This window comes from Hevea brasiliensis, chromosome 6, assembly GCF_030052815.1.
Source record: "Hevea brasiliensis isolate MT/VB/25A 57/8 chromosome 6, ASM3005281v1, whole genome shotgun sequence".
Taxonomy (NCBI): domain Eukaryota; kingdom Viridiplantae; phylum Streptophyta; class Magnoliopsida; order Malpighiales; family Euphorbiaceae; genus Hevea; species Hevea brasiliensis.
In genome coordinates this window covers 6,672,885-6,744,973 of record NC_079498.1, presented here as the reverse complement: position 1 = coordinate 6,744,973, position 72,089 = coordinate 6,672,885, and the positions used below count along the sequence as shown (strand labels likewise).

General features: G+C 34.6%; 2 protein-coding genes and 1 non-coding gene across 9 annotated transcripts; 1 reads left to right on the top strand and 2 right to left on the bottom strand.

Moving 5' to 3' along the window:
* Window positions 1–10,630: 10,630 nt before the first annotated feature.
* LOC131181106 (small nucleolar RNA R71) lies at window positions 10,631–10,737 on the bottom strand. Its single transcript, XR_009149734.1, has one exon. It is a non-coding gene; the product is annotated as a small nucleolar RNA R71 (small nucleolar RNA).
* A 17,850-nt stretch (window positions 10,738–28,587) lies between these two features.
* Window positions 28,588–32,596, top strand: LOC110645606 (phytochrome-interacting ankyrin-repeat protein 2). Of its 5 annotated transcripts, none has more exons than XM_021798823.2 (5): window positions 28,588–29,358; window positions 31,005–31,176; window positions 31,316–31,501; window positions 31,948–32,032; window positions 32,128–32,596. In XM_021798823.2, exons 1-5 carry the CDS (start codon window positions 29,215–29,217, stop codon window positions 32,162–32,164), a joined length of 624 nt encoding a protein of 207 aa, XP_021654515.2. In that variant the 5' UTR covers window positions 28,588–29,214; the 3' UTR covers window positions 32,165–32,596. The 5 variants fall into 5 exon arrangements, with proteins under 5 accessions (XP_021654515.2, XP_021654512.2, XP_021654514.2 ...); XM_021798820.2 differs by having other exon boundaries at window positions 31,897–32,032; XM_021798822.2 differs by having other exon boundaries at window positions 31,948–32,596.
* Window positions 32,597–33,514: 918 nt separating this feature from the next.
* On the bottom strand, window positions 33,515–57,838 carry LOC110645604 (BAG-associated GRAM protein 1). 3 transcript variants are annotated; one of them, XM_021798816.2, is made up of 18 exons: window positions 57,413–57,837; window positions 55,730–55,780; window positions 55,493–55,590; window positions 54,815–54,890; window positions 48,422–48,550; window positions 48,251–48,297; window positions 47,504–47,615; window positions 47,197–47,313; window positions 45,889–45,918; window positions 45,046–45,145; window positions 42,107–42,213; window positions 36,358–36,492; window positions 36,166–36,270; window positions 34,888–35,034; window positions 34,647–34,700; window positions 34,364–34,427; window positions 34,109–34,170; window positions 33,515–33,967 (listed from the first exon to the last, which is right to left on the bottom strand). In XM_021798816.2, the coding sequence occupies exons 1-18, from the start codon at window positions 57,620–57,622 to the stop codon at window positions 33,848–33,850; spliced, it is 1,764 nt and encodes a 587-aa protein (XP_021654508.2). In that variant the 5' UTR covers window positions 57,623–57,837; the 3' UTR covers window positions 33,515–33,847. The 3 variants fall into 3 exon arrangements, with proteins under 3 accessions (XP_021654508.2, XP_021654510.2, XP_021654509.2); XM_021798818.2 differs by having other exon boundaries at window positions 55,730–55,799; window positions 57,413–57,552; XM_021798817.2 differs by lacking the exon at window positions 36,166–36,270 and having other exon boundaries at window positions 57,413–57,838.
* Between the last annotated feature and the right edge of the window lie 14,251 nt (window positions 57,839–72,089).

The window sequence follows — 72,089 nt, the reverse complement described above, 5'->3', positions numbered from 1 at the left end:
CTCATTTAGGTGCTGCCTTCAATACACAACCTCCACAAAGCTCATACACTCCCAATTTAATGTTCCTTCTCCTCCTCATTACTACAATATTCAATCAACAACACTTCCATACATATATTGTATACAATCCCAGCAAAAATTCTGGGCAGAATACTCAAGTGCACAAGGCACACAATACACCATTAAACTTCAATATTTACATCCACCCAAATTCAACATACTTCAATGTTAATATTACACATATACTTCAACATATTCATACTTCAACATCACTTACACTTGCTGCCCACAAATTGACATTCACATATATCATTAATAACCATATATTCACACACAATTTCATGCTATTAGGGGCTGCCAAACATGGCAGTTTGCTCAAGGCTTCAAGGTTCCATTCCACACCTTTAATCTAAACACTACATGTACATACTTGTGCACAAACTTACTACAACTTTCATTTGGACAATTCAACCTTCATTTTCATTCATTAGAAGTAAAAATAACTCAAGCTCAACAAGGGTTCATGGCTGCCCAAAATGAAGCAACATCACAAATCTCCAATAATTATTTCAAACCATAATTTAAATTTCTCAATTTCAATCAATTCAAGTCCTATCACTTCCCATATATATACCCATATTAAACATCATCTTTAAACTCATCTACATCATTTAAACACATCAAAATCCCATGAATGTCTTGGCTGCCGAAATGAAGGGCTCACCAAATATACATTAATTTACTCAATTTCTTCACAAATCAACTCACCCAAAGCTCAAAACAAGATCTAATGAAAGAAAATGGGGAGATTAAGCACTAACCTCAACTTGGGCTTGATTAAACTTCACCAAAACTCCTCTTTCTTGCTTCCTACATGCTGCCCATGATGTGTAGAACAAGTTTAATGAAGGACTCTTGAAGAAATGATGGCTTGATCATAGGTGGATGAAAGCTTGTATTTTGGGCGGCCATGGATGAAGCTTAAAGCACCAATTCGTCCATGGGAAGGGTGAGTAGAGAAGATGATGAAAAATGGGCAGATTAGTGCCCTTATGTGCCTCAAATAGTGCCACCTAACCCCACTAACTTAGATTAACATTTTAATAATCCAAAGTTTCATAATTCAATTTAATCCCCCCATATTTTCTCTAATTTTCATTACACATTTAATTTCCTTTTTCATGGGGTTCCCAAAATTTAATACTACTTATTTTTAATGGACATTTAGGTCAGAAAGCACCTCTAGATGTCAAATGACCAAGAAAGCACCTCTAGATGTCAAATGACCAAAATACCCCACTTCGGGTTATATTCTTGATTTTTCGGTAACACTGATTTTTGTCTGTTTCTCGATTTTTTGTTTTTCTTTGTACTAATTTATTAATTTTTATTTAATAATTCTAGTGTCAATTACATTTAAATAAATCTTTATTTATGTCTCAAAATTAAATTCCGAGGGTTCCCTGTGGTCCTGGGGTCGACAACGGCCTTCCTGCAAGTCACCCATCATTGTGGTGCCACTGCTTAACTTAGCTTCATTTTCTCTCTTTCATTTTTGTTTGATTTTTCTTGTATTTTCTTTTTATTTATTTCATCATTATATGTCTGTTCACTATCACCGAAGTGTAGTTCCAGATATACTGACTTGCCTGGACTGTTATTTGACTACTGGAGCAATAGAACGTACAAAATATGTACAGTGGGGATGTTACAACTCTTCCCCTCTAAATAAAAATTTCGTCCTCGAAATTTATCTGATGTGAAGGGTGAGGAATCGTTGTCTCCTCGCTCTCCAATGTTGCCTCTTCCGTGTGGTGGTGTCTCCATAGGATTTTCACTAGTGGAATTGTCTTATTTCTGAGCTCTTTTACCTCTCGTGTCAAGATTTTAATTGGTTCTTCTTCATATGTCAGGTCAAGTTGTACCACAATTTCTTCTCCTGAGCTGACATGTGAAGGATCTGATCTACATCTTCTGAGCGTCGAGACATGGAACACATTATGTATCTTGTCCAGCTCAGGTGGTAAGGCTAATCTGTAGGCTACTGGTCCCACACGTTCAATAACTTCATATGGGCCAATGAACCTAGGGCTTAATTTTCCCTTTTTTCCGAATCTCAACACTTTCTTCCACGGTGATACTTTGAGAAATACCTTCTCGCCAACTTCATACTCAATGTCTTTTCTCCTTAAGTCAGCATAAGATTTACTCGATGCGAGGCAACTTTCAAATTGGCCTTTATCGTTTCACCTTTTCCTCTGTCTGCTTTATCGTGTCCGCCCCACTAGCTTATCTTCACCCAATTCAGTCCAACATACAGGTGTTCTGCATTTTCTCCCATACAGTACTTCATAGGGTGCCATTTGTATGCTAGCTTGATAGCTATTATTATATGCAAATTCTGCCAGTGGAAGGTATCTGTCCCAACTTCCCTTAAACTCAATAACACAACTTCTTAGCATATCCTCGAGGACGTGGATTATTCTTTCTGACTGTCCATCCGTCTGAGGATGAAAAGCCGTACTAAAATGGAGTTGTGTGCCTAAGGATTCTTGTAATTTCTTCTAAAATCTAGATGTAAACCTCGAGTCTCTATCAGATATAATGGAAAGTGGAATTCCATGTAGTCTAACTATCTCACTGATGTACAATTCTGCTAGCTTTTCCAGTGAGTAGTCAGTTCTGATTGGCAGAAAATGTGCTGATTTGGTCAACCTATCCACAATCACCCATACTGCATCATGCTTCTTTTGATGAGAGGTAGACCACTGACAAAGTCCATAGTGACTTGATCCCATTTCCATTCAGGTATGTTTATGGGCTGTAACAAACCTGATGGAACTTGATGTTCTGCTTTGACTTGCTGACATGTCAAGCATCTAGTTACATAGTCAACTATGTCCTTCTTCATACTTGGCCACCAGTATCGGAGTTTTAGGTCACAGTACATTTTTGTGCTTCCTGGGTGCATAGCATACACACTGTTATGTGCTTCTTTTAGAATACTGGTTTTCAACTCTTTATCATTTGGTACACATACTCTTTCTTTATAGTACAGGCACCCATTTTCTTTCACTTCACATTCAGTTTCCTTCCTCTCAGTGATTTTGCCCATAACAGCCATTAATTTCTCATCTGTTTTCTGCCCATCCTGTATTTGTTGTAACAGATTCGACTTCACTTGCAACTCAGCCAAAATAACTCCATAATGAGTTAAGGACAGTTGGGCATTCAAAGATCTTAATGCTACAATAGATTTTCTACCTAAGGCAGCAGTGACTACATTTGCCTTATTAGGGTGGTAGTCAATCTTAGAAAACACACCGGCTCCCTTCAACTGATCAAACAGATCGTCAATTCTAGGCAACGGATACTTGTTCTTCACTGTTACTCTGTTTAACTGCCGGTAGTCAACACATAACCTCAGTGTCCCATCTTTCTTCTTTGCAAACAGTACCGGAGCTCCCCAAAGTGACACACTAGGGCGTATGAACCCCTTGTCTAGTAATTCTTGTTGCTGGATTTTTAAATCTTTCAATTCAGCAGGTGCTATCCTATATGGAGCAATTAAAATTGGAGCTGTACCCGGCATAATCTCAATAGCAAATTCAACTTCCCTTTCTGGTGGCAAACTAGGCAATTCCTCAGGAAATACCTCAGAGAAATCCCTTACTGTGGGTATGTCAGACAAGTCAAGTTTACCCTGCCTAGTGTCAACCACGTGTGCCAGATAGGCTTCACACCCTTTTCTCAACCATCTCCTTGCAACTGTAGCTGAGATGACATTAGACAAGAAATCTGTCCTTTCACCCACTACTATTATTTCTTCGTTCTCAGCAGTTTTCAGAGAGATTCTCTTCATCCTCAAGGTGTTCTTTCTAATTTATAGCCATACTGAATTCTCAAAGCTTATAGCAATTTTTGTGGTAATGGTAGTCCACATTACTGTAACTGAGTCTCTGACTCTAGCTACCTTAGAAATATAGTCTTTCGATAGGCTAGTTCTGAAGTTTTAAATTTCTGACTAGAATTTTTTTTTTTCACATTTATTTCCCGTAATAGTACTCTATTCGGGCGTAACTGTATCAAATTATAGATTACTTACAAATATTCTTAGTTTACTGTACCATGACGAAGCACGTAGCTCTATACAATAATCCCATGTCGGTACTGTAATCTGCAACTTACAATACAAACATCGAGAATATTACATAGTCACTACTTATAACCTCATGATCTAGGTTTTCTACTTCTTTTTCTAATACCCTCTGCGACTCTGAGTCCATATCTTAACTTTGAATAATCAAAAGTAAACAGATCTGCATAGTGTCACCTCAACTCTTATGAATGCAATGCATGTATGCACACTATCTTTCCACTTATCTTTACCTAGGAACGCCTAAACCAGGCTCTGATACCACTAAATGTAACACCCCTCACCCGTCTACAGTGTAGCCGAGCAAGGCGTGCTACACGGTGTGCCGGAGCACCTGATCTTATCTGATTTCATTACAGTTCTTGATTTATTTATTCAAAAACTTTATTTAAGGTTTAGGCAATTTTTACTGTTTATCAAAATCTGACTAATTTGGAAATTTCAAAAATTTTAATGATAATCCGATAACGTGCCGGCTGTAATTTGGACTAGCAGTTCTTCTGAACCTGCCAAAAATAATTTCAATATATACTCAATTTCACAACTCAGAATCAGTCTCAAAATTTTTCATACTCAATCTCAATCAGAATCATCATGATCAGATACTTAACTCATATATCAAAATTCTTACATTTTATTATTTTGCATAATTTGCCAACTAAGTACATAAATTTATCAAGTACAGAATATACAAATAAAATTACATTTAATAATTCAAATAACAATAATAGCAAGAATTATAATGTACAGATTATAAAACATGCTTAAAATGAGCCCTATCTACATGCATTATTGAGGAGGTGACAACCTTCAATTCTTCTGACACTTCTGCAGATCTGGACTCCAAAAATCTCGATCGGCATCTGGTTTTACCTTGATTACTGCGAGGAAGCAATTCCATCGCGCTAAGCATTTCTGCTTAGTGGTGCAATAGTATAACAAGAAATAATATATACAAATAAAGAAAGAAATAAATCATAATTTGGATAATCAAGAATCAATTTAATTTGGTATGGTATTTCTAGTATCAATGATCTTATATACTAGTTTGTTTCTCTTTGGAAGTGCTTAGTTTATAACTTTTCAGTAATACTACCCAGTATACAAATTATTCTAACTGTATTGTATTTCAAGTCTCTACAGTTCTGTAATTTATATTTTTGTTATGTTTCTTTTGCTAATCTCCTTTACTCATTCATTCAATACTTAATTTAATTGTACTGAAATTTCATTATACTTAACTTAAATTAGCTTCCTGAATTGAATAATGTTTTAAATACTGCCCATATAGCCTATACACTGACCGGACTGGATAAACGGATATACTAGCACTGGGTACCTAGTACCTCGGGCCGTCACACCATTGGTCACAAAGTGTCTCCCGGTGTGCAAATAATGTGGCTAAAAAGCCATATAATCAATCAGGCATTAAGCCGAGTATAATAACACAAACTGTATAGCCATAGGCTATTAAAATCATAGTATGGCATAATAAGCCATAGAACACAGTATGACGTAAAGTCATTTACAGAACAGCTGTCAGAATCCTATTGGCATGCCAACCTATCCAAACTAGTCAACTAGGCAAATTAGGGCATATTACAAGATTAAATATTTATTTCTTTATTTTCAGGGTTTACTGGTCATTACACAATTCACTGGTCAATGAAAATATTGACCTTTTTATACATCATGGATAAGTTGATTCTAGTATCAACATGTCACAATTTGCATTTCAATATGCTGCCAATATAGTGCAATTTACCATTTTTACAAGTTGGCATTCATTGCCAAATCACTTCAAGCATCATTTTATGTAATTACCAATTTTCAATTTTAGTGAGCTTGATTGATCTAGCATAAAGTCCTATTTCCCTTGGTTTTTAGCTTTTGGTCAAAGAAGTAAAATTGTAGCTCTATGTCTTATTGCACGCGGGGCAAAATTTCAAGTCATTCCGAGTTGTATAGGCCAAGATATGGTCAATTTACTAAAGCTGGACAGATTGCACCTTTAGTGCAAAATTTGGTCAATTTTCTCAATTTTTGTGTGCTACATTTGTCTAGTTTAAAGTCCTATTTCTCTTGGTACTATTCCCTTCAATTCATTTCATTAGTCAACCTATAATGTTGACCCTTGATGCACTCTACGTGAGTCAATTCTAATGTTACCAATATATCACATTTTATAGCCCTTTAATGTTGGTATATGTTACCAATTTTATTTCCAAGTATATTGCATTTTATTGCAATTTACCAGATTTCGGTGTACTATTTTGACCTAGCCGGACGACCTAGTTTCCTTGGTTTTCGGGTTTCGGTCCAAACTACAAACTTGTAGATCTATGTCTTATGGAAAGCGGGGCAAAGTTTCAGGTCATTCTGAGTTATGTAGACCAAGTTATGGTCATTTTACTATTGCTGGTCAAAATGAATCAAAATTAGTCACTTTAGGTCATTTTAGGTCATTTTAGGTTCGGCCAGTTTTTGGACCCGAACTTGTGCAAGCTTTTTGACTTGCTTAGAGTCATTTCTGGGCTTGGGTGTCTTCATAAGACTTGTAGATATAGGTATTAACTATTCATTGTCAAAATTTCAGGTCAATTGGACCTGTTTTGAGTGAGTTATGGCCTAAATACTAACTGCTGCCCAAATGGTCAGTTTTCAGGCCTTAAATGCACTAATCCGGATTTGGTCACTTTTTAAGGTCAGTTTCTAGGCAGAATTTTGGCAACCTTTCTACATGAAAGTTGGCCTATTTGGTGTCTAGTTTCACCCCATATTGGCCTCATACCAATTAGGTTCATAGTTTGGCACTTATGGCCTCATTTAGGTGCTGCCTTCAATACACAACCTGCACAAAGCTCATACACTCCCAATTTAATGTTCCTTCTCCTCCTCATTACTACAATATTCAATCAACAACACTTCCATACATATATTGTACACAATCCCAGCAAAAATTCTGGGCAGAATACTCAAGTGCACAAGGCACACAATACCCCATTAAACTTCAATATTTACATCCACCCAAATTCAACATACTTCAATGTTAATATTACACATATACTTCAACATATTCATACTTCAACATCACTTACACTTGCTGCCCACAAATTGACATTCACATATATCATTAATAACCATATATTCACACACAATTTCATGCTATTAGGGGCTGCCAAACATGGCAGTTTGCTTAAGGCTTCAAGGTTCCATTCCACACCTTTAATCTAAACACTACATGTACATACTTGTGCACAAACTTACTACAACTTTCATTTGGACAATTCAACCTTCATTTTCATTCATTAGAAGTAAAAATAACTCAAGCTCAACAAGGGTTCATGGCTGCCCAAAATGAAGCAACATCACAAATCTCCAATAATTGTTTCAAACCATAATTTAAATTTCTCAATTTCAATCAATTCAAGTCCTATCACTTCCCATATATATACCCATATCAAACATCATCTTTAAACTCATCTACATCATTTAAACACATCAAAATTCCATAAATGTCTTGGCTGTCGAAATGAAGGGCTCACCAAATATACATTAATTTACTCAATTTCTTCATAAATCAATTCACCCAAAGCTCAAAACAAGATCTAATGAAAGAAAATGGGGAGATTAAGCACTAACCTCAACTTGGGCTTGATTAAACTTCACCAAAACTCCTCTTTCTTGCTTCCTACATGCTGCCCATGATGTGTAGAACAAGTTTAATGAAGGACTCTTGAAGAAATGATGGCTTGATCATAGGTGGATGAAAGCTTGTATTTTGGGCGGCCATGGATGAAGCTTAAAGCACCAATTCGTCCATGGGAAGGGTGAGTAGAGAAGATGATGAAAAATGGGCAGATTAGTGCCCTTATGTGCCTCAAATAGTGCCACCTAACCCCACTAACTTAGATTAACATTTTAATAATCCAAAGTTTCATAATTCAATTTAATCCCCCCATATTTTCTCTAATTTTCATTACACATTTAATTTCCTTTTTCATGGGGTTCCCAAAATTTAATACTACTTATTTTTAATGGACATTTAGGTCAGAAAGCACCTCTAGATGTCAAATGACCAAAATACCCCACTTCGGGTTATATTCCTGATTTTTCGGTAACACTGATTTTTGTCTGTTTCTCGATTTTTCGTTTTTCTTTGTACTAATTTATTAATTTTTCTTTAATAATTCTAGTGTCAATTACATTTCAATAAATCTTTATTTATGTCTCAAAATTAAATTCCGAGGGTTCCCTGTGGTCTGAGGGTGACAACGGCCTTCAGGTCTGATCACCCATCATTGTAGTCTTGCTCGTTTAACTTCGCTGCATTTTCTCTCTTTCATTTTTGTTTGATTTTTCTTGTATTTTCTGTTTATTTATTTCATCATTATATTTCTGTTCACTATCACCGAAGTGTAGTTCGGACATCTTGACTTACTAATTTGTTATTTGACTCTTTGGAGCAATAGAACGTACAAAATATGTACAGTGGGGATGTTACAAGTAGTCCCGTGTAATCTGCATGGACCTGTGTAAGTCTCTGCCGGGCGCAAGCTTGAAAAACCTTATGGGAACAATAGTACACGGCCCGTGTAGTTGGCGCAAACCCGTGTAACTCTCTGTGCCAATGCAAGATTTTGCAATTCTCCTCTAGCAAGTTATACGGCCCTACATGCAGGGACCTGTGTAGTGACACACGGGCCGTGTACTATGCTGCAGCTAGTTTTATAACTCGAATTCCCCTCCTGTTTTCTAATTCAAATGAGACTCCTAAAGCCTTTTGGACTCAAAATGACCTAACCCTAGAGCAATCACTATAAATAAAAGAGAAAACATCAGACTGAAGAGAAGACTGACAGGGGTTTGGCCGACTCGCTCTCTCTTTTATCTTTTGACGGCACTTTTGAGGAGTTTTGAGGGAGAGAAATCTAGTCGTCTCAAGGAGAGAAATATTAGTACCAAAAGAAGTTTTTCAGCTAAAGTTCCACAAGATCAAAGCTGCAAACTCTCTTCAGTTCCTTTGTTTTATCTCTCTAGACAGATTTTTATTGTTTTTATTTCTTCTATATGATTTACTTTTTACTATTTTTACCTTTTATCATGATGTTAGTTGGACTCACCATAAGTGAGTAGTTTTCTTATTCTGGATTTAGGAGAGTAGCGCTTGTAATTATTATTATTGATGAACACTAAGTTTTATTTATTGAATTTGAGATTCGTTTCTTGATTTAATTTTTTGTGATCTTAATGCATGCTATGTGTTGGTACTCACTTAGCCATGATTGTAGATGTTAATTGAATGACTGAAAGGTGAAGATTAACATTAGAAAATCAAGATCTTGAACCAAGGAATTCTGACCTAGACATAGGCTGATACCTTTGTGGAACTTTAAAATTGGTCAAAAATTTTAAAGGATTTTAATTAATTTAATCACCACGAAAGTAGGGTTTGAGTTAATTAGAATACACCCTAGGTGCCTTGAGAGAGGATTTAGGATAACTTAGGACTGATTTCCATCAAGGAAAACGATCCTCAATTCAGTAAATAAACTAGATAATATCCTTAGTAAGATTGAAGTGTGAAATCTTAATTCCAGAATTGTTTCAAAATAAATCATTTCGTTTTAAGTTTACCATTCTAGTGTTTAAAGTTAACAAATTTCATTCCCTAAGTATTCAATAGCCTATACAGTCAAAATTACTATGTAGATTGATACTTGCTAAACAAAATCCTCATGGGAATGATACTCTACTCATCATTTTATTACTTGTTAGCGATTTGTGCACTTGCTGTGGTTGCAAAATAGCGAAATAAGTTTTTGGTGCTGTTGCCGGGAATTCTTGATTTTAGTAATATCAAGCGATAGGCAATTTAGCTGATTTAGGCAATTATATTTATTATTTAATTTTATTTTACTGGTTGTATTTCTTTTCTTTTCTCTCAGGTGCCCGATCTGGTATATGACCAGAACAAAGCCAGAAGAAATTTTGGACTATGATCCGGAGATAGACAGAACTCTGAAAGCCATTATGAGGGAAAGGAAACATCAAGAGCACGGTCAAGGAGATCCTGAAATCCCAACCATGGCCGATAATAATGACAGACCAAGACTCCTGAGAGATTACGGAGCTCCATTTGTCCAAGGATTTCAGCCTAGTGTCACTAGATCCACAGTAGAAGCCAACAACTTTGAATTAAAACCAGGATGGCTCCAAATGATTCAACAAACCCAGTTTGCAGGTTCACCAACAGAAGACCCATACTATCACCTCCAGTGCTTTCTTGCCCTATGCGACACATTCAGGATGAATGGAGTGTCTGATCAAGTAATAAGGCTCAGAGCATTCCCATTCTCCCTTCGGGACAGAGCAAGGAAGTAGTTACTTTCTCAACCAGCTGGAACATTCACTAATTGGGTAAACCTTTCTCAAGCTTTTCTAGCAAGGTATTTTCCACCTGCAAAGACTGCAAAACTGAGACTTGAGCTCAATACCTTCAGACAAAAAGAAGGAGAATCACTCTATGATGCATGAGAAAGATATAAAGACCTGTAGAGGGAATGTCCACACCATGGCATAGAAGATTGGCTACTAATGTAAAATTTTTATAATGGATTACTACCCTTTACAAGGAGTACAGTTGATTCAGCTGCAGAAGGTGATCTAATGGAGAAAACAGTGCCACAAGCACTTGAACTTCTAGAAAGGGTTGCATACCATAATTATGAGTGGTCAAATGAAAGAGAAAATGCAAGGAGAACTGCAGGGGTTTTGGAAGTAGATGCCCTAAGCATGATAAATGCTCAATTTGATCAGCTCACAAAAAAACTTGAAAGAATGCAAGCCAACGCAGTTGGTACAAACAGTCAACTTGAGGACAGCTATGAAAGAGGATACATGAGTTCATAATACAACAATTTTAATGAAGCCTCCACAGAACAGATGAACTATGTGAATAATGGAGGAAACTTCAACCAGAGACAGCCCAAAAATCCATATTCAAATACTTACAACCTTGGATGGAGGAACCACCCAAATTTCTCATAGTCCAATCAGCAGAACCAGCCAATAAACAAGCAACAAGGGTACAAACCACCAGCACCCCCTAGATTTTAGAATAGAGGTCAAAACTTTGCACAGCCATCACTACCTCTCCAACCTCAACAACCTGAACCGAAAATGACCATAGAAACCATGATGGAAGGATTCCTAGCAGCTCAACAACAACAAACTGAATTGTTTAAATAGCTGACTTCCAAAGTGGACTAACTTGCTACTCATAACAAGATACTAGAGAATCAAATCGCTCAGCAAGTAAGTTCTTTAAGTAAGGTTGCTGGCAAACTGCCTAGCCAACCAGAAATAAACCCAAAGGAGCATTGTAAGGTAGTTACACTGAGAAGTGGGAGAACTCTAGTACAATCAGAGGTAGAACCGACAGAGGAAACCATAGAAAAATCTGAAGGGCAAGCAGAGAAAAAGGAGTAAGAAGCTAAGAAAGATCGGGGAGAATAAGCAAGGAAGACAGAGAAATTACTAGAGCCATATCAACCTCCCCTACCTTTTCCTCGAGATTTCAAAAAGCCAAATTGGACAAGCAGTTTGGAAAGTTTTTGGAGGTTTTACAGAAACTTTGCATCAACATCCCCTTCATTGAAGCACTTTCTCAAATGCCATCTTATGCCAAATTTCTTAAGGAAATTCTGTCAAAGGAAAGAAAGCTAGAAGACTATGGAACAGTAGCTCTAATAGAGGAATACAGTGCCATTCTGCAAAACAAACTGCCTCCAAAGTTGAAAGATCCAGAAAGCTTCTCCATACCCTGCCTAATTGGTAACAAGAAAATAGACAAGGCTCTCTGCGATCTTGGGGCAAGCGTCAGTTTAATGCCTTTATCAATATGCAAAAAGTTGCAGATCGGAGAACTGAAGCCCACAACAATCTTATTGCAATTGGCTGATCGATCTATTAAATATCCTGTAGGAATACTTGAGAACATTCCTATCAAAGTGGGTAAATTCTTCATTCAAGTGGACTTTATTATCCTTGAAATGGAAGAAGATGTTTAAATTCCTATCATCTTGGGAAGACCATTCTTGGCAACCGCAGGAGCCATCATAGAAGTCAAAAATGGGCGACTAACCCTCAAGGCAAGAGAAGAAGAAGTGGAGTTCAACTTGTTCTACACATTTGACACAATGAAACACAAATTTGAACCTGATGAATGCTTCAAGGTTGACATAATTGACGAACAAGTTAAAAAGGAAATTCATAAGAAACATCCTAAAGATGCTCTTGAAGCATGTATTGTGCACAGCCATATAGTGGATGATGAAAATACAGAAATAGCAGCCTGTACACAACAGTTAGCAGCTCATCCACCCCTACCCTTAGCTAAGGCATCCGAGATGGAGAAGTTGAAGGAGGAACAAACCAAAGGTAAGCTCTAGGAAGACGCCAAATAGGTAGAGCTTAAACCTCTCCCCTCCTCACTAAGGTACGCATTTCTGAACTTAAATTCTAAACATAAGTTAGAAGAGAAAAAATTGTTAAGAGAACTTAGGATCCATAGCAAAGCCATAGGATATAAAATAGAAGACCTGAAGGGAATTAACCCTTCGATTTGTATGCATAGGATACCTATGGAAGAAAACAGTAAACCCACGATCAAACGCCAAAGAAGACTTAACCCAAACATGAAAGAAGTGGTCAAGAAAGAAATTTTAAAACTATTAGATGCAGGTATCATATACCCAATTTCTGATAGTAAATGGGTTAGTCCCGTTCATGTAGTTCCTAAGAAAGGTGGGACAACTGTTATCCAAAGTACAAACAATGAACTAATCCCTACTAGAGTAGTCACTGGATGGCGAATGTGCATAGATTATAGGAAATTGAACAGTGCTACTAGAAAAGACCATTTCCCTCTTCCCTTCATCGACCAAATGTTAGAAAGGTTAGCAAAACACTCTTATTTCTGTTATCTAGATAGGTATTCGGGATTCTTTCAAATTCCTATTCACCCAGAAGACCAAGAAAAGATAATATTCACTTATCCCTATGGAACATTTGCATATAGGAGAATGCCTTTTGGTCTTTGTAATGCCCCTACTACCTTTCAAAGATGCATGATGGCTATCTTTTCTGATTATATTGAATTGAAAATATCATGGAAGTTTTATGGATGATTTTTCTGTCTATGGAATTACTTTTGATGATTGCCTAGCTAATTTATCTAAGGTGTTGCAAAGATGTGAGGAATCAAACCTGGTCCTAAATTGGGAAAAATGAAAAATGCCACTTCATGGTAAAGGAAGCCATAGTTCTGGGACATTTGATATCAGAAAGAGGAATTGAAGTTGATAAGGCAAAAATTGAGATCATTGAAAATATGCCACCCCTAACATCAGTCAAGGGAGTGTGAAGCTTTTTAGGACATGCAGGATTCTACAGAAGATTCATTATGGACTTTTCCAAAATATCTAAGCCACTGAACAACTTATTAAGTCAAGATGTTCCCTTTGATTTTGATGAAAAATGCCTTGTCTCCTTTAACAGAATCAAAGAAGCCCTGATATCAGCACTAATAATGCAGCTACCAAATTGGGAGCTACCATTTGAGGTGATGTGCGACGCGATTGACTTTGCAGTTGGAGTAGTGCTCGGGCAAAGAAAAGATAAAAAGCTCCATGCTATTTATTATACTAGCAAGACACTCGATGATGCACAAATCAGTTATACCACCACAGAGAAGGAATTCCTAGTAGTAGTGTTTACAATGGACAAGTTCAGATCTTACCTCATTGGGTCAAAAGTCATTGTATTCACATATCATGTTGCAATCCGGTACCTTATGAACAAGAAGGAAGCAAAATCAAGGCTGATTTGATGGATTCTACTCCTGCAAGAATTTGACCTTGAAATCAAGGACAAAAAAGGATCCAAAAATATAGTAGCTGACCATCTTTCCAGACTAAAATTGGAGTATATAGAGGACTTCAAAGATTTTCCAATTGATGATTCATTTCTTGATGAGCAATTACTTGCACTCTCCAAAGCTCCATGGTACACTAACTTTGTTAATTTTCTTGTATGCAGGGTACTGCCTCTAAACATGACTTATCAGCAAAGGAAGAAATTCCTGCATGATGTGAGATATTATTTATGAGAGGAACCTCTACTGTACAAGAGATGTAATGATGGGCTGATAAGAAGATACATACCAGAGGAAGATATGGAAAGTATCATTCATCATTGCCATTCATCACTATATGGAGGACACTTCGGCACCTTAAAAATCACAGCAAAGATTTTGCAAGCAGGGTTTTACTGGCCATATTTATTTAAGGATGTAAGATCCTCTGTGCTAGGTTGTGATCAATGCCAAAGAACAAGCAACAGTTTAAGAAGGAATGAAATGCCACTGCATGGTATACTCGAGATAGAATTGTTTGATGTATGGAGAATAGACTTCATGAGCCCATTTCCCTCTTCCCGTGGAAACAAGTATATTCTGGTTGGAGTTGATTATGTGTCAAAATGGGTAGAAGCAATTGCGACACTAACCAACAATACTAGAGTGGTTACAAAGTTCCTTAAGAAGAACATCTTTATAAGATTTGGCACACTGCGAGCAATAATCAGTAATGGAGGAAGTCACTTCTGTAACCAACAGTTCGAAACACTACTGAAAATGTATGGAGTGACTCACAAGGTGGCCACACCTTATCATCCTCAAACCAGCGGTCAAGTAGAAATCTCAAATAGGGAAATGAAGCAGATTCTAGAGAAAACTGTAAATAGATCCAGAAAGGACTGGTGCATGAAGTTAGATGATGCACTATGGGCATACTGCACTACATATAAAACCCCAATTGACACAACACACTTCCGACTGGTTTATGGAAAATCATGCCATCTCCCTGTTGAACTTGAGCATAAGCTTACTGGGCAATTTAGGTACTAAACTTTGACCTCAAAGTTGCATGTGAGAAAAGACTCCTATAACTGAATGAGTTGGAAGAAATCCGACAGGATGCATATGAAAACGCCAAAATTTTCAAGGATAAAACCAAGAGATGACATGACAGGCGCATAGCAAGGAAAGAAATAAAAGAAGGAGATCTTGCCCTCTTATTCAACTCTAGATTGAAACTCTTTCCAGGGAAGTTTAAATTAAAATGGTCCGGACTTTTCAAGGCCACCCAAGTTTTCCCAAACGGAGCAGTAGAAGTGTGGAGTGAAACCTCAGGTGTATTTAATGTCAATGGACAAAGGCTAAAGCCTTACTTTCAGGGAGAACCCATAGAAATGGGAGTCAATTGTACCATCGACCATCCTACCGACAGACCATAAATAAGCAAAGTCAAGCTAAAGACTATAAACAAGTGCTTTTTAGGAGGCAATCCAAAAATTTTCTAAACTTTTCTTTTCTTTTCTTCTTTTTCATATTAATTTTTGTTTCATACTTATTAGCATTTCATTTTGTAGGATATTTGGAAAGGGAAGTAGAGATTAAGAGAGGGAAGGAATCACCAAGTCAAAACCACAAAAGGGAAAATTAGAGAAAACCAGGGAAATAGCTCTATTGCTAAACTTTACATCTATTTCATGTGTTATGATAATAAACATTTTTCATTTGACAAGAATTTGAAAAATCAGAATATTACATGGGTCATGTATTGGTTTTACACAGGTCGTGTAACTTTCTGAAAGTCCGTAAATTTCCTGTATTTTTAACTCTGAAGGAGATAAAAAGTTACACGGGTCCAAAGCCCAATTTACACGGACCGTGTAATGTCTCTAGCAGAATAACTTAAAGCCAGAAAGTTATATGGGCCTCCTTGTATTTAACACGGGCCGTGTAACATATCCAGTAAAGAAACTTGAGAGACAAAAAGTTACACGGGTCCCAAAGCTTATTTACACGGGCCGTGTGCTATGACAGAATTTGAAATTTTCGGGCAGAAATTTACACAGCCCTACATGTTGGGACTCATGTAGTGATACACGACCAGTGTACTTTGTCGCAGACGTGACTCCTGGGGCATGAAACGCGTGAAACGAAGAGTCCTAACAGCTCTTTAAATACACCCCTAGCATTAAAACCCTTCATAAACACAAAACCCTTCATCTCCTCCCTTCCTAGCCTATAAAAACCTCTCAAATCTCATCTCTCTTCACCAAACCCTACTCTTCTCCTTCCCAAAAACTCATCCATGGCTCCTGCAAAGAGATCTGTAAGAAGGATCGGCTCTTCTTCAAGGCAAAGAGGAGAATCCTCACCTTCTCCACCTTAGCCTCCACCCCAATGCCCAAGAACAAGGGTAGCCACTCTCCAACCATCTTAACAAGCCCATCCTCCACCACAACCACAACCACAACCACAACCACAGCCACAATCTGCTCCATAACCTGAAATCTCCATTCCTTGGGGATTTCGTGATGATGCCCACAAAGCAATGTGCACCCGGCTTCATGCCCTGAAAATAAGCTCCACCAAATACATGGATTTTCCACTTTTGGAGCAAATCAGGCTACAAGATGAAATCAATGGGCTACTGGATAGCATTGGGTGGACAAGGTTCGCCCAAATTCAATTTCCAGCATACAAGGACACTATGCTGAAATTTTTGGGTAGCTTCAAGGCCACATTATGGCCTATCGACAGGGAGGACAGGTGCAGGATTGAATTTTGCCTCCTTGGTGTTGACCGGGTAATGAACATAGACAAGTTCAACGCCATCTTTGGCTTTAACAGCGCCGGCTACCAGGAGATTCCTAGGAACCGTATGCTCTATAACAATATCAGCTTCTGAAATTCTATTGCCCCGAACATGGAGCTGTATAACTCCAGCAAATCCAAATCCACGATTATCACTAGTCCAGCCCTCTGCTATATGCATCGGTTCACCGCCCACACCATCGTGGGCCGTGGCGACAGCCTTAGCGCTGTCAATGCCAGCGAGCTCTTCTTCTTGTAGTGTATGGTCACCGGACAGTGGTGCAGCACTGGTTTCTTTTTATGCAACCATCTTCGATGCCTCTGTCAACAGTCTACCGGGCACATCGTGCTTGGTGGCCTTGTCACAACCATTGCCCTCCACTTCGGCTTCGTTCCAGGATATCACAGGCTGCGCTTTGTCACTAGAACGTCAAGAATAGATCAGACTATCTGTATATCCATAGAGATATGTAAGAAGGTGGTCAACACATGCTACATACTGGATGCTGAAGGGAACGCCATCCCTTGGAGAGACGAAGCAAGAGAAGGACCCAACGAGACTTTGCAACCTCAAGAAGAAGGCCAAGAGCCAATGTTTCAGGAGTTCCCCGCTCGAGTGCCTCCATACACACCACCACCTACAGACCCGGTACTCGCTTACCTACAGCGCATGGAGACTACAATCAATAACAGGATACGAGCTATCGAGGGCAGCCTCCAGGAAGCACACAACAAATTAGACATGCTAATGGAGAAGTTAAATGAGGAGGACGAGGAGCCAGCATCACCATCATCATCATCAGAGACCTTTTAGACCTAGGACTATAGGATAGGATCTTTATTATAATATCTTACATGCCTTAGTCCTAAACTGCAATCATAGTTCTCTTTTATTTGCTTTATGTCGAAAAATTTTATATGCTTAATAAATAATATGCTTTCTTATAATCTTCGTACATTTTCTCTGCTTTTGCATATTATTTTAACATTGAGGACAATGTCTAATTTGAGTTTGGGGGGGATACAAGTGCATTGCATATCATTACATTTGTACATCATTACATTGTTTAAACTCAGCTACATTATTCTTGTGTATCAAAATTTTTGAAAATTTTTGAAAAATTGTGAAACTTAGCACTATAACCAAATTCTAGTAAGCTAACAATTGGACTCCACGAGATAGAGGAACGAACATATCTAGATAGGCAAAAAGGGATTCTAACATATTGTTTGTGAATAAACTAATCTCTTTAATGGAACTAGACTAGTTAAACCTCTTCATAACTATAAATTTATCACATTGAACTTATAAAATTAGGAGAACAATTTTTGAATTACAAGCAAACCTAAAAATGTCTCATTAGCTCTAGAACATATCTCTTGGACCTATCAAGGCGAAATCCTAGTATATGCTTGATGAAGAAATGATTAAGACATTATTTGATATAGCCTCACTAAGCCTTAGCCATCCCTAATTAAAATGTATATCCCTTATAGCCAACTTGAAGCCTATGTTTATCCCTTAGAATTTATTGATTACCCATGTTATTTACCTAGCCCCTAGCCTAAACACCTATCATACCCTTTTGAGGAAGCAATATGCATAAGGAAAATGAAGAGAGGATGTAGAACTCAAGAAAGAGTGTAAGTGTGCAATTGAAATCAAAGAAAAACTTGCCTTTCCAAACCAGCAAAAGCAATGAGTTTGGGGGAGAGGACAAAAGGGACATAAAAAGAAAGAAAAAAAAAAGAGAAAAGAAAAGAAGTCCCAAGATAAGTATCATGGAAGCATGCTTGGCACTGTAAAAAGCCAAAAGCCCTTTCTCTCCATACAAAATCAGTATTTTATGCATACATGCTGTCCTCATATTTGCATTTCCTAAAAACCTTTCATTGGCAACCAAGTCATTATTCCCTTAGCCCCATTACAACACTTTTTAAAGACTTTTTGATCTTTTGAAAAGTGCATGCTATATTAGTGGAGATAGGAAATTGAGATATGCCTATGGGGTTAGAATTGAATTACTTCATCACAATTACTCACAAAGAGGCAAATTTGGGGAGTTAGTGTTTCTCAAATCTTTCTCGATAAAACAGGTTATTTGTGGCTTATTAATGGTTTTGTATAGAGAAATAATTAGTCAAAACACCATGAAATGAGATGAAGTTCTAAACAGGCAGCTATTAGAACCCTTATGCCTTGAAAGAGGGAAATTGGAATGAAGGTTGGAGGAGTTCAATTCTATGCTTATTAAATTGTTAGTTATATTCCTAAGTATCCCCTGAAATGTGTTTTAAAACAAAGTTTTGTTTTGCTTGAGGATAAGCAAAAGTTTGAGTTTGGGGGTATTTGATACACTTGAATTGTATAGATGTTTTTAAGCATTTTTGTATACTATTCCATAGCATTTAGGCAAGTATTTTTATGCATAATAGTTGAATTCATTAGTTTTTATAATTTATATTGTCAAGCCCTTAATTCTATGTTTTCTGCATCATTTCAGGTGTTTGGGTAAAGTCTCAGAGTATAGGAGTGCAAAGGAAAACTTGGAGAAGTCAAGAGACAGAGAATTGCTGCTGATACAAAGTACACAGGTCGTGTAAACCAAGCCACAGACCCGTGTAACTCTCTGCCAGAAGAAAGCCAAGAGAATCAATGGAGAAACACAAGTACACGGGTCGTGTAAGTAGTCCTGTGTAATCTGCATGGACCCATGTAAGTTTCTATCGTGTGCAAGCTTGAAAAAACCTTATGGGAATTATAGTACTAGGCCCGTGTAGTTGGCGCAGACCCGTGTAACTCTCTGTGCCAATGCAAGATTTTGCAATTCTCCTCCAGTAAGTTACACGGCCGGAAATGCAGGAACCTGTGTAGTGACACATGGTCCGTGTACTATGCTACAACCAGTTTTATAACTCGAATTCCCCACCTGTTTTCTGATTCAAATGAAACTTCTAAAGCCTTTTGGACTCAAAACGACCTAACCCTAGAGCAACCACTATAAATAGAAGAGAAAACATCAGACTGAAGAGAAGACTGACAGGGGTTCGGCCGACTCGCTCTCTCTTTTATCTTTTGACAGCACTTTTGAGGAGTTTTGAGGGAGAGAAATCCAGCTGTCTCAAGGAGAGAAACATCAGTACCAAAAGAAGTTTTCTAGCTGAAGTTCCACAAGATCAAAGCTGCAAACTCTCTTCGGTTTCTTCGTTTCATCTTTCTAGACAGATTTTTATTGTTTTTATTTCTTCTACATGATTTACTTTTTACTGTTTTTACCTTTTATCATGATGTTAGCTGAACTCACCATGAGTGAGTAGTTTTCTTATTCTGGATTTGGGAGAGTAGCGCTTGTAATTATTATTATGGATGAACACTAAGTTTTATTTATTGAATTTGAGATTCGTCTCTTGATTTAATTTCTTGTGATCTTAATGCATGCTATGTGTTGGTACCCACTTAACCATGATTGTAGATGTTAATCGAATGATTGAAAGGTGAAGATTAACATTAGAAAATCAAGTTCTTGAACCTAGGAATTCTGACCTAGACATAGGCTAATACCTTTGTGGAACTTCAAAATTGGTTAAAAATCTTAAAGGATTTTAATTAATTTAATCACCACGAAAGTAGGGTCTGAGTTAATTAGAATACACCCTAGGTGCCTTGAGAGAGGATTTAGGATAACTTAGGACTGATTTCCATCAAGGAAAACGATCCTCAATTCAGTAAATAAACTAGATAACATCCCTAGTAAGATTTAAGTGTGAAATCTTAATTCCAGAATTGTTTCAAAATAAATCATTTCATTTTAAGTTTACCATTTTAGTGTTCAAAGTTAACAAACTTCATTCTCTAAGTATTCAATAGCTTAGACAGTGAAAATTACTATGTAGATTGGTACTTGCTAAACAGAATCCTCATAGGAATGATACTCTACTCATCACTTTATTACTTGTTAGCGATCTGTGCACTTGCAGTGGTTGCAAAATTGCGAAACACATACCTTGACAGTTGTCAACATACCTTGACAGTTGTCAACATACCTATGTTATTACCTATCAATAAAATGTCATCTACATATAAAACGAGGAAAGTGACAGTACTCTCACTAACCTTTTTATATACACATGGCTCATCCATATTTTTGATAAAACTAAATGATTTAATGGCTTCATCATAATGGATGTTGTAACTCCTCGAAGCTTGTTTCAACCCATAAATAAATTGTTTTAGCTTGCATACCTTGGAACCATCTTGGGATTCAAAACCCCTAGGTTGTTCCATGAAAATGTTTTCATCTATGTTTACATTGAGAAAAGCTGTTTTGACATCTATTTACCAAATCTCATAATCATAGTATGCAGCTAGTGCTAATAAAATCCTAATTGATTTAGGCATGGTAATAGGCGAAAAAGTCTCCTCATAGTCGATTCCTTGTCTTTGACGAAACCCTTTCGTAATTAGCTTTACTTTATAGGTCTCTGCCTTTCTATCAGAATCAATTTTTTTCTTGAAAACCCATTCATTCCCTATAGGTACAATAACTTCAGGTGGGTCAACAAGGTCCCAAACTTAGTTCTTATGCATGGAATCAATTTTGGATTTCATAGCTTTAATCCATTTTGAAGAATCCATATTTGATGTAGCTTCTTCATAGGTAAGAGGATCATCTCCATGATCTATTTCTTCATGAGTAAACAACTCTTTTTCATCTTCATAAAGAAAACCATATCTCACTGGTGGGTGAGATATTTTGGTCGATCTGCGAGGAATTACTGTAGATGTTTCATCAATAGGTGTAGGTTGACTAAATGGATCTATATCCATTTGATCTGTTGGTTGGTCAAAATTCTCCAATTCTAACTCTATTTGCCTAAACTGTTGTCCAAGAAATATGACATCTCTGCTTACCACAACCTTTTGTGATGTAGGTAAATAAAAATAATATCCAAAACTTTCTTTTGGATATCCAATAAATAGATCTTTTTCTGATCTGATTTCCAATTTATCAGTGTTCAGTTTTTTAATATAAGCTGGACAACCCCAAATCTTAACATGCTTAAGACTCAATTTTCTTCCATGCCATATCTTATAAGGTGTGGAAGAGACTGGTTTTGATAGAATCCTATTCAGAATATGCAAAGCTGATTCTAATGCAAATCCTCAAAAAGAGATTGGCATATCAGTATAGCTCATCATACTGCGTACCATATCTAATAGGTTACGATTTCTCCTTTCAGATACACCATTTAGTTGTGGCATTCCTGGAGGAGTCAGTTGGGAGACAATGCCATGCTCTTTCAAGTATTCATTAAATTCAGTACTTAAGTATTCACCTCCACGATCTGATCAAAGAGTTTTAATACTTTTTCCTGTTTGATTTTCCACTTCACATTTAAATTCTTTGAACTTTTCAAAGGATTTATGTTTGTATTTCATCAAATATAAATACCCAAACCTTGATTTATTATCAGTAAAGGTAATAAAGTAATGAAAACCACCTCTAGCCATTTCCTTAAATGGACCACATACATCACTAGGTATCAATTCTAAAATATTTTCAGCTCTTAACCCTTGTCCAACAAAAGATAATTTAGTCATTTTGCCTTGAAGGCAGGATTCATAAGTTAGAGTGGGTTCAGAACCTAAAAAGGATAAAATCCTCATTTTCTCCAGCTTTGTAATCCTATCTTCTGCAACATGACCTAATTTTAAGTGCCAAATATATTTTAAACTTGTGTTGATTTTCATCATGGCATTACATTCATTTAGATTGCTTACATTAGATTTGTATTTAACATTATTATCTAAATAATAAAGTCCATCATGCATATAACCTGAGCCAACATATTTATTTCCAAAATAAATATTATAAACATTATTTGTGAACTGAAATTCATAGCCACTTCTAGTCAAACTAGATATAGAAATGATATTCTTAAAAGCATTAGGTACATACAAAATATTACATGTCCATACATGTATAAAGATTTAGATCCTATGACTAAAGCTTCAATAGTTGAGCCATTGCCAACCTGGAGTCTAATATTTCGTGACTGCAAGCTGCTACTATTTGCTAGTTCCTACATATCAAAAGTAATATGAGAACTAGCACCAGTATCTAAAACCCAAGCTGTAAATAAACTATGAGTATCATCAGAATCTAAATAATAAGACACGGACATACCTTCTGAAGGTCTATCCTTCTTGTTTTTCAGTGAAGCAAGATACTCTGAGCAGTTCCTCTTTCAGTGGAAACACTTTCCCTTGCCTTTGTCAGCTTTGGTTTTGCCCTTCTGTTTGGCTATCTTCTTGGAAGGTCCAGAAATTTGAGGTTTCTTATTCTTATTGCCCTTCTTCTTTTTGGACTTTTCAGTAGAAGAAGAAGATGCAATCAAAGCCACCTCTTTTCCTTTATTGTTCGGCATATTCTTTTAGGCAATAACCAGCATGTTAAGTAACCAGCCAAAGTACACTCTTGCTTTGTCATATGAAAATTTGTTACAAAATTTCCAAATGACTCAAATAGAGACTGAAGGATCAGATCCATTTGCAGTAGGAAATCCATATGAAAATCAAGATGTTCCAGCTGCTCAATAAGCCGAATCATCTTGTGGACATGATCTCCTACATTTTGTCCCTTAGACATCTTCATGCGGAATAGCTGTCTAGATATCTCATACCTAGCATTCCTGCTGTGCTCATCGTACAACTCTTGCAGGTGAAGGATGATCTCACTTGCATTCTGCATATTTTCATGCTGCTTTTGTAACTCATTAGTCATAGAAGCAAGCATATAACATTTGGCTCTCATATCATGCTCCTTCCACTTATCCAAAGTGTCTAGTTTCTTTTGTGTGGCCTCTGGAGGTAAGGGACCAGGAACCTTTGAGTCTAAAACATATCCAATATGTTCTAGGTTCAGGACAAGTTTTAAATTTCTGAGCCAATCAGAAAGATTAGGTCTCGTCAACCTATTGTGATCAAGTATACTCGCAAGGATATTGGATGGTGGTGGTTGCTATGTGCTCATTATTATCAGAAAAATTAACTGTAGAAAATAACTAGATTAATTAGTAAATGTATCAAGTAATTAACCAAAATGATTATGGTCTTTTAATCAAATTGGTCCTCCTACTAACTTGGTGAATTCTACACTTCCAAAGTAGGAAACGAAAATCCTAGTTGGATAGATTTCTAGTGGGTGATTGAATTCTTAGTCTTATTGATCATCTTCAGGCACATCCATTATTGGAATTACAATAAACTATAAGTGAGCAACTTCTTGCCCATCACATCTCATGTGAAGCTCAATCATTTATTTAGTCCATAATGCTCAAAATCTCAGGCACATCCATTATTGATTTATCTTGCATTAGTTAAGTTGATCCCATCGAATCAGTAAACATGCAAATAATTTTAATGTCCTCAGGCACATCCATTATTGACCACAACTATTTACATATTTACAACATGTTATGCTTAACAATTATTCTTAAGAAAATCCCTTAAATAAATGCATCACATGCAAGTATTTAAAATTTCTTAAAATAATTGCATCAATGTAGGGCCATGATATAATTACTTTAATTATACCATTTCCAACTTAATCATTTATTTGGAAGATTTTGTGGTCGACTTAATTACTATTATGATCTCACTTTGTACATTATTCAATTGGCATGCATATATCATATACTTGTATACATCCATACACATCTCATGCATACATGGATAAAAAAAAAATAATATGGTATGATCATAGACTTTCTAAGGGATTCAATTCTGAGCCACCAAGAATTGAATCAGGGCATTCCTAGGTATATTTCATTCATTCATTTTACAAGAGTTGCTGAAGGAGTACATAATCAACCTTTGATCTTGATTTCCTCTCACTGGTCCCACCAATGCTCTTGACCTCCTTGTTCTTCTTGCAATCCAATTACATTATAATCCTTGGCATACCAAGGCGAGTTTACAAGAATATGGACTACAAGAATATGGAGTTTATAAGCTAAATTATTACAACATTTATAATACATGCCACTAAAATTAATTATTTTACATTCCAAAAAAAAAAAGAAATAAATCCAATCACATTGGTCTTTTATTGTCCATGATCATTCATCATGCATATTAAAATTTAATAATTAAATAAAATATACATACTAAAATTTAAATTGAATATCACATATTCAACCAAAATTAAATTTGAATCTCATTCAAATAATTTTAAATTTAGAAACATTTTTCAAATTTAGTACCTTGAAAACAATTTTCAAAAAATTAATTGTGTGATTAAAATTCATAATTAAATAATTTAATTAGGTATTGGCTTAATTATGGGCTTTAAGATATACAACAATTGCATAATGGGCCCAAAAACTAAGCCAAAAAATCCAACACACCCTTGGGGTGTGTATCTCGCCCAAACCGGCTATGGTGAGCACCCAAACCAGCTTCAAATTAATCCAAATTTGATCCAATCATCCAATTAAATCTCATAAACAATCTTAATAGCAAATATAGTAGCTCTGATACCAATTGAAAGAGTGGAAGCATGAATAAAGGGCATTAGAACCTTGAATTTCAAAAATTATTTCTAAGGTTACATGCACCATACCGAGTGTTTTATGATCCTAATTAATTTCTAATGCCCAATTGCATACAAAAACACATTTTAGCATGCATTAAAACTTCATTTGCCATTAAAGATTGTGAATTAACATTTAATTCAATAAAACTCTAACTAAAAGAGAGATTTTTAGGTACTAACCTCTTGATGTACAATTGAAGCCTCTTAGGATGTTCTTAGAACCCCAAATGTTGCCCCTCTAGTTTGTCCACCACAAGCGCATACCAAAGATGCAATGGCAGCTCCTAGATTGGCTTCTCAAGTTTGTCAACCAATTTTGAGATAGAGTTTATGCTTTGTGAAGATTGTATGAATGTATTGGGTGTTGGAAACAATTTCTAATAATTTTAATTCAAAAGGAAATCATAGTTTTTCCCTTGAATCAATTGAGAAATTGAAGAGGAGAGGGAGAGACAAAGTTGCCGTCCAACTTGAGAGAAAAGAGAGAGGAGTGTATTTTTTCTTTATAACTTTTCTTTATATACTTAGGTCAAACCCTAACTTACTCCCTTGCCACATGTCATCACAAGATCCTATTTTGTTATTATTTGATTTAATCCTATGAAGCCAAGTGTCAAGCTCCATTTAAATAATGACATGTGGTCTTCCATCATAGGAAGACAAGTGGTAAGATCATATGGTGCCATGTGTCACCATCTCATGGTGACACATGTCACCATCTCATGGTGACACATGTCACCTTGTGAAAAGACTAATTTGCCCTTACTTTTTAATTTGAGTTCTCAACCCAAAATTATAATTTTTCATCTTTAAATCAATTTATATTAAATATTAATTAATTAATTAATTAATTAATCTCTATTAATTAATTTCTCATAATTAAATTTATATTTAATAAAATTAAATATAAATTTAATTTATATTATATATCCAATAACCTAAATTTGGTTTCAAGTAATGCTATGGACTTTGTAATTTTATTGCAAACCAAACCTCTTTAATTAATTAATTAAACACTTTAATTAATCAATTAAATCACATTTTAAATGGTGATTAACTTGTGTAGATGTGTGATTTATTAGGCCCATTACTTATTGGCAATGAGAAATGATATTAACTCTTAATATCATTAGAACTCTTTCTTATCGTAAATAATTTCTCTAAATCATTTCAGATATCTCATAGACCATGGTTGACACCTAGCATAGTATGCCATGGCCACCCAATCAGTAATAAGTAATACCTTAAATGAATATTTAATTATATGTTACCATGCATTAGAATCTCTCCGTTACAAAATCCCAATTCGAGCTGGAGTCATGGTTAATGTCAAACCCCATTTGCTATGAACATTATGTTCTCTTTTAATTCCAGTTCTTGATTAATTAGATTTTTTTATCATAAACTCTTTTATGACTAAATTTGTCTGTCATGGCCAGGAACTTGAAACATCAAGAACAATTAAATGAACATAGGATTTTATCCCTATTTACTTAGGGTAACGGATTCCATCTTGATCAACACCTATCTCTATATATAACTAGTAAGAGCCAACACATGCCCATATACCCATACACAATACAAGTATGAAAGCAGTATCAAACTCAAACCATCTATATACAAGATAATTGTGTTATCTCAGGTCTAAAGATTATATGCACTGATATGATATATGATAATGTATTGACAAGAGTAAACTCCATGTGCTTGTCATAAGCGTCACTGGTTCGGCCTACTTATCATGTATAAATGCCTATCATGTTTGTTATGTGGCATGAGACTCACAACTCCATCTTATTTATATCTCATATAAATACCTTGGGAACAAAAATGATTACAATCTTTCTGGATAAGTCATATCCTTTGTGAAGTATCATCGATTGTGAACCAATTTATGATACTTTGTTCTAGAAATACTGTCACTCATATTCTTAACAACTTAAGAATATAATTTCTAATAAAATATCAATGGACCTTTTCAATTACACATAAATGTATTATGAAAATGGAAAAGTAAAATTACCTTTTTTTATTAATAAAATATGTACAAGATACATACGAAATGATATGCTCTAGGGTATACCACTAACGGATTTGAACCTAATTGAAATTATTCAGTGATTTTAAATAACTTTTATATATAAAAATATATATAATGCATAAATTTCCTAAAAAAAGTAAAGTAATTTAAAAATTAATAATGCAATTCGATTCGATTCAACTAATTTTTTCTCAAAAATCAAATCAAAATGAAATAACCGAAATTCTTAAAATTCAAAATTGAATCGAATTACCTTAAAAACTAAACAAATTACCAATCATGATGATTTAATTCGATTTATTTATTTTAAACCGAATAATGCTCACCCCTACTCTTAATTTTTGTTTGTTTTTATGAAATGAGAAAAGAATAATATCAAGAGCATTTATTATATTCATTTATCATGCATGACTTTGTAAAACAAAAGTAGGGTGCATTTAATAAAACTCGAGCTAATATAAGAAAGAATTTAATAGTTTTTAGATTAACTATTTATATTGAAATATATACAAAATTAATTAAAAAAATATAAAGTCTATAAATATATATTAAAATATTTAATATAATAATTAATAAATTTGTTTTTATATGATCTCAAGCTTTTTCCACAGCGCACTAAAAAGTTTATTTTGTATTACAAATAGGAAAAATCTTAATACTGTCTGAAATCATAAGTTCTTCATATCCATTTGCAAATTAGGAAGCGAAAATTATTTTTAATTTTGATTTTAACCATTGCATAAAGTTACTATTAGTTTTTTAAATATAAAAATTAATATTTAATTATGATTAATAATGAGATTTTAATGTGGATTGGGCCGAAAATGCCCAGTAACGGCCCACTTAAGATCTCCCTCTTTAACTTTGTCCACCATCTTTATAATCAATTGCCACGTAACTATTTTTAATTTTAATCATTAAATAAATTTATTATTAATTTTTCAAATATGAAAAACTAATATTTAATTATGATTAATAATGAAATTTTAATATGGATTGGGCCGAAACGCCGAGCAACGGCCCACTGAAGATCTCCCTCTAAATACCCACCACCGCCAGAGCCTTGCTGCCTTATTTGCAAGCAACGCCAATCTTCTGCAATTGAGCAAATTTCAACACAAAAACAAAAAAATCTCTCTTTCTTGGATTTTAGGGTTTCTGGTGCGGCGTCCTTTATGTTCCCTTCAAATTCTCTCCATATCAGACCAGGATTTCTCTAATCACTCCAATTTCGTCTAATCGGTTTATATCGTCAAAATTTGGGATTTTTTTTGAAGAACAAGAGTTATGTTCATAATTTCTTCATCATCCGCCATCGTGTCCGTCGTCATCTTCGAAAATCTCCGTGTTTTTGGACCCGGTTTGAATCCTTTCGCTCCCTATTGCATTGCCAATCATTTTCTTGCTTCTCGCTAATTTTTCCAAAAAAAAAAACATGTAAATTAGTGGTTTTGTTCTTCATCGTCTTCTTATAATCCTTCTCAAGCTTTTAGGGTTTTTTGCAATCGCTGCGTTTTTCCTCAAAGATTGTGTAAAACATGTAAATTAAAATTATCGGTTTTGTTCTTCATCGTCTTCTTATAATCCTTCTCAAGCTTTTGGGGATTTCTCAATCGTTGCGTTTTTCCTCTGAGATTGTGTATTGGGATTATTTTTCATCGTTGATTGATAAATTGGAAGGAAGAAAACGAGGATGCCCCAGGAGCAGTTGGATACCGTTTCGGTTTTACTGAGGCGTAGTCTGTCGAAAAGACGGAGTTTTAGGTCAAGAGTCGATAGGGATGACCGAGGTTGGACTTTGCTTCATATCGGTGCCAGAAAAGGTGATCTTAAAGAGGTACGTTTGTTCTATTTGTTTCCTTTCTTTCCTTTTTATCGTCTATGATTGATGATAGTTTTAATTAACTAAGTTTTCTTTTGGTTATTGATTTTGGAATGGAGGAATTGCGATTTACTCTTTTTGTTTTTTGTGTGTGTGTGTGTGTGTGTGTGTGTGTGTGTGTGTGTGTGTGTGTGTTTGAAACATGTTTGATGAAACAAGTTTGGCTAATATAATCTAGTAAGAAATTTTTTAAAGACTAGAAGCTTTCGAACCAAGTTCAATCTTGAGCATTTTTTTTTTCCAAAAAGCATTTTTGGTTTGGACAATCTCACTGGCAGGGACATATGGGCATGCAAAAATTGTTTGCAATAACAACCTCTATTCATAGTTATTGAAGTTCCTGTTCCTTTTTGGCAACTCTTGTACTGCTGTTCCAATTCATGGGGCCTGGCTTATTTTCCTCACTTTTATTAAAATTTGTAAACTATACAATGCACGGTCTCACCTAACTGCTGGTGCATATTATTGGCCTTATATGACAAATTTCCAGTTTGTTTCATTTGTACCATTAGGGCTATGCCATTCTATAGAAAGTAATTGCAGAATGAGATGTGATTCCTGCCGATTTGCCCCATATTTTAAATGATATGTTTTGTGTCCTTTTAGGAAAAAGGGTTTTTCTGCAATTGAGGATTAACATGTTAAACTACATAGTCTTGAGGTTTTAGGATTTGCTCTTTTATGAGCTTTTTGGTGCATACATATGTTGGATATTTTAGAAAAAGTTGGTCCAATATTGAGGATTAATCTGTTATGCCAGGGTCTTCAGTTTTTAGGCTTAAATTTTGACCTCGAGTGGTTCCATTATTGAGATTAATCTTGTTAAGCTGCATAAACTTTATTTGTAAGGGATTTGTTCTTTTGCCAGACTTTTGTGCTTTGCTTCTTGGCACAAAAATTTCTTTTTCATTCTAGGAAAACAAATTGTTCCATGCTTTAAGTTTTTAGGTTTTTGTTGTTTTGTGAGCCTTTTCTCCTCTACTTGCATGGACAAAGACAATTTTTTCCCTTCTCAGAAAAACTTGTTATTAATCAATTGTTAAGCTATTTACGTGTACTTGGAAGGTGTTGTAAATTTCTGAGATCAGTGATTTAAGTGATCTAGAAGGATAAACCTAAACTGACTTGGATGAGATGAGTACAACATGACCTAGAAGCCAAAATATTTAACTCAAAATCGTTTAGAGTGGAGAAAGAGAATTCATATAGCCAACCCTAAATTTTTTAGAAAAAGACTTAGTTGAGTTGAGTGATTTAAGTGATTTTTGTGTACATGTATTTGGAAGAAGAAGAAGAAATTGTTCTTAGATTCTTGCAGTTGTTTATGCTGTATTCTAAACTTGGTTGAATGGAGGAAAATGGTTTATATATCCTGCCCAAATTGGTACTAAGGTTTGAATTGAGTATATTTGCTGTGTTGTTTGGTAGCCTGTAGTGCATGACATGACTGATCCATTGCTTCTCTGCTTCTCCTTTTCCCATTTTGTATATGTTGGTTCATGTATGCTAATGTTTTTATATGCTGAGTATATGTGCCAGTATTTTATTAGGAGCAAAAAGCATTAAGCAACACTGAGATTGAAGTTTCTTTTGAGTAATAGGTGAAGCGGTTACTTGATAAAGGAATGGATGTTAATGCACCTGCATGGGGTCCCAAATCAAAAGGGGTGTCCCCTCTCCACCTAGCTGCTAAGGGAGGCCATGTTGAGGTTATGGATGAATTGCTTGAGCATGGTGCTGACATTGATGCTAGAACCTGGGGTGCCTGTGGCTGTAAGTGTTTTAACCTTGTAGAAAACTTTGTCAGCATTCAAATCCCTGTTCTTTTTTCTTTACTTTCTTCTCTCCATCTCTCTCTAATCGCATATGCCGTTGACACACTTTCTGACATGTATGTTTTTCCTTATCACAGGGACTCCACTTCACAATGCAGCAAAAGAAAGGAAGAGAGAGGCCGTCAAATTCCTTCTGGAGAATGGGGCATTCTTGCCTGATGACATGAATGATATGAGATTTAATCCACCACTCCATTACTGCCCTGGTCTTGAATGGGCATACGATGAGCTGAAGCGTCAGCAGAGAGAAAATCTGTCAGTAGGTGAGACATCCTACTGCTCTGAAAGCTAGTGTGCTCTCGTTGGCGGTGGCGCGAGCCTTGTTGCTTGGTTTAATGTACTAAACGTTCTATGATTTCTAAGTATGTTGTGTGTCTTTTAGTTACAGGCAAGTGTAGATCTTTTTTTGAAATACTCGGCACTGAATAATGGTTTTTTGAACTTAAAATTTTTATAGTGTTAGCTGTAGAAACAATGGTGAGATTGCCTTTGCCTTGGTTTTGAATTTATTTTATGGTTGAAAAATAAATTTCAAAAAGCTATCCGATTTATTTTATGGAGAGTATGCTTACTAATTGGCTTCATTGGGTATCATATTTGATCGACTTCTAATACATGTATATATTACATCAAGTGTAGAATTATTTTTATTTTTAAGCTAGTTGCACTCATCAGACTTTTTTTTCTCTGGATTTTACTCTTTCCGGAGGCGAATCTTCTTTCTCACTGCCGTTCAGTGGTCGTCCCTGTCCCTTTTGGGTAGGAGTGGCCTCCCTCCTTTACTTGGATGTTAGGTACCTTTTACCTGCTGTTTGTGTTTTAGTTTGTTGCTTGTGAATCTGTGTGGGGGAGGAGTATGTCGGAGACGTTCATGGCATTGTTTTTACAGCTTTGAATATCGAAAACTCTATAAGAGAGCGAGATAGCCGGAGGACCACCCTCTGTTTTTTCAATGAACATGGTTTGGTGCTTGCATGCTTTGTTTGGATGGCTGGTGTGGATCTCTCTGATCTAGGGCTCTTTGTGCTTGGGACGGTTCCTTCAGGCTTCTGCCGAGTCTTGGTCCTGTGGTGCTTCGTCAATCCCCTCTTCCCCCTAGTGAAGAATCTGTGACTTTTCAGTATACCCCTCAACTGTGTGGTTTGGCTTCAATTCCCTTTCCCGTGGGCCGTTGTTTTTTGGGGTTATGGTTATCAATCGTTAAGCCGAGGTCTCCAGTCAGTATGTGTTCCCCATTTTTCATGGCCGTCTACGGCGTTTGAATGCGCTCCCTTGTGCCTTCGTGTTGAGTGTGTTTGCAATCTATATATATCATTTAATTTAAAATTTATGAGGTAAAATGTATAAATTTTAAGTTTTGTTTTCTGAATTAAAGTTTTTTTTTTTAATTTTGGATAAAAGTAACCACAAAAACTAATGAATATTGAATATTATGCTACATTAATAAATTTATGCAAATAGGAATTATTAAATCATTTTCACAAAGTAATAATCAAATTATGTACAAAAGGAATTAAGAATTTTTTCTCACGCGTAACTATTTTTATTTTTATGATCTATGAACGAGCGTAACTGGGCTCAAAAACTATTAAAAGGAAGAGAATATCTTAAATCGATATTAAAAAATAATGAAATTCTAACAAATTGAAGCACAATAAAAATTGAAATATTTATAGAGAATATGTTATACGTTAAAAAACTCTTATGTTATAAGAATTAGTTAGGTAACTTCAAATATTAATTAATAGTTTATATATAGTAAAGAGTCGTTAAATTTCATAGTATTATCAAAATTACTTTTAGATTCAAGTTAAACAGTGGTCTTCGCGTCATACAATATAAATAATTTCAAATAAACCAAAATTTTAAGATATTGCGCAGAGTTAGAGATATATTATTATTATTATTATTATTATTATTATTATTATTATTATTATTATGATTACCCGTAAGTTAGGATATTTAAAATAGGATTTATAAGAAGATAATTAATTTAATATTTTTTTAATAATATAATTTTATAAGGATATTATACTTGGTTCAAATATATATATATATAATGCAGAAAATAAATTCTTGAAATTAGCAACATAATCTAGAATGAGTGGTTGGGCCGGCAGCAAAAGAACCAAAGGAAACTTTGTCTCAATTTTTTTTTGAGTGGCAGCATCAAAGTTTAGATTGACTACACCAGAAGAAAGGGAATGAAAGGCCATAGACTACCAGTAATATAATCAACTGCTCCGTTTTGATTAACTGGGAACAAGAATTGCTCGTTGATAGTAGAATTCTCTCTCTTTACCTTTATTGACATAAATTAACACTAATTCAAGTTCCAAGCAAAAGGAGAATAACACTCTGTTTCAAAGCCTGAGATTGCCATTACACCATAGAACATCAACAACGCACACCACTAGGTCTCTTCAAAGGAGACAGGGTGAGGTTACAAATACTAATTGCACACAAGATTTACACCTATTGGCTATTGCCATCATAAGGAACCTGGTTGCTCTCTTTACGTGTAAAAATTTTAAATTAATTAAAAAAAAGAAAAATAAAATTACATTTAATAAAGAAAGAATAACTAAATTTGTAATGCCGGGGGGTTCTCAGCTGCTATCTTGTGTTACAATGGGGGAGGAAGAGGCCTTGTCAGCCTCGCGGCCGGAATAATGTGATCTGATACACGACTGCATCGTTTCTAGCATCAACTCCACCTCTTTCTTGTACTACAAAGGATGATAAAAAAAATATTTAGATGAGAAATTAAAGCTAATAAAAATGTTCATTCAATATCATATCAAATCCTAACTATGAGAAACAGAGAATCAACCAAAAGAAAAAAGAGGTTAAATCAAGTATGAACCTACTTCATTGATTGCTCCTGCCTTAATTTTGGATTGCATCACACACCATTTCTTGAAGTGTGCACCTGCAAAAATGGATGTTCAGTGGGCAGATTTTTGTATGAATGTAGCTTTCTTTATTTTTTTTTTCATTTTTTTGCCCCTTAAACTGCAGTCCAGGAACCTAGTATTAACAGAGTACATAAGAACTAGAACTCTAAACTAATTTGACTAGAGGTCATTATGTTAAGTTAAGGAGATGCAGGGTGATTAACCTACCCACTCTAATATCTATTGTAGAGGAGTTTTCACCATTGGTCTCCACTATCCACCGACAGTGAACCTGATGCACAGCAGAAATATAATTACATTATAGTGTAAAGAACAATATCACAGGAGAAATATCAAATAATAAGTTTCTCTTCCAAGTGTATCAATCAATAAATTCTCTCATCAATTAGAACTCTGTTCTGATAAAAGTAAGGAATTATTTGCTATGACATAAGACTGTATACTGCTAGTTGAGCTATTGTTCCAAAGATGTCATCTAAATAGTACATACCTCAAAATAAGATCCAAAGGGAACATCATGAGCCTGTTGTACTGTTTCAAACACCTAAAAAGAGGGAGAGATTTAAAAATAATAAATATATGACTGATAGAGAAGGAAAACAGAGTTTTTATCACAACCTGAGATGTTTACAAGAGAGGAACTTAAATAGACAAAAGATAGAGAGGATGACAGCAATTTTTAGTAGCATGAACAAGAAATTTAGGCCAAAAGATCAGATAAGCAGTCATACAAGCATTTTCTTATCTGGGGATAAAACAGAATGCTGATATTCTGTCATGGCTGTGTCTGGGGGACACATGGGACTATTGCATAGAGATCTGAATGTTATCTCCCTCACTTGACCATCATATTCATCTGCAGCATGCCACTGTCCTATCTGAAAATAGCATAAAATAGTAAATACTACGTTGTATTTGAAAGCATTAACGCAGGGAAGCTTGATCACTAAAACAAACTTGATCCTCATTCATTGGTACTTGATACCATTATACCAATGGAAATTTAAGTAAACAACTAACCAGCTAAAAGTTTCTAAATAAAAGAAATAACAATTAATTTGTCAAAATTAAATAACAACCTCTACAATAAATTTACAACCAAAGACAGTTTCTTTTTCTCCTCATACTTACTAAGATATTCCAGTCTTTGACCATATTTGTATAGTTTAGGGAAATTAAAAATGCAATCTAAGGCTTAATTTCAAGCTAGGGTACCTCCTCAAAAACCCATTTCAGGATAGTCTGCTACACGACCATGATCTAGATTGTAGGCACGATTTAAAACTTTACAAGTATGAAAGTCTTTGCCTTTAAGAGAATAATATTTACCCTAAAATTCTAAGACACTCTCATTTTTTTTTTTAAAAATAAAGAAAACGAGGGGAAGAAAAATAACTATAAAAGAAAATATCAAGTAGCATAATAACAAGTCAAGACTCAAACCAATATAGAACAATTAGCAATTCAAGGCCATCCACTATTCTAAGTTAAGGCCAATGTCAGATTTAAACAATATCTCCATATTTCTTTGCCTTCTGGTTTTGTTTTTCCATGAAGACCTTAATACGTATCATTAGATGTTGGACCTGGATTCCCGAACTCTAGTAGGAAATACACATAATCGTGTGTGTGCACGTACATTTATAGAAAGAAATAAACCTTTTATACCTGGTCCTAACTCATTAAATACAAATAACATAATAAATCTAAAGACCTAACTTCAAGAGTATGGAAGCTATTCTAATAAAAAAAAGTCTTTAACAACCAAACTGCCAAAGCAATTTTTCAGGGAAAATGTTAGCTTCCCTTGAAAAGCAGTCAACTCATTCATTAATTCTCCAAATTTTAGGAATGTTTAAATAAAATGAATTTTCATTATGATACACATAATTCCAATATTTTCTCCAATTATGTGCAGTAGTTGTTTCTTATACTATGAAAAGCATCAACTGACAAAACACGCAAGAAATTAAGATCAAATAATCTTTTGGGAATCCTCTTCAACTTACAATAAGATTTGTATCCTTTCTAGTTGAACGATACTCATTTGTAAACTTAGAGTCATCATTTAACAATATAATAAAGAACTGCTCAGCTGTACAAGGAAATACACCCTGCAACAAAGATATAATGAATTATACACAAAGTAAGAGGACATAAGACAAACCGACAAACAGGTAGAGGCAAAAGATGTTTCATACATTATATATACCGACAAGAACCTCTTCTTTGATGAATGCTTGATGGTTTTCAACTTTGGGTACAGTATCTTCAGGAATCTTGATACTACCTCTAACAGAGCTACTATGAGCACGCAGTGCTGATTCTGCTCTCTCCTACATAACAATGAGAGAATATTCAATGAAACATTTAATTCCCACAACAAAGATCCAAGAAGTTCCAGGAAACAACATAGCTATAACAAAACACTGGCACCTAAGGCTTATTTAGATTCATCTAAAGATAGGAAAGAAAAACAATCACCATTCAAGAAATCACTACAAAACTCTAGCAACTAAAGAGCATAATCACTTTGACATTGCATGTATTTATAACAGTAGAAAACAATATTGTTATGGAAAATCAATCACTATATTATTTCTCTGTATATTCTGTATTCTGTATTCCTATTTAGGATTTCTTCCTAATTAGTAGAACACAATTATCGGAATCAATTGTATATATATACCCATGTACATATTAATTAAAATTAAGGAGAATCATCTCTTTCTACATGGTATCAGAGCAGGTTCATTAAGGAATCTAAATATGGAATTTATTTCTCGTCTGTTTCTGGACTGAAACCCATTGTTACCCTAGGTCATCTATCTAAGGTGACTATTTGTTCTCACCACCCAGCTCAGGAGAGACTCTGGCCGCCGACCGGCCATCCCCTCTGATCCGGTAGCCAGAATCCAAGCGCATGAGGCTTACGCGCCCAACTTAGGTTCTCGCCGTTTATTCACTCGCCGGCGCGTGGAGGTGTGTCCGCCGGCCATTTCGACTCCGATCAGCATTGCTGGCGTTGCCTCAACCCCCTCATTCCACTAATGTGTGTTGTTGCCTGATCCAGTACACCATTAAAGGATTTCTGAGATTTTGCTCTCAGATCCTATTTCCGTATTTGCTTGATTTGTGATTTTGGGTTATTTTGCGGCTGTAAGCACTTTGGATTAGTGTTTCGATTAGTTTTCTTTGTCTCAACAAATGGCAGACAATAAGAATGTTATTTCTGATGTGATTCTGGTGATGAATAAGGTCACGAAACACAAACTTAATGGTTCGAATTACCTGGAATGGAGTAAGACTGTTAGGGTCTATTTGCGTAGCATTGATAAGAATGATCACCTTACTAAAGACCCACCTACTGATGATACACGGCAAACTTGGCTAAGGGAGAATGTTCGGTTGTTTTTGCAGCTTCAGAACTCGATTCACAGTGAAGTAATTAGTTCAATTAATCACTGTGAATTTGTTAAGAAATTGATGGATTACTTAGATTTTCTGTATTCTGATAAAGGGAATATCTCCTGTATTTATGATGTTTGTAAGGCATTCTACCGTTCTGAGAAAGAAGATAAGTCTCTCACGGCTTATTTTATAGATTTTAAACGGGTATATGAGGAATTTAATGTATTGTTGTCTTTTAGTCCTGATATGAAAGTTCAGCAGGCCCAATAGGAGCAACTGGTTATTATGAGTTTTCTTGCAGGCCTTCCTTTAGAGTATGAGACTGCTAAATTTCATATTCTCTCCAGTTCAGAGATTTCCTCTTTGCATGAAACGTTCACATGGGTCCTTCGTACAGAGAGTACTCAATCTTCACAACCTGCTAGTAGTGCTCTTATTAGCCATAATCCAAATGGACAACAGGGTAATAGAAGAGGAAGTAGAGGAGGAATTACAGACAACAGAGGTAATCAGCGTAATGGGGAGGCTAGTTCTAATCAGGACTCAAGAGGAATCATTTTTTATTATTGCCATGAGCCTAGCCATACAAAATATAATTGTCCGCAACTTCAGAGGAAAAATCAGCGATCACAGATGGCAAATATGGCAACAGAGGATTCTACAGTATCTTCCTCTGAGAAAACTGTTTTGGTATTTGCAGAGGATTTTGCACAGTTTTCCCAGTATCAGGCACCTCTAAAGCCTACTAGTTCCCCTGTCACTGCAATCGCTGAGTCAGGTAAATCCACTACATGCCTTGTGTCTTCCTCATCCAAATGGGTTATTGATTCTAATGCGATGATCACATGACAGGTAATTCTAGTCTTCTATCTGCTTTTCAGTCTAATCTCATTTCCTCTACTGTTACTTTAGCTGATGGTTCTACTTCTTGTGTCATGGGTTTTGGAACTGCAAACCCGACTTTGTCAATTTCTTTGTCATCTATTTTGTGTCTACCAAAATTCTCTTTTAATTTACTTTCTGTTAATAGACTTACTCATACCTTAAATTATTCTGTTTCCTTTTTTCTTGACCAGTGTTTGTTTCAGGATCTTACGACGAAGCAGATTATTAACAGAGGACGTGAGTCAGGTGGTCTCTACATTCTGGAAAATCATGTACCACGGTCGCTTGTTTGCTCCAGTACCTTAACATCTCTTGAAACTCATTATAGATTGGGTCATCCTTCTTTGTCTACCATGAAGAAGCTGTGTCCTCAGTTTCAGTCTTTATCAGTATTAGAATGTGAGTCGTGTCAGTTTGGAAAACATCATCGTTTGCCTTCTGTGTCTAGAGTCAATAAACGGGCTTCATCCCCTTTTGAGTTAGTTCATTCTGATGTTTGGAGTCCTTATTTTGTTACTTCTAAAACTGGATTTCATTATTTTGTTACTTTTGTTGATGATTACTCTCGTGTTACATGGTTATATTTAATGAAGAATCGTTCTGAGTTGTTTTCTATCTTTTGTGCCTTTTGTAATGAAATCAAAACTCAATTTAATATTTCTGTGCGCATATTAAGAAGTGACAATGCCAAATAATATTTTTCAGCACAATTTCATTCTCATATGACACAAAATGATATTCTTGATCAGTCTTCCTATGTTGATACCCCATCCTAAAATGGCGTGACCGAAAGAAAAAATCAATATCTTCTTGAGGTAACTCGTGCTCTTCTTTTTCATATGAAAGTTCCTAAACACTTTTGGGCAGATGCAGTTTCTACGACATGTTTTTTGACCAATCGTATTCCGTCTTCTGTCTTTAATGGGGATATTTCTTATACTGTTTTGTTTCCTACAAAATCTTTGTTCCTGTTGAACCCCGTATTTTTTGTTGTACCTGTTTTTTGCGTGATGTTCGTCCACAGGTTACTAAATTGGATCCAAAGTCTCTCAAATGTGTCTTTCTTGGGTACTCCCGGCTCCAAAAAGGGTACCGCTGTTTCTCTCCTACTCTTAATCGTTATCTTATTTCTGCAGATGTCACATTTTTTAAGTCCACTCTATTCTTTCCTCAATCATCTGTGTGTGAGAGTCAGGGGGAGGAGGATGATCTCTTAATATATACTGTCCAACCAATGTTTAGTCCTCTCCCATAGTCTGCTCCTTCTGTCTTTAGACCTACTCGACCTCCCGTTGTTCATGTTTATTCCAGGAGATTGGAGATTCCTGACTCAGATCCTCCACCAGCTACTTCGTTGGGAGATCCTGTACCTTATACTGATCATGATTCTGACCTAGACTTACCCATTGCTCTTCGTAAAAGTAAGCGTTCATGCACTTACCCTATCTCTTCTTTTGTTTCTTATAATCAATTATCTTCTTGTTCTCGGTGTTTTGTTACTTCTTTAGACTCTGTTCCTATCCCTAATACTGTTGGTGAGGCACTGTCTTATCCTGGCTGGTGTGCTGCTATGAAAGAGGAAATGGAGGCTTTAGATGCTAATGGTACATGGAAACTGTTGCCTTTGCCCACTGATAAGAAAGCTATTGGTTGCAAATGGGTATTTACAGTAAAGGTAAATCCTGATGGTTCTGTGGCTAGGTTAAAAGCACACCTTGTGGCAAAAGGATATACTCAGACATATGGGTTGATTACTCTGACACTTTTTCTCCTGTAGCTAAACTTACTTCTGTTCGCTTGTTTATCTCTTTAGCAGCTACATATGATTGGCCCCTGCACCAATTGGATATCAAGAATGCTTTCCTTCATGGTGATCTTCAGGAGGAGGTGTATATGGAGCAACCACCTGAGTTTGTTGCTCAGGGGGAGTTGGGTAAAATTTGTAGGCGTCGGAAGTCTCTTTATGGCTTGAAATAAAGTCCTAGGGCCTAATTTGGGAGATTTAGTGAAGCAATACAGGAATTTGGTATGCAAAAGAGTAAGTGTGATCACTCAGTATTTTATAGGCAATCTGAGGCTGATCTGATTCTCCTGGTGGTCTATGTGGATGACATTGTCATCACTCGGAGTGACTCTGCAGGTATTTCATCTCTTAAAACCTTCCTCCAAACCCAGTTTCAGACCAAAGGCTTGGGATTGTTAAAGTATTTCTTGGGTATTGAAGTTATGAGAAGTAAGAATGGTATTTTCTTGTCTCAAAGAAAATATGTCCTCGATCTATTGACAGAGACAGAAAAATTAGGTGCTAAGCCTTGCAGTGCACCAACGACTCCAAATTTACAACTGTTAGCAGAGGATAGTGAGTTGTTTAAAGATCCAGAGAGATACAGGAGATTGGTAGAAAAATTGAACTACCTTACAGTCACTCGTCCTGACATTGCTTATGCCGTTAGTGTGGTAAGTCAGTTTATATCTTCTCAACTGTTGCTCATTGGGAAACCTTGAGACAAATCTTGTGTTATCTAAAAGGCGCTTGAGGAAGAGGTTTTTTATATGGTAATCATGGGCATTTGAATGTTGAATGTTTTTCAGATGCCGACTGGGCTGGATCTAAGGTTGATAGGAGGTCAACTACTGGATATTGCATTTTTTTTGGAGGAAATTTGGTGTCTTGGAGAAGCAAGAAGCAGAGTGTAGTTTCTCGATTTAGTGCTGAATCGGAATACAGAGCCATGGCACAATCAGTATGTGAGGTAATGTGGATACTTCAATTACTAGATGAGACAGGTTTTAAGACCTCCCTGCATGCGAAATTGTGGTGTGATAATCAAGCTGCTCTCCATATTGCTTCTATTCCGGTATTTCATGAGCGGACCAAACATATTGAGATTGATTATCACTTTGTTCGTGAAAAGATTTAACAACAGATCATCTCAATAGGACACATGAAAACTGGAGAGCAGTTAGGAGATATTTTCACAAAAGCTCTGAATGGAGCTAGGATTGACTACATTTGTAATAAGTTGGGCATGATTAACATCTATACTCCAACTTGAGAGGGAGTATTATGGAAAGTCAATCACTAGATTATTGAATTTCTTCATAATTAGTATAACACAATTATAGGAATCAATTGTATATATATATACCCATGTACAGATTAATTGAAATTAAGGAGAATCATCTTTTTCTACAAATATGAAGAAGTTTAATTCCATAAATATTGATTCTCAAATACAAAACACAAATCCATGGCCCCAATTTACATACAAAGAATAAAGCTAAATTGACAACAAACCTTTCATTAGCTATTGGCAATGATACAAGGACGTTCCAGTCACCCCATTAACAGAATGTCAATTTCAACTCGAAAAAGGCATGAATATAATAGCTTTTCTTTAAGAGACTGAGCCAAAAACTGTGTTTTTAAATAGACACACAAATAATTATTGAAGGACAAAGGGCATAGGCAAAACAAGGAAACTTGTGCTCAATCATAATAACAGCCTTCACTAGCTTACAGTATAACAAAAACTTTAATGAATCCCTAAAGGTTTTTAAGTTGTCCCACTTACTCTGTTTGGTAGCTAATCAAGAAAGATCTCCAAGTAATAATACAGGAAAGTAGAAGTGTTTATAAAGCATTAAATATACCTTCTTTTCAGCTTCTAACATAGCATGGTAGTTCTTTGCTGCACGTTGCAGTGCTCTTAATGCATGATTCCTGTTCCAAAAGGATGCAAATTTATACCTGACTCTACCTGTAAATGGCAACAAAACTTAAAAACTGAATTCATGCTAGAAACAGAGTCTGTCATAGATTGTGCACGCTTCCAGATAGCATTTCAATGAACCCTTTTTCAATTCTTCAAAATATATAATTAGGGCAAAAGGAAAAAAAAAATAACGATAAAATGTTAAGCAGAAAAACCGTAGGAGACAAAGAATCACAACTAGACAGTATATGGGTTACGAATGTCCTTGACTTGTGGCAAGTCAAGCACAACAATATTGCTAGAAGATGAAATAAAAGATTCTAACTAGATGCTGCACTTTTCAGAAGATTCAAGAAACAATTTTCAACTGTGTGAAACCTAATGTATGTTTCATACTTTCATTATATGTGCACAGGCCGAAATAAGATATGTAAAGGTCCAGGAGCAAATTTTGAGTGAAAAAACTAGCTTTGTCCTAATATCTGTGAATGCACCTATATAAGTCAATTAAGCAATGTATATCTCAAAACAAACCCCATTTTTAACAGTTACATGAACACCACAAAAATAGATCAAATATTAGAAACGTAAGTCAGAATATAAATTAGTAATTGGCTTCTTTGGAAACCAGCTAACTCATACCAAACACGGCACTCTAGTTGCCATTGCCAATAAACAACTATTTCAGAAACTGAAGAGGTGTTCTTTATTTGTAAATATAAGGTCAAACATAAAAATCCAAGAAAATCATACCCAATTATTTAACTAAAGGGCAGCAGCCATCACAAAATGAAGGCACAAGATCAAAGCTCAAGAAACAACTATGGTGTTTAATGGACACCAACCAAATATTTTCAATGTAGACTAGACCAGATCTTGAGGGATCAAATCATCCACCTTTCAAAATGATTGCACCATACATATACTAATAATCTCAAATCTACTTCTATCTGTCCCCCAAAAATAGAATTCTGAAACAACAGAATTGCAGCACCTTTCTACTAAAACAATACTTTCATCTGAAATTTCACAAATCACAAAATTCCACCATGCTTGGGATCTATTTGCTTTGGGTGAATATTTTACTGCAAAATGTTTTCTACAATTTTAGGTATTTTTGGGCAGATGGGAAAAGTGGTCAATAGAAAATGTTTCCTGAGTCAAAAGGAAAACTTGGATGTTTTATTTATAGACAGCTAAATTTTTTTTAGAAAATTGTTTCCAAGAAAACTTGAAAAAAGAGTTTTGTCTTCAAATGTGATCTTTTTCCTAATAGATAATTGAAAACCATTTTTCTAATTTTTCAAAGCCATAACTGACCCTTGGAAAACAGGTATAACAGGTTTTCCACTGTTTTGAACACATGGTTTCCACATGGAAAATACAGAACTCCAGCTTTCGCAAATGGAATGATGCCCTTTATCTAACATTTACTCAACATTTGGCTGGGTTCGAGTCCTAGCCCCTAAATACTTCATTTTTTAAGTCTCATTTTTCTTATCTTATTCTTATTCTTCTTACTTTTTTTCCCTGTTCACTATACACTATGTTTTTAGTTGCCCCCTGCCATAGTAAAGTTTCCTTTTTTTTTTTAAAAAAAAAAACTAGTTTTCTTTTCAAATTTTCACTTTACAAAAGTATTTACTTAAAAAATAATTATCATGCTAACAAAGTTAGCTATAAATTAAATACTTTTTTCTTCTGAATAGACTGTACCTTTTTTTGGAAAAGTTTAATTCTCCAATGTAAATTGTTATAGAAAAAAGAAAAACCTAATAATTTTATTTTCATCTTTTACTTTGCAATGATTATGACTTAAAAAAATTATATAACAAAATTAATTATGGAACTTTCTATGATAAAAGGGCAATACTTGTTATACAAATTATCACGGTTAATCATTCCAACTCTCTTTACTGTAGATAACAATTACAATATGAACATGTTTCTAGTTTTCAAAACTGAAAAGTAATTTTGTTCTTAACAAATGAACACATTTCCAAGTTTCAACAAAATGAAAATTGAAAATGGAAAGTAGAACTATTTTTCACAAGTAAACAGGCCCTAAGCCATTTTATATTGAAACATGATGCTGTTTCTAAACTTCAAAAACTCACAAGAAGGGAAGTAACCCATAATAAATCCACTGAAGTTCATACCAACAAGACCAACTGTTGCTTGTCGACACAAGCTGCTAGCAGTTATTGGTGACTGCCATTTTTTTGTGTGTGTAATTTTTTATTCTATTCAAGTAGAATGAAAAATATAGAATATTATAATCACATGAACTTAAATATTCTGATGGTTTTGTTTTTCTAAAATTTCCAACAAATGCCATAAAATAATTTTCAATTTATTTGCCATTACAACCAAATAACAAGAAATAATTTATTTTTCTAAAAGAATGTTTTCTACGGAAAGCTTTTTCAAATACAAGTCATTTCCCATGAAAGAAACAAAGCCCTAATAAGAAAGGATATCATCATAATGAAAATGAAAATCATAAATTAGTTTAAAATGCACTCATTTTTTACTACTAGCAAGAATAGTACTAAGCTAAATAGGGGGCGCAATCATGAAAAGTTACCTCCTCATATGTCCACCAAAGTTCTGCTTTTGAGTAATTCCATTAATGAGCTGACATTTAATGAAAGATATATACTTCCCATTTTAAATCATTGGACACATACAGTTGAAGAATTTGAAAATATTGAAGCCTTTTGTTGTAAATGATAGAAAATAATATAATGCTGCGTTCATTAGTTTTGGGGCCTAGTCCCCTTTTTTAACCTAAAAAAATGTTGAATGCAAACCAAGGCAAGATCAAAGATGATAAATGAGTAAAGCCTTTTAAAGAATTAAGAGCTATTCACTAACCATCAGGACTTCCTAATGGAGGCACACCATGCCCACCAGCACCCATCCGCAGAACAATAGTTATGGCAGGATTAATGAATGCATGCTGACTCCTACGTATCTGCATAAACCAAAAAAAAAAAAAAAAAACTGCATATGATCACCTTGTGTGGCTCAGCAACCTGGCTAACTATGATGCCTGGATGGTGGATATGAGAACTTGGGCATGATAGAGACCAACAATGTGACATGACATTTGTTGAAAATATAGATTTTTAAATTATTAAACACATATCAATATCCAATCTGTTGATAACTAATTATAGTTAATTTTAATGGAGTATATTGGATCTCTTATTGTCATATATAACAACAATATATCAACTTCAATCTACCTAACCTCTTTCACAATCATAGGAAGATTTTTTATAACTAGTATTGACTAAGAAAAAAAATATTTAAATTATAACATAATAAAATGCTGCAATTACCCATATACTGCTATGTTAATAAATCAAATTCAAGCAATATATGATACAATATCAGAATATTTCCATAAATAATAATGCTATAGTTAAATTCTTATCTTATGAACATAATTAAATAAAACGAATCTGAGCTTATTCATATAATTATAATTGGCCTACCAGAAAATTCTCATTTGTTGTTTTAGTGCTTTCCAACCCGAGTCTTGTTTAAAAAAGAAAAACTTTTTTAGGGACATGTTTTGACGTGCCTATATGTGTCAGCAATAAGCCATATACAACACAACAATGGATAATGCAGAGGCCGCTTAAGAGAAGTCTCCATGTTTCATAACTAGCCAAGGGAATTTTGTGAAAATAAAATAATATAAGAACATACCTCATCTATATCTCCTAAAGGTATAATCACCTGTGGAATGTAAATAAAACTGTTAGAAAGAGTGCTTCACTTTGACTCAGAAAGCAAAACATTTGAAGAATTTGACTCTAAATCAATAAAAACTTTGTTTTGTATATCAAATATAGTTTCGTGGTTTGAGAGCTAATGACATATAAATGCTTCTTCAAAGCCATGCAGCTTAATCTATTCTCAAGTCTCATTTGTTTAAAAATGGCATTATGGCAGTATGTTTTGCATCACAAAATAACAAATCTCTACGAAAGCTAAGTAGCCTGCTTTAACTGTAAAGACTCATTCACCACAACGACACATTTAATGTAAGGTTTTCGGAATTCAGAAAAGATGCACTACATTGAACACAACTTTTTTACTACCTTCATCTACATATAACAGTCAAATAACATGGTAATGTGCTGGGGAGATGAGAAGGGAAAAATGACGTTGTTTCCTATTAGCTGGCATGTGAGTTTATTAATTTAATTACAGAAATCAAATTTGTATGGCATATAATCTGTAAAATAAGTTTTTGCAATATATGAAAAAACTTCTATTAACATTCAAGTATTACTTGAGCATGCTTGCCTCCACACAAACACTGAAAGCATGTCAATTTTGCAGCTATATTCAGGCTTCCGGAAGCTTAACTATGTCAAAACTACCAAAGGAGGTCATACCTCTTGCGAGTTGCAAGAGAAATGGGATTAACAAGGTAATGCATTAAGAAATGCAATGGCAATCCTTTCACAAACTTTGCATTATGTAGTGAACAAAGATTACTTTTGTGATTTATTTCATGCCTGTTAAATTCAGAGAGAGTGTCGGTCAAATTATAATCAATTCATTTTAATTCGAGCTTATATAAGTGATTAAATTGTTTTACACATCAAAATGACTTTGCATTATGTAGTGAACAAAGATTACTTTTGTGATTTATTTCATGCCTGTTAAATTCAGAGAGAGTGTCGGTCAAATTATAATCAATTCATTTTAATTCAGGCTTATATAAGTGATTAAATTATTTTACACATCAAAATGACTAGCATAAGTCCAAATTAAAATGAATTAATTGTAATTTGACCGACACTCTCTCCGAATTTAACAATGCCCTTAAAACCTAACACTTAAGAACAAATAAACAATGAAAAAACGAACACAATAAACATTCATGCTTAGTAATCAACCAGTGAAAGTGTTACAGCTTAATGCTTTTGAAGACTATTATTATTAAGAAGAAACATACAAAATGAAGTGCTAAAAATAATAAATAGAAAATGAAAAAGACAGGACCTTCATTTGCTTGGAGAAAACATTAGAATGGAAGCATATGTGCCATGCAGATACATACATGCGCCCATGATACAAGAAAGATCTCTCAAGTGCGCATGAATAACTGTGTTCAACAATCTGAAACAGAAATACACAGCTTATTGGGTCAGAAAATGAATATGCTGGAAAGGAACAAAAAAGGACTGGTTTCCACATTTTGATACTTTGCAGGAGAATAGCTAAAAAGGACTTGTTCTTAAATTCCAATACTTCTTATAAGTTTAGCAGATAAAGAATTCCCACGTAAAATGAGTTTTGTGCATCTGACCTCATCTGCAGGAAGGTTAAATATTGTTTGCAGAGGCCCAGGTTTCTGATGAACCATTGTAGGCCCTGGTTTATCTGAAGAAATCCTTCTTCGAGCATATCCATTCATAACCCTATCAACATGAAAATTTTAAACTAATTCAATGGAAATAAAAATGATTCCACCAATATTCCTTCTAGTTATTCAATGTGAAGATAATTTGAAGGCAAAAATCTAGATTAGTGAAAATCATATCCATCAATTTAGGGTAAAAGGTATATACTGTAATCTAAGTACAGGTAGAAAAAGTGATAAAACAAAATTCAAAGACCATCAAAATGACGTTTTAAGCTAATCATATATGCTTAAAATAGAATATGAACAAATCTAAGCACAACTGAAGAGGCATTAAGATAATTAATGCCAAGGCATTAAATAAGCATCCTTGAATATTGTTCAAAAAAGTTATCAATGATGGAATTGCAGCAAGAATGATAGTATCTTAGACAATAATTCTTAGACGGAAGTCCCTAATTGAACCTACATTATAACATTAAATACCTCTAGGCCACACAAAACAATCACCTGCTAGAAAAGGAGTGAAACAAAGGATTGCATGCATGTAGCCAAAGGTAATAAACAAAAAATATAAACTGATTAGCACATTAAAAGAGGCGTTTTTCTAATTATGGAGCAGTAAACAGTGTAAATTGGCAAGAAAGGTAAAGGGCTCAAAAGGATAGAAAGTAACAAAAACCAAAAGATTACCTAGAAGAATTTACCCGGAGCTTTATTGTTTTAATATGGAGACAAACCTAAAAAGAAGTATAAGATTTATATGAGCCCCCATGAGATATAAAAGAAAATCGAAAATATCAAAGCAACAAGGAATATAGCTACCAATTAAAATGAGAAATGGAAATTAGGAAAGAAAATTACCTGCCCAGATGGGCTATCCAATGTGTACCATACTGCACCAGTTTGACCTTCACTTTCAACGGGAACAGTTACAGAGCCGAGAACAGCACTTTTCCAAATTATATCCCAATCATATATTGTTACATTAATCTGCCAGTGCAGTAGAAAAATATATCAAATGATTATGTAAAAAGGATGAAAATTATACAAAAAACTCTTAATAATAAAAAAATTGAATTTGCATTACATAGAAGAGAGAGACATAATGCAATTAATTTTTCACTTCACACCATATTATCTAAATAATAGAAGCCTTTATAGAAAATACAACTGCAAAGTCCAACTTGGAATAGTGTGGTGGTGCATTATCATGTTTGGACAATCTACCCTCTTTGGAACCTTAAGATGAATCTTATAGCCTTTGAACTATAAAGAAGATGGTTTAGCCTCTTTGTAGGGTCTAAATATCTAGGAATAAGCACCTTTTGATAGTTATTTGGGCCATTAACATATTGCCATCCGGTTTATTTCTACCTGTTATGGAAAGACAATCACTATATTATTTCTCTGTATATTCTGTATTCTGTATTCCTATTTAGGATTTCTTATTTAGGATTTCTTCCTAATTAGTAGAACACAATTATAGGAATCAATTGTATATATATACCCATATATAGATTAATTGAAATTAAGGAGAATCATCTCTTTCTACATAGCATCAGAGCAGGTGATCTATCTCGAGTGACTATTTGTTCTCACCACCCAGCTCAGGAGAAACCTTGGCCGCCAACCGGCCGTTTCGACTCTGATCAACATCGCCGGCATCGCCTCAACCCTCTCATTCCACCACTGTGTGCTGTTGCCTGATCCAGTACACCGTTAGAGGACTTCTGAGGTTTGGCTCTTAGATCCTATTTCGGTATTTGCTTAATTTGTGATTTTGGATTATTTTGCTGCTGTAAGCACTTTGGATTAGCGTTTCGGTTAGTTTTCTTTGTCTCAACAAATGGCAGACAATAAGAATGTTATTTCTGATGTGATTCCGGTGATGACTAAGATCACTGAACACAAACTTAATGGTTCGAATTACCTGGAGTAGAGTAAAACTGTTAAGGTCTATTTGCGTAGCATTGATAAGGATGATCACCTTACTAAAGATCTACTTATTAATGATACACGATAAACTTAGCTAAGAGAGGATGCTCGGTTGTTTTTGCAGCTTCGGAACTCGATTCACAGTGAGATAATTAGTTTAATTAATCACTGTGAATTTGTTAAGGAATTGATGGATTACTTTGATTTTCTGTATTCTGGTAAAGGAAATATCTCTCGTATTTATGATATTTGTAAGGCATTCTACAATGCTGAGAAAGAGGATAAGTCTCTCACGGCTTATTTTATGGATTTTAAACGGGTATATGAGGAACTTAATGTATTGTTATCTTTTAGTCCTGATGTGAAAGTTCAGCAGGCCCAACAGGAGCAATTGGCTGTTATGAGTTTTTCTTGCAGGCCTTCATTCAGAGTATGAGACTGCTAAATCTCAGATTCTCTCCAATTCTGAGATTTCCTCTTTGCATGAAACGTTCACACGGGTCCTTCATACAGAGAGTACTCAATCTTCACAGCCTGCCAGTAATGCTTTTATTAGCCATAATTCACATGGACAACAGGGTAATAGAAGAGGAAGTAGAGGAGGAATTACAGGCAACAGAAGTAATCAGCGTAATGGAGAGGCTAGTTCTAATCAGGACTCAAGAGGAGTCATTTGTTATTATTGCCATGAGCCTGGCCATACAAAATATAACTGTCCGTAACTTCAGAGGAAAAATCAGTAATCACAAATGGCAAATATGACAGCAGAGGATTCTACAGTATCTTCCTCTGAGAAAACTGTTTTAGTATCTGCAGAGGATTTTGCACAGTTTTCCCAGTATCAGGCATCTCTAAAGCCTGCCAGTTCCCCTGTCACTGCGATCGTTGAGTCAGGTAAATCCACTACATGCCTTGTATCTTCCTCATCCAAATGGGGTATTAATTTTGGTGCGACAGATCACATGATAGGTAATTCTAATCTTCTATCTGCTTTTCAGTCTAATCTCACTTCCTTTACTGTTACTTTAGCTGATGGTTCTACTTCTTGTGTCATAGGTTCTGAAACTGCGAATCCGACTTCGTCAATTTCTTTGTCTCTTGTTTTGTGTCTACCAAAATTCTGTTTTAATCTACTTTCTGTTAGTAAACTTACTCGTACCTTAAATTGTTCTGTTTCCTTTTTTCCTGATCAGTGTTTGTTTCAGGATTTTACGATGAAGCAAATTATTGGTAGAGGATGTGAGTCAGGTAGTCTCTACATTCTGGAAAATCATGTACCGCGGTCACTTGTTTGCTCCAGTACCTTAACACCTCTTGAAGCTCATTGTAGATTGGGCCATCCTTCTTTGTCTACCATGAAAAAGCTGTGTCCTCAGTTTCAGTCTTTATCAGTACTAGAATGTGAGTCGTGTCAGTTTGCAAAATATTATCGTTTGCCTTCTGTGTCTAAAGTCAATAAACAGGCTTTATCCCCTTTTGAGTTAGTTCATTCTGATATTTGGGGTCCTTTTTCCGTTACTTCTAAAACTGAATTTCATTATTTTGTTACTTTTGTTGATGATTACTCTCGTGTTACCTGGTTATATTTAATGAAGAATCGTTTTGAGTTGTTTTCTATCTTTTTTGCCTTTTATAATGAAATCAAAAATCAATTTAATATTTCTGTGCGCATCTTAAAAAGTGACAATACCAAAGAATACTTTTCAGCACAATTTCAGTCTTATATGACACAAAATGGCATTCTTCATCAGTCTTCTTGTGTGGATACCCCATCCCAAAATAGCGTGGCCGAAATTAAAAATAAGCATCTTCTTGAGGCAACTTGTGCTCTTCTTTTTCAGATGAAAGTTCCTAAACACTTTTGGGCGGATGCAGTTTCTACGGTATATTTTTTTATCAATCGTATGCCGTCTTCTTTCCTTAATGGGGATATTCCTGATACTGCTTTGTTTCCTACAAAATCTTTGTTCCCTATTGAACCCCGTATTTTTTATTGTACCTGTTTTGTACATGATGTTCGTTCACAGGTTACTAAATTGGATCCGAAGTCTCTCAAATGTGTCTTCCTTAGGTACTCCCGGCTCCAAAAAGCGTACCGCTATTTCTCTCCTACTCTTAATCGTCATCTTGTTTCCGCAGATGTCACATTTTTTGAATCTACTCCATTTTTTCCTCAATCATCTGTGTATGAGAGTCAGGGGGAAGAGGATGATCTCTTAATATATACTGTCCAACCAATGTCTAGTCCTCTCCCACAACCTATTCCTTCTGTCTCTAGACCTACTCGACCTCCCGATGTTAATGTTTATTCCAGGAGATTGGAGATTCCTAACTCAGATCCTCCACCAGCTACTTCGTTGGGAGATCCTGTACCTCATACTGATCATGATTCTGATCTAGACTTACCCATTGCTCTTCGTAAAGGTAAACATTCATGTACTTACCCTATCTCTTCTTTTGTTTCCTATAATCAATTATCTTCTTGTTTTCGGTGTTTTGTTACTTCTTTAGACTCTGTTCCTATCCCTAATATTGTTGGTGAGACACTGTCTCATCCTAGCTGGTGTGCTGCTATAAAAGAGGAAATAGAGGCTTTAGATGCTAATGGTACATGGGAACTGTTGCCATTGCCCACTAGTAAGAAAGTTATTGGTTGCAAATGGGTATTTATAGTAAAGGTGAATCCTGATGGTTCTGTGGCTAGGTTAAAAGCAGGCCTTGTAGCAAAAGGATATACTCAGACATATGGGGTTGATTACTCTGACACTTTTTCTCCCGCAACTAAACTTACTTCTATTCGCTTATTTATTTCTTTAGCAGCTACATATGATTGACCCCTGCACCAATTGGATATCAAGAATACTTTCCTTCATGGTGATCTTCAGGAGGAGGTGTATATGGAGCAACCACCTGGGTTTGTTGCTCAGGGGGAGTTGGGTAAAGTTTGTAGGCTTCGGAAGTCTCTTTATGGCTTGATACAAAGTCCTAGGGCTTGATTTGGGAGATTCAGTGAAGCAGTAGAAGAATTTGGCATGCAAAAGAGTAAGTGTGGTCACTCAGTATTTTATAGGCAATATGAGGCTGGTCTGATTCTCCTGGTAGTCTATGTGGATGACATTGTCATCACTGGGAGTAACTCTGCAGGTATTTCATCTCTTAAAACCTTCCTCCAAACCCAGTTTCAGACCAAAGACTTGGGATTATTAAAGTATTTCTTGGGTATTGAAGTTACGAGAAGTAAGAAGGGTATTTTTTTTGTCTCAAAGAAAATATGTCCTCAATCTATTGACAGAGACAGGAAAATTAGGTGCTAAGCCTTGTAGTGTACCAATGACTCCAACTTTACAACTGTTAGCAGGGGATAGTAAGTTGTTTGAAGATCCAGAGAGATACAGGAGATTGATAGGAAAATTGAACAACCTTACAGTCACTGGTCCTGACATTGCTTATGCCGTTAGTGTGGTAAGTCAGTTTATGTCTTCCCCAACTGTTGCTCATTGGGAAGTCTTGGGACAAATCTTGTGTTATCTGAATGGCGCTCCAGGAAGAGGTTTGTTATATGGTAATCATGGGCATTTGAATGTTGAATGCTTTTTAGATGCCGACTGAGCTGAATCTAAGGTTGACAGGAGGTCAACTACTGGATATTGCGTTTTTGTTGGAGGAAATTTGATGTCTTGGAGAAGCAAAAAATAGAGTGTAGTTTCTCGATCTAGTGCTGAATCCGAATACAGAGCCATGGCACAATCAGTATGTGAGGTAATGTGGATACCTCAATTACTAGATGAGACAGATTTTAAGACCTCCTTGCCTGCAAAATTGTGATGTGATAATCAAGCTGCTCTCCATATTGCTTTTAATCCGGTGTTTCATGAGCGGACTAAACATATTGAGATTGATTGTCACTTTGTTCGTGAAAAGATTCAACAACAAATCATCTCAACAGGACAAATCAAAACTGGAGAGCAGTTAGGAGATATTTTCACAAAAGCTCTGAATGGAGCTAGGATTGACTACATTTGTAACAAGTTGGGCATGATTAACATCTATGTTCCAACTTGAAGGGGAATGTTATGGAAAGTCAATCACTATATTATTTCTCCGTATATTTTGTATTCTGTATTTCTATTTAGGATTTCTTCCTAATTAGTAGAACACAATTATAGGAATCAATTGTATATATATATCCATGTACAGATTAATTGAAATTAAGGAGAATCATCTCTTTCTACACTACCATACAGTTCTCTAGACTTGGGTATTTTTGCTGAAATAGGCTGTGCTAACATATTTCAAAAAGAAGGATTTTATGTGTCCTTTAGCTTGGGCTAGAAGTTAAAGAGTCCAAACATTTTTCCAATTTGTGAACTTGTTCGAGTAAATAAAAAGAGTTTACCGTCTTTGAAAACTAAAACATGCCCTTTTATCACAAGGTTACCCCCTAAAACCCTTATATAGTTTTTTTACCTCTTCCTCTCCATTGAACCCATCCAAATGTAACTTAAAAAACTTATGATTGCCAACATCCAAAAATTCTGGCACCTGAATTTTTAAATGCTTTTCACTGTCAAACCTTTGTCTTTCAAAACCTTAAACTACAGCCTTAAAATGGATCAACCATTGTAAACCAAAATCCCTAAAATCTACAACTTGGACAAGCCAAAAGAAGTAGCAAGATAGGACTTAGCAGCTCTAGATATTTCTGAAGATGTAACTCTAAGCCAAGTATGATGGAGATAATAGATCCATATAACTAAACCCCAACTACTTTGGAATTAAGGTTAGGTTGAGTTGAATTGCAAGGTTGATTTGAGAAGTATTAAAGAAAAAAGAAATCATTATTTAACATTTGCCTAGAGCACTCTCGGAATTTAACAGTCTTTAAGGTGGAGAGAAAATCTCTCTACTCCCATTGATTGTTAGCTTAAAATGCTTAAACTTTGGAATAATGGAGAATTCTTGTGAATGCTTTAGATATTTTTATTCCTCCTCACATGTAAATGACCCCTTCTTTTGTACTTGGGTTGCACCTGCTCAATGCTCTAGTATTTTTTACCATCAAAAGGACTTGAACGCATATGTCAAATAATTTAGGTTTGAATTGGGCATCTTAGAATTCTCAACCCACATATGGAGTCACTGGTTCCAATTAGGTGTTAGAAAAAAAAAAACGAAAATAAATGTTTCTTAGACATGAAAATTATAGACTGCTCAACATTTCCACTGCAAGAAGGATACTACAAATATCCAATTCTCAATGTAATGACACACTAGTCTCATAATGGCCAATCTTCAACCATCGTAATTCATGATAGTTACCTGGACAGGAAGCTCATCAACAGAAAAATTGAACTCCTCTCCCCACATGGGATTTCTTGAACCAGGGACCATGGAACTGTGGTGGTAACAAAAAAAAAAAAAAAGTGAAATAAATTCAGGGAAAATTTCTAGTAGCATTAAATTAAAGAGAAACATGAATGAAAGCACCAAGCAACATACATACACAAACAGAGAGAGATAAGGAGAGAGAAAACACATGCTTCATAAAAAATAAATCAATAAAACACTCATGATAATCTCATTTCTCATTAATCAACATGCCCAAAAAAATTATTAAATTACATAAGGATTTAGGACTATTAATTCTAATACTTGCAAAATAGAAAACAAATATATCACTAAAAAACATAAAGTTCCCTACTGAAGTAACTTGAGGGAGTTTTATTATTAAAAAACCCAATATTAAAAATAATGTCCATCTCCCAATAAAATAAATAAAAATATTTCCTCATAAAAATACTAAATCATAATAAGGGTCCAAATTCTCCAAATAAAGAAGTAAAACTCTCAAATAGAGAAATTTACATGAAACATCCAAATTATGAAAATTAAGGACTAAATTCAAATAATTCCTATCTAAATTTATTTTTTCTTGACTGCAGCAAGCATTTCACATTTCACAAAAATTAAAAAAAGGGGGGAACTAATTCAAATAACCTGAATCTCTTTTCTGAACCACAAGTAATGATTGCATATGGATCTGAAGTTCCATTTAAATTTGCACCAATCAAATTCTTAGCTGCCAACAATTCCAACTGAAAAATACAATAATGCAAGCAACACATATTATATAAGGTCACATACAATGTTTAATTACAAACTTGCTACATGCCCAATCTTCATTTATGGCATACATAAGCCAGAATCAAACATGTCTGCAATATCCAAAGATACCTTGATTATATAAGCAGAATTGGCCTGATGATCTCCTTTCAGCTGACCCATCTACAAAATAAGTGCAGAACTGCATGTCAAAGAAGTGGAAAATTACTCCATGAAACCAATAGCAAGCAAGATTGTGTATAGCAACTTAGCAACACTACCCAAATCCAATCTTCAAGCATAAAGAGGGCAAAATACTTAATTGCTTTGGAAATAAGATGATGACATAAAAATATTACAACATATAATACAAAATCATGCAAGAAATCAGATATCAAATACTCAAAATTATAGTCATCTATATGAAAGCAATATCCCAATAATAAGTTGCTTGATGACCTATTATCTCGTCACAAGTCACAAATCCTTCTGTTACACAATAATTTGACTACTATAACAGCATCTCAAATTTCTTTAAATATTACCTTAACCACAGCACATGGTTATATTCAGCCAAGTTGAAAACTTTGGTCCAAAGCAAAGTAGTTAAAAGCATAAGGCGCACTAAAAGCAATGTATCACCCCATCACTTAAAGTGCAAAGCACAAAAACAACGCTCGCTTCATTGAAGAAAGCACAAAATTATTAAAAAATTAACTAATAATATAATATGCAAAGAAAATATAATCCTCTATATAAAATTTAAACCCTTGAGATATCATCAACATCCAAAAGTTTTTAGCATTCAAATTAATAGTCATAATCTAGAGAAGTCCTCAACACTTTCATCCTTGTCTCCAAAAAAAGATCCATTTCCATGAAAAATCTTCATATAATCAGTCTCAAAATCTTCCAATGTTGGCCTTGAAGTTGGGGCTCTTCGCGCTTTGTGCTTTGCACTTTAAGCGCAAAAAAGCCCTCGCATCACTGAATGCGCTTCACTTATCATATGTAAAAGCGCTTTCCTAATTGTTGTTGCACTTTAGTGAGCGCTCTTTGAGCTTTTGACTACACTGGTTCAAAGTAACGACAATTTCTCAAGAATGAAAAACAGCTAATATTCTTACCAAACTACCACAAATCTTATCAATAGCAAATTAGGATTGCAAAATCAAACCTAACAGATAAAAATATATTTGAGTTTCCCTATATGGACACAATTTAAAAAATGAAAAGGCACAAGCAAATTTTCCATAACTGAAATCATCCCAACCAAGACTTAGTAAATGAAATTAAGTGGAATGTTCATTTTTTTTAGCTGCAATTATCAATCAAACAGAAGATAATTACTTTAATTCAGTTGCATTCTTAGAATCAAAGACAGATATACAATTTATTTTATTTTGTCCACTTTAGCATTCCTATCATCCACATGAGGCCGAGGCAAATATCAAACATTTACCAACAACAGGTATTAAAGCCCAAAAAAAAATGAGAAAAGCAAATTAATTTCATGTATCTATGTTAAAGCTATCGGTCATCGAAAACCCACAAACTCGTAAACTGAGATATATATATATATTCTGAAAATGGTAAAAACTGAAAATGAACTCTCACACACATTAAATAGTAAAATTCCAGAGGGGAGAGCAAAAGATTATGTTAAGGACTTTGGTTGCCAAAAATCATAAAAATGCAAACTTCACATGAAACTGACCTTCCTATTCACAATCAAACACATTTGTCATCCAAAACTTATCACGTTCAGATAAAAGAAAAAAAAAAAGAAACTTCAAAAGAATAGACCAAATCGACCTTGTCTCTATCATCAATTCCATCCCCAGAATTACCGGAATTGTCCAAAATCTGCGATCGATCACTACCAGCACCTTCAGTATCTCCGCCTCCTCCAGTCCACGCAAAGAACCAATACGAAGCGATAGCAAATATGGCAGCAGCCACAGTGACCTTGATCTCCCACCAGGATGGGAGCAGGAAATCAAGTGCCGAATCGATCATCGCCATACTGCGTCGTTTTTCAATTGCCTCTCTATCTCTCACTCTATCTTCTCTTCTCTTCTGATACAATCTATCAAAGACTAAGAGGTTTTAGGGTTTTAATAGTGAGAGAGAGCGTTGACGAGTAAACAAGAACGAACATTTCCACAGAGAGAGAGAGAGAGAGAGAGAGAGAAAGAGTCAAGGTTTGGACAGTTGGAAGGGGTTGAACGTGGAAGTGGAAAATTATGGAGGCTGAAGGAGAAAGGGGTAAAATAGGAAACGAGAAAAAAAAATAAAGAAAACCGTTAACTTTAGTGACGAAAATGCCCTTGCAAAAGTCTGGAAAAACCGGGTGAGTTCCCTGATAAATGAAGTTTAAATAAAGGGTATTTTGGAGGTTGAAATTTAAAAGTTGGAACGCAAAGGATCATTCCATGCATTGTCGTTTGCAATTGCGGACAAACACAACACGCGGACAGTGACTTTGAAATGTAAAAGCATTTTTGTTCTTATAAATGAAATTTCATTTGTTATAAAAAGTCAAGAGTTCTAGAGTTAAAAACAAGGCCTAACACCCAACGACAAAAAGCACAAACTATTGGAATACCAAAGCAGAGATTCAAGATCAAGCTAACAATCATAAGGAAATGACAAGAGAAAAAAAAAATCTAAACTTTTAAAAAGTTTATAGGTAAAATTATTATTTAATTTTTATATTTTAATAAAATTAATTATTTAATTTTTATATTTTACTTTTATTAAACTATTTTATCTCCTCATTAAATTTTTTATTATTCATATTATTCAAACTACTATTTATTCTCTTTATTTTAAAGTGATTAATTAGTTAAATCTTACATTATTTAATTTCTCTGTTTTAGTAAAAGTTATTAATTGTTCTATGTATTTTAAAAAATATAATATTTTGAAAATTTTATTATTGGATAAAAATAAAAATTTTATTATATAGAAACTAAATTTGAATTTATATTTTTTTAAAATTTTTAATTTTTTATACATTATTTTTATGTTTTCTCTACTGAGAAATAATTTTTCTTTATTACTTAGAAATTTAAGAAAATTAATTAAATTTTTTGTGTAAAGAGCTTGTATTATTTTTATAATGAGGGGAGATGGGTGAGAGTGTACAGGAGAAAAAATATGGAGAGAGAAATAAAAAAAAATAAGAGAGAAATAAGTGAGAGAGTATTATAATAGTTTATAATCATGAGATTAATAGTTAAAGAAGTCAAAGTACAGATACTAATTAATTATGAGATTAATATATTTTTCTAAAATATAGGGATATTTCACTTAAATATAATTAAATAGGAGTTTGATTAGTATTGACTAACAAAAAAATTAATGAAGGGACTAAATAGTTTAACTGAAGTAAAATACAGAGATTAAATATTATATTTTTAAAAATATAATAATTAAATAATTAATTTTATTAAAATATATGAATAAATAATAATTTATCCAGTTTATAATTTTATCCCTAATTAAAAAATTGTTAGTTAAATTTTAATCTATTAAAAATTGCATAATTACGCCTTACTATTAAGTTGCCATGTTATTGATATGATAGAACCGTCACGTTAGTTAGTTTTTCATTAACTGCCACTCTAAATATTAGTTGAAATTTTAATTCACAATTTTTTTAATTCATGGTGGAGTTGTAAATTTTTTCAAAAGTTTAATTTTTTTATTTATCCTTAAATTTATGAATTTTTTTTCATTAAAAATATAAATTTCATCGATGAAAAGAGTTTTATAACTTTGACTCAATTAAATTTTTATTATCTAATAATATTAAAAAATAATTTTATATCAATATTATAAATTTTTTTATTTTTATCAATAATTAAGTCAGTTGTATAGATAATTAATTCAAAAATACAATTAATATTTTATTTAATGTATTATAATAAATAAATAAATTATTATTATTATATTATTAATATTAGTTAGTCTTAAACTAAACTATATATACATAATTAATATATAATATAGTAAATGATTAAATATTTATTTCAGTTGAATTGAGTAAATGATTTTAATATTATTGATACATAGATTTTGTTTATAAGATGTAAATTTAATATTTTCTATTATTATAAAATAAAATTTTATTTATATTTAACATAAATTTTTTTTGATTTATTAATGACATTAACATGATGAATAAATATATATAAAAAAAACTATACCCGCAACCTTGCATGAAATATTTAAACTTATTCTATAATAAATGAGGGCTTTGATTAAAATGTTCAAGATAATAAATAGGAGTGAGCATTAATCGACTTAATTTAACCTATAAATAAATAAAACTGAATACACTGAGCCTAACAAGAGATATAAATCTAACTAAAACAAAAAATAGAAACTAAATAAAATAAGAATTAACAAGAGATAATAGTGTATATATTTCTTCAATTAGATAAATTTTTAACATATCATAATACTTTTTACTATTTATTAAATATTACATATCCATCTAAAGTAAAAATTTGATCTCTTTTTCTTAGTTTTGTAGTAGTAGGGAGAATAATTTTTTTAATTATATTTAATATTTTTTATTAGGGACGATAAAAATGATTGACCTATTTTTATCTCCTTGAATTACTAATTTTGTAGACTCATAAAATATTTATTTTAGGTATTACCTCATGACTTTTGGATCGACTCATAATTTAATGGCCATGTAAACATGTCAACAATTTAAAAGGTTATATTTCTTTATGATCCATTTTATTTTTATTTTTTCTAAATTAATATTATTTATATAATATATAAATGAGTGAAGAGGAAGATCATTAACTTTGCCTAAATTATCTTTCATTATTTATAATATTTATAATTATATTTTTATTATTTAATTTTAAAATTTATATTAATTTAAAATTTTTATTTAATTATTTTATAAAATTTTAGAGTTTATATAAATCTAAAAGTCTTAATCCTATTTGTATTTAAATTCTACTTAATTAAAATTTTATTATAATATAATTTAAAATAAAATTTTATAAAAGTACTTTCATGATTTATATTATTATATATAATAAAAATATATAAATCTAAAATTTTTAAATAATATATAATCATACATCTAAAACAAATTATATATATGGGAAAAAATATTTGCATGTAAACTTAAAAGTAACTTAAGTTTAATTGAGAGTAGGTTAAATATGAGAGTTTTTAATGGACTTTCACATTTGAAAAAAAATTCTAACAAAAGTTTAAATTATTGATATTTATTTATTAATCTAACTGACAAAAAATTAACACCTAACTAAAATTAAAATTAATGACTTATATTGTTAAATTTCTTTTTAAGAAATAAAAATAATTTTAAAAAAACTTAAATCATAGAAAAAGCAAATTAAAAGACACCTAAATTTAAATATTATCTATGTTACTGATCTCCTAAATTGTCTTGCATTTAAACTTTTTAAAAAAGAAAGTTTAATTTGGAGTATTTTAAATTTGATATTTTAATAGCCTCTTATATTTGATCAAAACTAAAGTAAAAATTTAAACTATTGATATAGTAAAAAAATTTTAAAAGTTTCTTATTGACTAATTAAAATAAAAAAGAATTAGTTGCTTATATTTAATTTTTTTTAAATAATAAAAAATAGTTTTAAGTGGTCTTAAATTGCAGTTGAAGCACATTTTTTTTTTTCAATAAAATGAAGTACATTGAAAGACAATTAAATTATGTTGTGTTGGTCACTAACCTCCTAATTTGAAATACATGACAGCATATGGTAAATCGGATTAGTTTTTTATTGGGCATAGGCCCTTCAAGTATAGTGCAATAGTCAATTGCGCCCTTAAACTAAATTTGGGTTTAAGGGCTCAATTGGACTCTTAATATCTTTAAGATGGCAAACAAAGGATAAACTATTAAAAAAATAAAGCAACTAAACCCAATTTTGAGTCACGTGACCACATGACATAAAATGGCCATTTATGGGTGTTAAACAAGTTTTTTAGAGCTTTCAAAATAGAAGCTCAAAAAAATTCCATAATCACAAAGGAGGAGGAGGAGAAGAAGATAATAGCTATTAGGGATGGCTTCATTGTCTTCATTGACCTCACATTCACCTTTTGCAAGCCATTGAAATACAACAAGGAGAAGGGTGGATGCAGAAATGGTATCATCAATAATTTTATGCTATTGTAGATTACCCACAAAAATGTGGATGACTTGGAAAGAAACAAACTTAGGTAGAAGGTCTTACGGGTGTCTAAATTATAAAGCAATATATAAATTTGGTTTTAATTTTCGTTGTTATTAGATGGTTAATTTTGTACATAGTCTAAATGACCATGATTAGGTTGTTTATATGTGTAAATGTTATTTGTTCTTTGTGTATTCAATCTGTTACAGAATTTTGATTGTAAGTGTCACACCCTACTCTTCTGTAAGGCATAACATGATCCCGTAGTATACCTAATGAATTATCAACTTCGCCTACTGATAATCTATTAAATACACCACAAGAGATTTTAAACCTTTTCTTACTTCTTTTTACAGTGGTGAGCACTATTTATAGGTGTTAAAAAATTTTTTTTTACTGAAGTGAAACCAGATAACACATTTGAAGTATTAATAATTTCTGTAAAAATTTTGACAAAGTGCCATCTGTATTTTGAATAAAACAGTTCTTCAAAAACCTATAAAAAGCACTTCTAATATTTTTCTCAATCTCAAACTCCAATAACAGTTCAACACAATAATTTCCTCAACTAATTGTCAACACAATTCAACAATCAATTTTCCTGTGTTTCTAAAAGACGAGATAAAAGAAACATGTCACAATATTTTTACAAGCCAAAATAATTTACAATTTTAGTTTACAACTGCTCAAGACCAAGTACAATATATACATACAGTGCACATATATTACAACAAAAACAACACAATATGGTATACTCGATATACCCAGCGAAATCTCAAAATGTGGTACAAGCAGCCTACTCTGCTGCTCAATCTGTCTGTCTACATGCGACAGCAATGAAAAAGCTATCGCTGAGTAAAATTTACTCAGTGGTACACAATAACAATTTAAAATGCGGTATATAAAACTTTTATTGATAATTTATAATTCAAATAATTCACAATTTCATGTCACAATTTTCAAAGCTCATATAACACAAATTTGATCAAACAATAGAATAACACAGTGTTGCCAATCGATAACACAATTTAGGTCATGACACAAACTTTTCCGAACATGCCGTGTGTATATCACGACAAGGCACACTCACCCCACTAATCAAAATCAATGAGGGAGGAAGCTAGCTAGATAATGAGAATTCATCCACACTCACCTCAGACTGGCAAGTCAAAGAAAGAGGAATATAATCACACTCACCCCATAAATGGAAGAGGAATATAGTAATATTGTCATGCCAAGTGTGAATCAAAACAATTCCAAATCACAATATTTAAATATTTTATACAAACCACAAATCATATTTTATCTCAAAAATTCTATTTGCAAAGTAGGCAATACAATAATTTCCAAATACAATTTCTAAAGTTAAAACAATAAAAAATTACTCATAACTCAATTCTCCAAATAAATTTTTTGGTAAAAGCAGTGAATATAAAAAGTATTGTGCACAAACCTGGTTTGAGTCGCCTCTGGGCCTTGACTCAATGTTCCTTATGCTTCTCAATATCCTTTTCAACTGAAACACACAATTTAAAGTATTTCAGTACTCAATGAATTCGTTTCTAGCAATAAAATCTAATATTTAAATTTTTTTGGTACTATTCCTTTCAATTCATTTCATTAGTCAACCTGTAATGTTGACCCTTGATGCACTTTAAGTGAGTCAATTCTAATGTTACCAATATGTCACATTTTATAGCCCTTTAGTGTTGGCATATGTTACCAATTTCATTTCCAAGTGTATTGCATTTTATTGCAATTTACCGAATTTCGGTGTACTATTTTGATATAACCGTACGACCTAGTTCCCTCAGTTTTCGAGTTTCAGTCCAAACTACAAACTTGTAGATCTATGTCTTATTGCACGCGGGGCAAAATTTCAGGTCATTCTAAGTTGTGTAGACCAAGATATGGTCAATTTACAAATGCTGGACAGAATGCACTAAAATGGTAACTTTAGGTCATTTTTAGGTCATTTCTGGTTCTAACAGTTTTTATATCCGAACTTGTACAAGCTATTTGACTTGCTTATGGTCATTTCTGGGTTTTGGTGTCTTCATAAGAGTTGTAGCTCTAGGTCTAATCTATTCATGGTAAAAATTTTAGGTCATTTGGACATGTTTTGAGTGAGTTATGGCCAAAACACTAACTGCTGCCCAAATGGTCAATTTCCAGGTTTTCAAGTCACTAATCCGGATTTGGTCATTTTTCAAGTTACTTTCTAGGCAGAATTTTGATAGACTTTCTTCATGAAAGCTGTCACATTTTGTGCCTAGTTTCACCTTCAATTGGCCTCATACCAATTGGAGCCACACACTTAGGGTTATAGGTCCATTTGCACACTGCTCTCTACATGCTTTTCAAACACCAAACCAAACACATGTTTACCAATTACATCTTCACTTCCCCACAACATTCTGCGTTTGGCACTAACCAAAACCATTCAATTCTCTACATTTTAGGTCAACTTGGACAGAATATAACCACTTCAAAATACACCAAATGCAGTCACAATTCACAAAGTTCAATCCCAATAATATATACACATAAATACTTCTAATTATCACACAAACTTCCATCATCAAATTACATACCTATCACTATTATTCCACACACATATATGCTGCCATTCTTTTGTACACTATTTCAACAATATTTCATAAATTTGAACCTTATCAATTTCCATTTTTGAGGCTGCTCAAAAATTACACATACACATCAACTTCCATATTCACTTTTCAAGCTTACAAATCAAACTTTATACATGAAAACCAACTCCAATACATTTAAACACTTAATTTAACATCTCAACAACCATTTACATGCAAAGACAAGCTGTACATGATGAAGTTCCATGGCTGCCAAAATGCTCCATCACCAACAATTCATCAAACCTCAAAAATTCTTCCATAATTCAACTACCCACAACCTTAGTTACACTTTTAATGAAACATGAATTGAAAATAACCACTTACCTCTTTTGGACTTCTTCAAAACTCCACCAAAACTTATCTTTGTTGCTCCCTTATTGCTGCCCAAGGTGTGTAGGCAAAGATTAATGAAGGAAGTTCAAGAATTTTGTCACACCTTACCCCTCTGCAAGGCATAACATGATCCCGTAGAATACCTAATGAACTACCACCAGCCATTTGCTGAAACATCGCAGCCATCTGCTGTGAGAATTGTGCAGGGAACTGCGGCATTTGTGGGGCTGGTGCTGCTGACCCACTGACATTCTGCAAAACTGGGGCTTCCCCTTGTGCCTCAGCTTCAACAGACTGCTCAACTGAGCGATGCCCTTCTTCCATTTCAAGCTGAAGTTAGGGTATCTCCTGAACAAATAACAGATGGAGATTTCCCCCCGTTAGTTCATATTCATGATGTAATGCACTGTATGTAACAATTATGGACATTGAGCAGTTGTACTTAACAAGAAAAGACACAAATTCATAGGTTAAAACATACTTCAAAAATTTGCTCTGATACCACTAAAACATGTCACACCTTACCCCTCTGTAAGACATAACATGATCCCGTAGAATACCTAATGAACTACCGAACTTCACCTACCGATAACTCATTAAGTACCCCACAAGGGATTTTAAACAATTTTCTTACTTTTGACAAGTGGTGAGCATTTTCTAATAGGTATTTAAAACATATGATTACAAGTAAATCTAATTAATATTTTTGGTCCATTTTAGTTTTCCGCAAATTTTATAAAAATTTTGATAGAGTTCCCTCTGTATTTTGAGAAAACAGTTCTTCAAATACCTGTAAAAAGCACTTCTAAAAATTTTCCTCAACAACTGCTTCGATTTCACAATCAAACTCAATCAATTTCACAATCATTTCAATAAATTTCTCAAGTTCAAAATTCAATAATCCTCAGCATACTAGCAATACATTTCATTTAAATTAAATAAAATAGTTCCACTCATATTTCATTTGAGATAAAACAATTTATATACATCCTTACAAAATTCACATCAAAAGAAATACAAACTAAATTTTATTACAAACTTCATACAAATTTTGTACAAGCTGCTCAAGACCCATTTGCATGTCCATACATTTATATGCAATACATACATCAAAAGAAATATTTACAATTGGGGTATAAATTATACCCGAAGACTTTAAGCTGATAGCTCTTCACACCTCAGCAGCTCAGTCTGCTGCTCCTCTAGTCTCTGTATCTGCGACAGCAATAGAAGCCATCGCTGAGTACTAGGACTCAGTGGTGCACAACATACTAAAATAATCTTTATGCAAAACTTAAATCACATTTATTCAAAAATTTGGCTGAACATGAGAATTAAGTACAAATCACGCATTGTGAGATTTTAAATGCAAACCAAGTTCATTTCAAAATATCAAAACACATTTCATAAAACCCACAGTTAGATCATACAATTCGAAACAAATAGAATCTCAATAGCCAGAGGCTAAGAGAAATCACATCACAAGGCTAGCTAGCTCAAATATATGGATATCCATTCACATCCTCTTCTACTGGCACACCTCAACACTTCTCCAGAGAAGGAATCAAAATTCGAAACTAATTACCCCCACTAGTCGTGCTAGTGAGGTGTTCAAATATATAGTCATGACACTGTGGTTTTAAAACTTATCTTAACAATTTGCTAAACATTGTCATTTCAATATACATAATAACTTTCAACAATTTAAATCAAAACATCATAAGAATTCCATAATTTAATATTTCACATTATTCAAAACAGTATGCAAAAGATGATTATAAAAAGTATACGTTGTGCACAAACCTCAAGCGAGTCGCCTCTTGGCCTTGACTCGGTTCCTCGGGTTTTTTTCCGGTATTCTTTTCAACTGAAACACACAATTTTACAATGTTTCAGTACTAGAACTTAACATAAATCCAAATAAATTTAGCTTCATATTTACCTAGTTCTAACGTGTTAAATTCGACGTTCACGAAATTTTTGTGTTTCGGGTTATTATTCACTACACTATTGAAGTCAAATAGTTGACTTTCTAAGACTTAATAGGTATGGGAACTCCAACTTCACCCACATACCACATTTTGGTCACTAAACTTGTTGGTTTTAGTTGTTTACTCAAATCCTAAGTCTCTTAGGCAAATTTGGTAAATTTCAGTTTTGGAGTCCTAAGTTGCACTGTTCCATTGGTCACTTTATTGTTGGAATTTGGCAAAACTTTCTTCATAGAAAATATTCTCCATTGTCTTAAGTTTATTCTCCTTTTTGAATCACCCCAATTGGAGTTTTGTAGCTCAAGTTATAGCCAAAATACAGTTACTGTTCACGTGCACCGTTCATGCTGCAATTTTGGTTTTGGCAGATTTTTGATCCAACTTCGTTCAATAATTTGATCAAGTTAAGTCCATAATTTGGTCTAATTTACTTCATACGAAATATTCTACTATGTCTTAGGTTTCCATCGGTTCAAGATTCACCTAAATCGGAGTTTTCTAGTGAGAGTTATAGCCATTGAAACTTTACTGTCCAAATGGCAATTTCGCAGTTTTGCAGGTTCAGTAACTCAACTTTGCTCAATAATTTGATTAGGTTAATGGCATAATTTGGGTTGGTGTTCTTCATGAAAGTTTTAGATCTATATCTTATCTAATTACTGGTAAAATTTCAGGTAATTTTGACCTTCCTAGCTCGAGTTATGACCAAATGAATAATTACTGTTCATTTGGTCAGTTTATCTTGATGTGATCGCTCTTAACCAACTTTGGTCAATTGGTTCACTAGGTTTTGGTCAGTTTTTGGGCATGGTTCCTTAATGAAAATTGTGTCATTTTATGTCTATTTTCATCTCCAATTGGTGGCATATCAATTGGACTTGTAAAATTTCCATTTTGGTCCTTCAAAGTTGGCTTGGTCATGCTACCAGCAGCATGACCATTTACCCTACGAATTTGACTTCCATTCTAACAATTCCCACACATCTCCTTTGGTCATTATTGACCATTTTTCTCTTCACAATAGGTCAAACATGCCATTTACTCATTTTTCCAAATTTTGTCTCAAAACCCTAGGCCTCCAAACCCTAATCACACTAAAATGTTGCATTTATTCACATTTATGCATTTCCAACTTACTACCATTCTCATGCAAGTTTACTAACACATTTAAATCCATCAAACCATACAAAATCATACTCCCTTTCAACAGGCCAAAATTTCAGTTTGGTCTATCCACATATTTTCATTTCATTTTATTAGTTTCTAAGCTCATTTCAACAACTAATTATGCACTTAATCAACTAATTGGTAGTTAAGAGACTAACCTTTGCTTAGATCCTCAAATCTCAATCTTTTGTGCTCCTTTCTTCTTTCAATCTTCTTCTTAAGTTGCAATAGTAAGCTCTAGTAAGGTTTTTAGGGGAATTGTTAAGGTTGAGTGGAGGAATTAAAGCTTAAGTGTAAGCTTAAATGGAGGAATTCTCATGGAGGGTTTTGGGAGAAAATGGGGCGGCAACAAAGGGAGAAGAAGGGTTTTTTTGTTTTTTTTTTTTTCTCTTTTCTTTTCTTTATTTATTTTAGTTATGGAAGACCACAAAAAACCTAATTAATTAATTTATTAATTATACCTTTTATGGCATCATGCATGATGTCATCACCCTTTTTACTTTTTCATTTTTCTCTTTTTTTTTCTATTTTTCTATTAGTTCTTTAATTTAATTATCGATTCTGAAATTTTCTTTTCTCCGATTTTATTTGACGGTTAGGTCAGGAGTCAGCTCTCGGGGTCCATTGACCAAATTGCCCCTCGCCGGTTCATCCCGGTTTGCAATTAATTCCATATTTCTTCTGGCTCCCTGACCTAATTATTTGACCGCTTAATGATTCTTTTCGTAATTTTCTCTTTTCCACTATGTTCATAAGGGTCCTAAGGACCGCAGCGTCATATTTTACGGTTCGAAATTTGAGTTTAAAATGACTTGTGATCGTTCTCGAGGAGGTCACCCATCGCTGTGACTCTCGGCTCGTTTAACTTCTTATGTTCTATTTTTCCTATTTATACTTAACTAATTGAACATTACTAATTTTTTTGTGTTTATGGTTTATCTAGTTGTCTTAAGTGTGGTTCTAATCCTCTTAATTGTCCGGATCGACACCGGTCACCGGAACAGTGAAATATACCAGGCTATACAAATAGGGGTGTTACAATTCTCCCCCCCTTAAATAAATTTCGTCTCGAAATTTTACCTGGTATCAATCTCTGAACAGCTGTGGGTATTGTCTCCTCATGTCCTCTTCTCGTTCCCAAGTAGCCTCCTAGCCCGAATGATGGTTCCACAGCACTTTTACCAACGGTATCTGCTTGTTTCGTAGCTGCTTCACCTCATAAGCCAGAATCTCTATGGGTTCTTCTTCATATGTGAGGTCTGGATTTACTTTAATTTCCTCTACTGGTAGTCCATGAGATGGGTCCGATCGATACCTCCTCAACATAGACACATAGAAGACATTATGTATCTTTTCCAACTCTGGAGGTAGTGCCAACCGATATGCCAAAGGACCCACTCTTTCTAGAACCTCATATGGCCCAATGAAACGAGGACTCGTTCCCCTTTTTGCCGAATCTCATAATTCTCTTCCAAGGAGAAACCTTGAGGAATACTTTCTCACCCACTGCATACTCAATATCCCTTCTTTTCAAATCAATGTAGGACTTCTGACGGTCCGATGCAGTCTTAAGTCGATCTCGGATCACCCTGATCTTCTCCTCAGTTTGCTGAACAATTTCGGGTCCAATCATCTTTCTTTCACCCACGTCATCCCAACACAACGGGGTTCTACATTTTCTGCCATACAAAGCTTCATATGAAGGCATCCCAATGCTTGATTGGTAGCTGTTGTTGTAAGTAAACTCAATCAAAGGCAAGTGTGTATCCCAACTACCCTCAAACTCAATCACACAAGCCCGTAGCATGTCCTCCAAAATCTGAATTACCCTCTCGGGTGGCCATGCATGCGTGGATGGAATGCGATCGAAGTTCAATCTAGTTCCTAGGGCTCTCGAAGACTACCCGAGAATCTAGAAGTGAACCTAAGATCTCTATCTGAAACGATGGATACTGGCACTCCATGCAGTCTCTCCATCTCATCGATGTATAATTTGGCATTTCTTTCTTATATGTTGTCCATCCGAACTGGCTGAAAATGATCAGATTTAGTCATCACAACAATGACCCAAACTGCATCATGACTCTTCTGTGTCCTTGGAAGTCCCATTACAAAATCCATCGTTATTCTTTCCCATTTCCATTCTGGCACTGGTAGTGGATGTAACAACCCAGTTAGTACTTGATGCTCTGCCTTTACTTGCTGACAAGTTAGGCATTTGGATACAAACTCTGCCACATCTCTTTTTAAACCCATCCACCAGTAATGCTCCTTTAGCCCTCTATACATTTTTGTACCACCAGGGTGCATGGTAAAAGGAGACTCATGTGCTTCCATCAAAATGATCTTCCTCAATTCAACATCATTAGGAACACATATTCTGCCCTGGTGTAGCAATAGACCATCATCTCTGATTGAGAATTCTGGTTTCTTGCCCTGTCGGACTTCTTCCATCAACTTCTGATCATTCTGAGCAGCCATTCTAATCTGATCAATCAACACTGGCTGTATATGCCATGCAACTGGTATCTGCCCATCATCATTAATCTCTAAGCTGGCATACAATGTTCTTAACTCATGTACTAAAGACAAAGGAGTAACCCGTAGACTTGCCATAGTCTTGCGACTTAAGGCATCAGCCACAACATTAGCTTTCCCTGGCTGATAGTCTATCAGACAATCATAGTCTTTTATCAACTCTAACCATTTCCTCTGTCTCAAATTCAACTCTTTCTGGGTGCCCAAATACTTCAAACTCTTATGATCTGTATAGATGTAACACTTTTCCCCATACAAATAGTGTCTCCAGATCTTAAGAGCAAACACAATAGCTGTAAGCTCCAAATCATGTGTTGGATAGTTCCTCTCATGCGGTTTCAGCTGGCGTGATGCATAAGCAATGACATTTCAATTCTTGCATCAATACACAGCCTAACCCATTGTGAGAAGCATCACTATATACTGTATATTCTTTACCTGGAGTAGGTAAAGTCAGGACTGGAGCTTCAGTCAAACATCTCTTCAATTCATCAAAACTCTGCTGGCATTTATCCGTCCACTGAAATTTTACATCTTTTCTAAGCAGCTTGTTCAATGGAGATGCTAACATAGAGAATCCCTTCACAAATCTACGGTAATATCTAGCTAAACCCAAAAAACTACGAATTTCTGTGACATTTTTGGGTGGCCTCCAATTAAGGACAGCTTCAATCTTACTTGGATCTACTTTAATGCCCTCTTCTGATACTACATGCCCCAAGAAAGATATTTCTTTCAGCCAAAATTCACACTTCGACAATTTGGCATATAGCTGTTTCTCTCTCAAAGTTTGCAGTACAATCCGCAGATGTCTATCATGCTCTTCTGCATTCCTCGAATAGACCAATATATCATCTATGAATACCACAACAAACTGGTCGAGGTATGGTCTGAAGATAGTGTTCATCAGATCCATAAAAGCAGCCGGAGCATTAGTTAACCCGAATGGCATGACTAGGAATTCATAATGGCCATAGCGGTTTCTGAAGGCAGTTTTAGGAATACTCTGCTCTTGTACTTTCAGCTGATAATAACCTGATCTCAGGTCAATTTTGGAGAACACAGCTGCACCCTTCAACTGATCAAACAAGTCATCAATACGGGGCAATGGATATCTGTTCTTTATTGTCACCTTATTCAACTGCCGATAGTCAATGCATAACCGGAGAGTGCCATCCTTCTTCTTAACAAATAATACTGGCGCTCCCCAAGGTGACACACTAGGGCGGATAAAGCCCTTGTCAGCGATTCTTGCAACTGCACTTTCAACTCTTTCAATTCTGCAGGTGCCATTCTATATGGCGTTATGGAGATTGGGTCCACACCAGGCATAACATCAATCTCAAACTGCACCTCTCTTTCTGGAGGTAATCTTGGCAATTCATCAGGAAATACATCCGGAAAGTCACATACAGTAGGGATGTCCTTCAATGCTGGACTCCCCACTTGGGTGTCTATCACATGTGCCAAGTATGCTTCATACCCCTTTCTGATCATCCTTTTGGCTAGTGGAGCCGAAATGATGTTTGATGGCAGTAAATGCCTCTCCCCGTGTATTACCACATCACCGTACAAAGGGAGACCAAAAGTGACTGTCTTCAGTCTACAATCAATG

Bases quoted from the DNA above. Each gene is read 5' to 3' on its own strand.
- LOC110645606 (XM_021798819.2), top strand. From the start codon at position 29,215: ATGCCCCAGGAGCAGTTGGATACCGTTTCGGTTTTACTGAGGCGTAGT. The intron at 29,359-31,004 runs GTACGTTTGTTC...TTTGAGTAATAG, and splicing joins GAAAAGGTGATCTTAAAGAG to GTGAAGCGGTTACTTGATAA. The intron at 31,502-31,896 runs GTGAGACATCCT...TTTATTTTTAAG, and splicing joins GAGAGAAAATCTGTCAGTAG to CTAGTTGCACTCATCAGACT.
- LOC110645604 (XM_021798816.2), bottom strand. From the start codon at position 57,622: ATGGCGATGATCGATTCGGCACTTGATTTCCTGCTCCCATCCTGGTGG. The intron at 34,171-34,363 runs GTAGGTTAATCA...CCATTTTTGCAG, and splicing joins TACAATAGATATTAGAGTGG to GTGCACACTTCAAGAAATGG. The intron at 33,968-34,108 runs GTAGGTTCATAC...CATCCTTTGTAG, and splicing joins AGGCAGGAGCAATCAATGAA to TACAAGAAAGAGGTGGAGTT.